This window comes from Beta vulgaris, chromosome 7 (genome assembly GCF_026745355.1).
Source record: "Beta vulgaris subsp. vulgaris cultivar EL10 chromosome 7, EL10.2, whole genome shotgun sequence".
Taxonomy (NCBI): Eukaryota; Viridiplantae; Streptophyta; class Magnoliopsida; order Caryophyllales; family Amaranthaceae; genus Beta; species Beta vulgaris.
Genome location: NC_079208.1, coordinates 41,841,323 through 41,913,411, shown reverse-complemented (window position 1 = coordinate 41,913,411; position 72,089 = coordinate 41,841,323). Strand labels below are relative to the sequence as shown.

General features: G+C 35.2%; 2 long non-coding RNA genes across 2 annotated transcripts; one reads left to right on the top strand and one right to left on the bottom strand.

Annotated features, from left to right (window-relative positions):
• Positions 1-21,280: 21,280 nt before the first annotated feature.
• Positions 21,281-23,157, top strand: LOC125499516 (uncharacterized). The gene is made up of 3 exons (XR_007276390.2): positions 21,281-21,631; positions 21,767-22,119; positions 22,774-23,157. It is a non-coding gene; the product is annotated as an uncharacterized LOC125499516 (long non-coding RNA).
• Positions 23,158-41,792: 18,635 nt separating this feature from the next.
• LOC130592185 (uncharacterized) lies at positions 41,793-42,486 on the bottom strand. The gene is made up of 2 exons (XR_008970406.1): positions 42,337-42,486; positions 41,793-42,172 (listed from the first exon to the last, which is right to left on the bottom strand). It is a non-coding gene; the product is annotated as an uncharacterized LOC130592185 (long non-coding RNA).
• Between the last annotated feature and the right edge of the window lie 29,603 nt (positions 42,487-72,089).

Below are 72,089 nucleotides of genomic sequence, written 5' to 3'. Positions count from 1 at the left end.
TTATTACCACTTTAAATACTAATGTCTAATTAAGTTCCAATTTGTGTTTGGCCAAGTAATTTAGTGATTTTAACTAAGTAAAGTGCCAGTGCCATCATTCTCTCATAAAAGTAATTTGTTCTTTGCCTTATTACTCTAATTCCACTAAGTTTATTTGATCAATTGTTTTTTGTTTTAGGGGTAAGGGGACTTTGAGTGAAGTTTTGTAAGAGAAAAGCTTTTGCACTCACGCTAGTTTTCTCACGAGTTGCCTGAAACACACAATTATAAACAAAGGTTAGGTATGGTGTTTTACAATAATATTGGATCTAAGTGTATTAAGTCTTAATAAAATATTCTTACAATAGCGTCTGGGGTTGTTTTTTTGGCAACAAATGCTTCCCACTCTTCAGGTTTGATATTCCTCCATATCTGATATAGTAATTTGGATTGTGCGGATGTTGTTTCCGGTGAAGCCTCAGAACCGGCTTGTGTTTCTCCATCGTAGATGTTCTTCTTCTTTGTACCTACTACTTTTCTCCGCTTAGTGATCCACCCAGACACTAACTTATCCTTGAAATCTCTGAATCCCTGGGCAACCGCGAATAGAAACATATTCTTCTCGGCTTCATCATCTTTGATATTGAATTAATTCTACAAAAAACGCAGTTCACAAATTAGTAAATATTACACATATATTTAACTAAATAATTAATAATCTAAACGTTATTGTAAGCGAAGCTTACCATAGTATCTTCCCTTATACACTTCTTCAACCCCTCGGGCACCTCTTTCCATGAGTGGAGAATGGAGAGTTTATGCATGCAAATGCTAACTTGCATGGCCTACTTTTGACGCTATTTTCCACAAGGTTTCCCCAAATGATCGTACTCCAAAGTCATTAGGGTGTGTTTCCCTAGTGACTTTGTAGGTCCCCTTCCTTCTCTTTTTCGTCGTCAATGACTTCCTAGGCATTTGTGCATCTATTTCTTCACGGCGAGGTCGAACCAATTTACCCCATTCCTTTCTCACATCGAAAGACTCATCCTTGGTAGTCTGTTCAGCACTCGTACTCATATCCGTATGCACCTCCGCCATGTCCCTAAAATTGTAGAAATATACGCTATTAATATATAAAAAATTAAACTGGGGGAGGGGGCAGGTGTGCAGTAGGGGAGGGGGGCAGTTGAGGTGTGCAGTAGGGGAGGGGCAGTGGAGGGGTGCAGTAGGGGAGGAGGTAGTGGGGGAGGGGGGGAAGCGGGGGTGTGCAGTAGGGGAGGGGGGTAGTAGAGGTGTGCAGCAGGGGGAGGAGGGTAGTGGAGGTGTGCAGCAGGGGAGGGGCAGTGGAGGTGTGCAGCAGGGGGGAGGAAGGAAGTGGGGTAGTGGGGGTGTGCAACAGGGGGGCAGTGGAGGTGTGGAACAAGGGAGGAGGGCAGTGGGGAGGGGGCAGTGGAGGTGTGCAGCAGGGGAGGGGGCAGTGGAGGGATGTAGCAGGTGTGTGGAGTGTGTGGAGGGTGTGTGGGGTGTGTGGAGGAGTGCAGGGCAGTGGGTGTGTGGGGTGTGGGGTGTGTGGAGGGGTGCAACAGGTGTGTGGAGTGTGTGGAGGGGTGCAGGGCAGTAGGGTGTGTGCGGTGTGTGGAGGGGTGCAGCAGGTGTGTGGAGTGTGTGGAGGGTGTGTGGGGTGTGTGGAGGGGTGCAGGGCAGTAGGGGATGGGTGCAGCAGGGGGTGGGGCAGTGGGGGGGAGGGGTGTGCAGGGGAGCGGGGCTGTGGAGGGGTGCAGTAGGGAGGGGAGGGGGCAGCAAGGCCTGAAATGCCCTTTTCGTTCCCGAAATGCAACCAACAACAAATCCAAGCCTATAACTCTACACAATAGTTACATTATACCTCATATAATTATGTTCAAAGAGAATTTGGGGTTAAATGACTCGATAAGTACGATTTGGGAGCGAAAAGGCAAAATAGGCCCGAAATGCCCTTTATGTTCTCGAAATGCAACCAACAACAAATGCAAGCCTATAACTCTACACAATAGTTACATTATACCTCATAAAAGCATGTTCAAAGAGAATTTGGGGTTAAATGATTCGATAAGTACGATTTGGGAGCGAAAAGGCAAAAATAGGCCTAAGAATCTACATAATAGTTAAAATTGGAGAAATTACACGACCTGAGTTTATGTCTCATGATTTATTGACTTCCTGTTTCTTAGGATCCTAAGTACAGTATCCCTTCCGTGTGATCTACACGCATATAGTTCTCCGACATATTCACATCATCTTCCACACTATTTCAGGATAGGTAAAAGGGGGGAGGTCCTCAAATGCATCATATTCTTCCTCATTATCAACATCACCAATACCGAGGATACTCCTTTTACCAGGTACAACAATTGACCACTTATGATCACGGCAATCAGTTACAAGAAAATACTTGCTTGACTTGTGATACAATTACAAATGGCTGCTCAGTTTCACGTAGATGACTAAGGTCAACAAGAGTGAATCCGCAAGGATCATCTTTTCTTATACAACGTCAATTATTGTCAACCCACTTGCAACACAAGAGGCAAATATTAAAATACAGTAGTCCAGCTCCCATATTTCTTGTATTCCCATAATAGTTGCTTTCAGCATGTACAGGCGACTTATCTTCGAGCTTGCGTATTGTGTAGACGACGCCACAAGTGAAACACCACTATTTTGTTGCGATCTTGACTTCAGATCTTGATAACCCTCATAAGAGCGTACAGCTTCACGAGGACCAAATGCTAACCACTTGATTGTTTCAGGAACACTTTCATCCAAATCATTAGTACTCGTTTATGAAACCAATCAATGAAAGTCTTGTTATGCATTTGCGTCAATGCCCTCACTCCTTTTCCAGGATTGCTAACACGTAATTCCTCCATATGTTCATGTAAATAAGGATGGACACCTGGTACATGATGCAATACAAATAAGTGAGCTTGTTTACGCTTTTCTACGGAAGGTGTGATCAATTTTGAACCAATTGTACCCTTGCCCTCAAGTCTGCCCTCGTGTCGGGATGTCGGAAGTCCAACAGGATCACACTACTAGCCAAAAATTACTGATCTCTTCACCCACAATCCCTTGAATTATACTACCTTCTGGTTGTGCAGGATTCCGAACTTTATCCTTCAAAGTTCCCATATATCTCTCAAAAGGATAGCACCACCTCAAAAACACTGGACCACACAGCTTAATTTCTCGAACTAGATGGACAATGAGATGGACCATAATGTCAAAGAATGCTGGGGGGGATACATCTCAAATTTGCATAGAGTTTCAACTACTATGGCTGCAAGGAATCGAGGGTCGACGGTCTAGGACTTTGCTGCATATGTATGAAAAAATGAACAAAGTTCTGTAATGGTGTGCCTCACATGCTTTGGAAGTATCCCACGAATTGCAATCGGTAAGAATACTTGCATCATGACATGACAATCGTGCGATTTCATACTCGATAACTTCAACTCACCATTTAAGGTAACAAAGCGCTTCATATTCGATGAGTAGCCAGTGGGACCTTAATGCCATACAATGACTCGCAAAAAATCCGTTTCTCGCACGCGACATCGTGTAGCAAGCTGGTGGCAAATAATTCTTCTCCGAATCCTCCACCTTTTTACTTTTCTGAGTTTCATCATCAACCCTTTCCTCCCTTTTTCTTCTTCCTTCCGTCCCTTTTCTGAGCCCACAACTCTAGTCGAAGCCCCTGTTTTTCCAAGTAAAGTCGTGACGCCTTAACATCTTTTGTCTTGCCTGGAATAGCTTCACGAACATTCTTCTCTACGTGCATGACATCCAAACAATATCTGACCTTTAGATCTTTCCAATATGGGAGTTTCCAAAAAATGGACTTTTTTCCATAATCCTGTAGGTCATCAACCTCACTAGCAGGTTTACCAAAGACTTTCAATGCCCTTCACCTGATTATAAACTTCAGTACCAGTTAATGGTCTATGAGCAACTTCTTCTTCAACCGTCCCATCGAATGCCTTTTTCTTAAACCGATAGGGATGGTTGCGGCTGAGGAGCCTTCGTGTGCGCATATACACATGTTTGCAGCCCTTAAGGTGTGTAGATTTCATGTCATCTAAACAAATCGGGCAAGGTTGTTTTCCTTTAGTCTTATACCCAGATAAGTTCCCATAAGCTGGATAATCGTTCATAGTACAAAAAAGCATGGCACGCAGAGTGAACATCTCATTAGCATACGCATCAAATATAACACTCCTACGTTCCACATCTTCTGTAAATCTTCAACAAGCGGCTGAAGGTATACATCTATGTCATTTCCAGGTTGTTTGGCCCCGATATAAGAAGCGACAACATCATGTACTTGCGTTTCATGCACAACCAAGGAGGCAAGTTATAAACCACTAAAACTACTGGCCATGTACTATGCTGCGAGCTGAGATTGCCAAAAGGGTTCATGCCATCCGTACATAATCCAAGCCTCAGATTCCTATCCTCATTACCAAATGACTTATGCACCCTGTGATAGTTTTCCACTCAGGCGAATCAGCCGGATGCTTGACAGACCGTCTTTCTTCCTACGATCTGCATGCCACCTCAAATTCTTCGCATCTCCTTTAATTGAGAACATGCGCTTAAATCTAGGTATTATGGGTAGATACCACAACACCTTGCTGGTGGTCCTTCACTACCTCCAGCTCCTTCACGCTTGTACCTCGACAATCCACAACGTGGACACTCATGTAAATGCTCATACTCATTACGATAAAGCACACAATCGTTAGGACAAGCATGTATCCGCTCGTACTCTAAACCCAAAGGACACATAAGCTTCTTCGCATAATAGTACGACTTTGGCAGTTCATTTCCATCAGGGAGCATCTCAGCTAAAACTTCCAACAACGATGTGAAACTAGAGTCCGTCCAACCAGCGTTCGACTTAATGTTGAACAGTGTTACCACCACGGAAAGTTTGGTGTACTTTGTACAACCTGGATACAACGGCTTTTCAGCAGCCTTAGACATAGACTCAAAAATACGAGGTCGTCTACACGACTGATCTTCAACCTCGTGTATCATCTCGTCTACCCGATCCCTATCGTCATCTCCAAACTCATCATCCAAATTCTCATCCCCTAACTCATCATCCTTCTTTTTTTTCACATACATCGTTTATTACTCTAGAGCTTCCTATATTCCTCCCCTACTCACCATGCCAAACCCATACGTGGTATTGAGGCCTAAACCCAGGCGAAAGACATGCTCCATAACCATATGTATACTACTAACCTTGCTCACATTTCTACAATCCAAACAAGGACAATAAAAGTCGACTGCTCCAGAGGATTTTTGATATTCCGAGACCCCATTCACAAACTCAATCGATTCACGACTACCATACATCCAAGTACGATCCATCTCATTCAAGAAGACCACCTCTAATAATTAAACACAACATTCATTATAATGCATCAATCATTATTAAAGTACATACACTCACATATTCAAATCACACACGTATAACAAGCTAAGATAGTACATGTTCAATTGTATGCATGCAGAAAGGTCCTTATCACTCCAACCTAACCCATCCTTGGACGTCTAATCTCACTAGTGAATATATGCCAACTTTTCAATTCTAAGGAAAATCCGGCAGCATTTCCCTACAGTTCTCCAAGTACACAATGTAGATAATTGCTTATCTACATATGTACCCAGAGAACAATGTAGAGAAACGATAAGCCAAGATTTTCCTCAGAATTGAAAAGAAGACACACATTCACCACCTAAGTGAGATCAAACGTCCAAGAACAGTCCCAAACCGGGGACTATTCAAGACTTACTCCTAATGAGTAAGTCTTGAACGGGTATCTAGGCATATGATGATGATTCAAACAACTTGTAGATTTCATAGCTAAATTACATTGCGTTTTCATACAATCTCATATCAAGAAATATACATACATTATAAAAAATACATATATACATCAATAAATTATCATAACTTAATCAATTTGAAGCACATGACAACTTTGTCTCATTAACAAATTATATCAAACAAAAAGATAACTAAATTAAACTAGTTACCTCTTAACACCAATGACAAGCAATGAAGAGAGAAGAGATAGTTGGAACTTTATTTGCCTTCCTTAGCCTCTTCTTCCTACACAATTAACAAAACCCACATTGCACATTAATCATTTAATTCAATTAAGAAAAACAAAAGTAACTTAAAAACAAGATTAATTCATACTTAACTAAGCAAAAATTGACTAAACCCAAGAGCAATGAAGAAAGAGTAGGGCAGTGGTGGTGGTAGTCATTGCTGCCGCTTGTGGGTAGTGGCGTTGCGTAGTGGTGGAGGAGCTCCACACCCTAAACAACTCAAATGGTGGAGAATTAAAGAGAAGAGAAGAGATGAGAAGGGTAGTGGTGATGGTGGAGGTCGCGGCTGCACGTGATGGGTGGTGCGCAAGGTGGTGGTGGAGCACTGGTGGTGCGCAAATCTACTCAAATTAATGGAGGAGAGAATCGAGCAAGGTGGTGCGCTGCGTGGTGGAGGAGTAATGTGGTGCGCTGCGTGGTGGTGGAGCAATGTGATGCGCTGCATGGTCGTGGTGGTGGAGCAAGGTGGTGGTTCAATGTGGTGCGCTGCGTAGTCGTGGTGGTGGAGCAAGGTGGTGGTTCAATGTGGTGGGGGAGTTAGGGATTTCTCTCTCGTAAAATTTCTCTAAGGGAGGGAAATAGAAATGTGCTTGGGTATACTGCACATGCGCGCAATTCATTAGAATAAAAAAAATGATAAGGAAGGGCTGCGCTTCTCCAAAAAACACAGCCCTTCGTAACAAAAGGGCTGCATTTTTTGGACAAGCGCAACCCTTAACTAAAAAGGGCTGCGCTTGACTAAAAAACTATAAGAAGGGCTGCGTTTTTTAGTCAAGCGCATCCCTTCTTGTAAAGGACTACGGTTTTCTTTAAAACCGCAGCCCTACAAGAAAGAAGGGTTGCGTTTTGAAAAAAAACGCAGCCCTTCCAGCGCAGCGCTTCCTTTTTTTCCCTTAGTGCTCTTAGGTTTGCAAACATCTTTCCAACCCACTTTACCAGGGCTATATGAATCAGCAACACCTTTTTCGAAGAAAATTCCTACAAATCATTAAATGAGATCTATATCTTGTAGTAATGTACTCTGAATATGCATTATAAAGCTAATTTACAAATTAAGAAATAGCAAGCTAGTGTTTACATGACTTAGTCCCTCAAAACCGTTGAATTATTGTCTTTCCGTGCGTTCTAATCAACGTTTTTTTGTTATATATACTTATCTGAATTTAAATAAATTTATTTGAACTTAGTTGACCTTGTTAATCCTTCATTATATTGGTAAGAAATGTAAGCATTAAAATTGCCAAAAGAAACCCAAAATGGGATACCCAACAACAATACAACCTAAAGTAATGCTAGTATAGGAGACTAGCATCACTCAAATAGATTACTCAAAAACAACAAAAATTACACAATCAATTGTTGCAACCAACACCTATCCTTAGTAGACCATTTTTACATCTAACTTTGAACTCTACGAAATCCATCTATCTGTATGACCTTGACTACCAGATTAGGTCATCTAACAGCGTTATGGCAGAAAGCATGATTTCTACATCACTAAATGAGGTAACAAGAGCATTTAAAATTGCGTAGGTCACTTTCAGTTTCCTCTTCTATCTGAATTCCCTTCCCCATCTTTTTCATCTAATACCAAGATTCTCCTGATTGTGCTTCTTAATTACAATCAACTGATTATACCTTGATAGATTCTACTACTCACCGAACATCTAAAAAATAGATGATTACATGATTCAGTAGCTTCTCTGTATAGCAAACAAAAATCATCAGTTGATACTACAACAGTAGCCAACCTGTCCTCTGTCTTCAATTTCCCAAGCATCATCAGCCATGCTAAAAACAAATTTTTCGAGGGACCAAACTGATTCAAAACCCAATGAGTCCAACCAACTCTCTAATGTTCCCCTTTTACTCATTTGTATCCTTTTTTCACAGTATAATTTTTAGATCCATCCAGCCAATGATTTCCATGGTAAGCACTTTGTAATTTCATCTTCATTTTACAGATTGATTTCCACACCCTATTGGCAGAGATAGGTGCTTCATGCTCCCACCAATTCTCCTCCTTAGTATAAATACAATGAACCTATTTGATCCATAAAACATCTTCTTTTTGTGCCACTTGCCACACATACTTACCGATTGCAACATTATTCCAGACAAAGTAATCCTTCACTCCAAGCCCATCATACACTCTAGGTCTACATATCCAAGCCACTTGAGGGTTCTTATTCAAAGTCACCTTGCCTTCCCACAAGAAGGCTCTACAGATTTGAATAATTCTCTGAAGCACACATTTTGGAAGTATGAAAACTTCGGCCCAATATGTATGTATACTCATAAGAACAACATTAATAAGAACAGTTTTTGCATCATATGACAAGTGTCTTGTACTCCAACACATCACTCTTTCTAAAATTATATCAATTAATATATCACACTCAGCCTACTAATTCTCTTAGAAGTAATTAATACCCCAACATATCTAAAAGGAAACATTCCTTTTTTTATTCTAATAATTTTAAAAATTTTGTGTTGAGTCTAATCTGCCACATTCCCATAATGTATAACTGATTTTTCAAGATCGGGCTATCATGAAGACCAGAAGCTTGAGCAAAAGCTTTAAAAGATCTCACTAATAACAAAACAGAGTGAACATCTTCCTTACTAAACAACACGAGGTCATCAACAAAGATAAAATGAACTAATCTAAGTTGTTTACAATGATAATGAAAACAAAAGTGCTTCTTTTTACACATTCTTTTCATAAGTCTAGTAAAATACTCTATGGCTAACACAAAGAGTAGAGGTGAAATGGGATCACACTGCCTTTGCCCACTTTTCCCTTGAAAAAAAACCACTTTGTTGTGCATGTACATGTTATGTTTTATGCACATGTTATGTTTTGATGATGAAAATTAATATAATATGTTATAGCATGAAAGTATGTAGCAGTTGCAACAGATGCATGAAGAAGAAAGAAATTGATAAACGAAGACTTTGAAGAAAAGAAGAATCAAGAATGAAGTTCGAGTTTATAATTTCTTAGAATAGTAACTTTAAAGTAAAATGTAATATGCTTAGTAATGTGCAATGTGCTTAATATAGAAATATAAAGTTAATATAATTATTATCTTCTTTGAGTTAAGAAAGTAAATAATTATATTAAAATTATATTTCTATATAAAAAGGAAATAAGTTTTCAAAATCAGAAATTAAAAGGGATTAGGAAAACGAGTTTTTAAAGAAAAAGATTTTCTAAAAATTACGGTTTAAATAAAAATAAGTTTTGAAAAAGATTTATAAAAACCGTGTTTTTATAAAATGAGTTTTAGAAAAGATTTTAATAAAACGAGTTTTTGAAAAAGATTTTGATAAAAATCGGTTTTTGATAAAAACGTGTTTTCTAAAGAAAAGATTTTTATAAAACAAGATTTTATAAAAACGTGTTTTCAAAGAAAAGATTTTTTATAAAAACAGAATTTTATAAAAACTGTTTTCAGTTTTCAAAAGGATTTGGAAAAATATTTTAAGTTGAAAAAGAAAATCTATATGGAAAACTTATCTTTGTTTGTTTAAAAGATAAAGATAGAAAAAGATAAAGTTTATCCCTTAAATCAAGGATTAAAAGATAAAGATATTTTTAAGTGATTTTCGTCCTAACCAAGCCTATAAAAGGGAATCAGAATTCACTTTTAAATCTCACGTTTTCAGAGAGAAAATCGAGTCTAATAAAAAGCTGAAAACTATTTCTTGGCACTGAGCATAGCACTGAGCTGTTAGGTTTAAGTTACATTTCACATTGTAATTGTCCTCTATTTGCTTGACTAAGAAGCACATCTTTGAGGATTCTTTTTGTAACTTTTACATTAAAGGAGTGTCAACACTTAGAGTTAAGTGTTGGGAGTCATTACTAGGGTTAGTAGTGAGGGGAATCGTATTGTATCAAGAGTTTGATATTATAGGATTCAAAGAAATAAAAGAGTTTTTGTTTCTTGTGGACGTAGATCTCAGAGGTGAGATTGAACCACGTTATATCTTGTGTCAAATCTAATATCTTTAAGTTTATTATTCGCAAAAACGCAAATTAGCAATTTTCGAGTGTTCAGCTCAGAGCCTGGCACTGAGCTGTGAAAGGATTTTTGCAAAAATCGATTAGATTTCACCACTCAATTCAACCCCCCCTTCTTGAGTGTTCCCTTAGGTTACAACAAGTGGTATCAGAGCAGGCTATTCTCGTAAGACTCACATCTAGAGAATAGAAACCATGAACACCAAGAGATTCGTGACAAGTATTCCAAGTGTCCAATTTTCAACGGGAAAGATTATGGATGGTGGAAGACCAGGATGAGGATAACATTCAAGGTTCTGACTTTCAATGCTGGAGAATCATAAAGACTGGACCTCTTCCTATTCAAAACAAAGACGATGAAGGTAACCTGTTCGACAAAGAGGAAGAGGAGTACAATTCTGTTGACTACGGAAAGGCAGAAAAGAATTTCAAAGCTATGAGTATTCTCCAATCTGGAATTGGACCTGATGAATATTCAAGAATCTCTGCATGCACCACTGCTAAGGAAATTTGGGACACATTGGAATTGGCTCATGAAGGTACAAACGAGGTAAAACAGTCTAGGATAGATTTACTAGTCCAACAATATGAACTGTTCACAATGACTAAGGATGAATCTATTAAAGATATGTTTACCAGATTTACACTAATAACTAATGAACTAAGATCTTTAGGAAAAATCTATTCTTCTGAAGATTTAGTTAGAAAAGTGTTAAGAAGTTTGACTAATAAATGGCTTCCTAAAATAACTGCTATTCAAGAGGCTAAGGATTTATCAAAACTCTCACTAGAACAACTCATTGGTTCCTTAATGACTCACGAACTTGTTTTAGACTCTAAATCAAGTGAACCAAGAATAAAGGGTTGGCCTTAAAAACTGAAGTAGAAACAGATGATAGTGATAGTGATGAAGAACTAGCTTTTCTAACTAGGAAATTTCAAAACTTTCTGAAAAAGAATAGGAATAACAACTTCAGGAGAGGTGGAAACTCCAAAGGTAAAGGCACTACTTTTAACCCTAAGAAAAGTGCTACTAACTCTGGTTGTTTCAAGTGTGGTGAGTATGATCACAGGATTAAAGAATGCCCTCTGTGGGATGAAGAAAAGCCTAGAGAAAAACGAGAGCAGTCTAAGAAGGAGTACAAGAAAGCCATGATCGCAGCAGTCTGGGGAGACTCGGATTCTGACGAAGATCAGTGCCACGCTCAGAGCCACGAAGCAAAATTATGTCTGAATGCTGTACAGACCACTCTGAAGACGGCACTGAGCCATGACGACTCACATCTATGCTTGATGGCTAAAAGTTCGAACCCTCTTGAAGAGGAAGAAGACAGTGAGGTAAGTCTAACTTCTTTAAAACCTTCAATTCATCTTCTTTCCAAAAGTAAGCTTGTCATATTGCTTGAAAACGTAATTGATGATTGTCAAAACATGAATGATAATTTTGATAACATGAAAAAGGAAATAAAAAATTTGACCAGGCTAAAAATTGGATTAGAAACAGAATATAAGGAATTGCTGAAAGAAAACAAAACTCTAATAAAAAGGATTGACGAGAAAGACTTAGAGATAAACACACTAAAACAAGAAAAGACTCTAGTTGATAATCTCGTAAACAACTCAGTGCCAGTCACTGAGTTCCAAGCTGAAAAGTCTAGTCTTGAGGAACAAATTGAAAATTTAAATCACGAGTTGAATGAACTTAAAAATTCAAGACAACAATCTGAAATTGTCCCACTTACGCTACCTAGTGATGAGAAAATAAAAGAAGAACTGGATAAGGTTAAAAAGGACTTAGAGATTTCCCAAAAGAAGTAGTGATTTGAACACCTCAGTTGAATATTTGGAATCACAACTTTCTATTGCTCGAAAGATGCACGAAAAATGGACCAATGGGAAGAATGCTCTAAATTACCTAACTTGCACCACAAACAACACGAACAAAACAGGATTAGGATATTCTGACCAGCGACTCAGTGCCAGGCTCAGTGCCAGACCCTTCGAAAGAGACTTTCGAAAAAGAAAATATGTTGGCCTTCCTGAATATCTTATTTGCAACTTTTGTGGAAATAATGGACACCTAATTGAGGACTGTAACAAAAAGAAAAATCGAATTGCAAAGAACATTAAACATGTCACTCAAATCTGGGTTAGAAAAGACATTCTAGATGCTCAACGTAAGAAAAAGGGACCCAAACAAGTATGGGTTCCTAAAACTAACAAGTGATTCTTGTGCAGGTAAACGTGAGAGGAAGCAACCTATGGTATCTCGACAGTGGTTGCTCAAGACATATGACTGGTGACAAAACACAATTCCTCTCACTAGTAGCCCACAATGGAGGGTGTGTTACATTTGGCGACAACAAAAAGGGAGAGATCATTGGAATAGGCAATGTCGGCAAGTCTCTAACACACTCCATCGAGAATGTTATGTTGGTAAATGGACTGAAACACAACTTGTTAAGTATATCACAACTGTGTGATAAAGGTAAGTTGTTGAATTTCAGGCAAATTTGTGCCAAATCTTGAATATGAAAACTAGGGAAGTAATTTTGGAAGGTAAAAGATTAAACAATGTCTATATAATCTGTCTAGATACCTTACCTAATGAGAAAATTTCATGCATGAGTGCCCTACAAGATAATCCACTACTTTGGCATAAAAGACTTGGACATGTTAGTCTAGACTGCTTAACAAATTGAGAAAAATGGATTTAGTAGATGGTTTACCATCCATAAACTTTGATTGGGAAACAATTTGTAATGCATGTGCTAGATGCAAACATGTTCGATCATCTTTTAAGTCAAAGACATTTGTTAGCACCTCTAAACCCTTGGAACTAATTCACATGGATCTTTGTGGCCCAATGCGTGTAAGGAGTAGAGGTGGTAGCAAATATGTGTTGGTACTTGTTGATGATTTCTCTAGATTTGTTTGGACATTATTCATTGGTGGGAAAGATGAAACATTTGATGTTTTTCTTGTTCATATTCGAAAAGTTCAAAATCAAACAAATTGTAAATTGCTGTCTGTCCGTACTGATCATGGCACTGAGTTTGAAAATACAGATTTCGAAAAATTCTGCAATGACAATGGAATTGATCATAATTTCTCTGCACCAAGAACACCACAACAGAATGGAGTTGTAGAAAGGATGAATCGTACTTTAGAAGACATGTCTCGAACCATGCTTCTACAAAGTGGCTTACCTAGAAATTTTTGGGCCGAGGCAGTAAGTACTGCATGCTATATATATAACAGAACTAAAGTACGATCCATCTTGAATAAAACTCCATATGAACTGATCAAAGGTAGGAAACCAAATATCTCTCACTTAAGATGTTTTGGATGTACTTGTTATGTTCACAACAATGGCAAGGATAATTTGGGTAAGTTTGATCCAAGAAGTGATGAAGCAGTGTTCATTGGTTACTCTCCTCATAGCAAAGCATATAAAGTATACAACAAAAGAACAATGCGTATGGAGGAGAGTGTCCATGTCATATTTGATGAATCTGATAAAAGCTTACAAGATGTGCAGGTAGATGATGACGAAGACTTCTCTATTGGACTGATTAGAGAGTCACGAGACAAACAGCATGATGAGAATCAACCTGAAACAAGTTCTGAGGCTCAGAGCATGGCACAGTCTGAAGAACAAATCAACAACTGCGACGAGAATGAAAAAGATGCAGAAGAATAACTGAAACTGTCGAAGAAGAAGTGTCGGCAGAACCAACAGAAGCTGAAGAAAACGAAAACAACAGTGAACGCTCAGAGCATGGCACTGAGCCACAGAACGAAATTTTCACTCCGAAGAAGTGGAAACACCAAGGATCACATCCTACTGACCTAATACTCACAGACATATCAAAGGGAGTCCAAACTCGTTCATCTCTTCATAACTTTTGTGCTTTCAATGCTTTTATATCTGAAATTGAACCATCTAATTATAAAATTGCATTGACTGACCCTGATTGGATTTTGGCTATGCAGGATGAGTTAAATCAATTCAAAAGAAATGAAGTTTGGCATCTAGAACCTCGTCCCACTCATCAATCAGTAATTGGAACAAAATGGGTTTTTAGAAACAAACTGGATGATAGTGGGATGATTGTTCGAAATAAAGCCAGACTAGTGTGCCAAGGCTTTAACCAACAAGAGGGAATTGATTATGATGAGACCTTTGCCCCTGTAGCCCGTTTAGAAGCTATTCGAATTTTGATATCCTTTGCAGCTTTTAAAAATATTAAACTTTTTCAAATGGATGTCAAAACTGCATTCTTAAACGGGTACTTAAAAGAAACAGTGTATGTTGAACAACCTCCTGGCTTTATTGATCAAAATTTTCCTAAACATGTTTATAAACTAGATAAGGCACTTTATGGTTTAAAGCAAGCTCCTAGAGCTTGGTATGAACGCCTATCTATCTTTTTAATGGAAAATGGCTTTAAAAGAGGTTCAGTAGATAGGACATTGTTTCTGAAAAGTAAGGGGGAAGAATTGCTAGTTGTTCAAATTTATGTTGATGATATTATTTTTGGAGCAACTACAGAATTATTATGTCATTATTTTGCTGAACTAATGAAGAAGTGAATTTGAAATGTCTATGATGGGAGAATTAAGTTTCTTCCTAGGTTTACAAATCAAGCAACTGGATAATGGCATCATGATACATCAACAGAAATATGTGAAGGAACTATTGAAGAAGTATGGTATGGAAGATTCAAAGACTTATCCTACACCTGTACCTACTGCACTTAAGTTAGATCTGGACGAAAATGGTAAGAAAGTAGATGAAACAATCTACCGAGGTATGATAGGTTCTTTCTTTATTTAACTTCCAGTCGACCAGATATTCTTCACAGTGTATGTCTCTGCGCCAGATTTCAATCATGTCCAAAGGAGTCTCACTTCAAAGCTGTCAAACGAATCCTTAGATACTTAAGAGGCACTAATAACTTATATCTATGGTATCCTAAAGGAGGCAACTTTGACTTGATTGGTTTTTCTGACGCAGATTATGCAGGATTTTTAGTAGATAGAAAAAGTACCTCTGGAACAGCCACCTTCTTAGGTCCTTGCTTAATCTCATGGGCTTCCAAAAAGCAAAATTCCGTGGCTCTTTCCACTGCAGAAGCTGAATATGTTGCAGCCGCATCTTGTTGTGCACAGGTATTATGGGTAAGACAACAACTTAGAGATTTTGGTGTTTGATTGATAATGTGCCCATTATGTGTGATAATACAAGTGCCATAAACATCTCTAAAAATCCTGTTCAGCATTCACGTACAAAGCATATAGAAATCAGATATCATTTTTTACGTGATCATGTAGAAAAAGGTAATATAGCCCTTGAATTTATTTGTACTGAAGACCAAATAGCTGATATTTTCACTAAACCTCTTGCTCGTGAAAGATTTGAAAAACTTAGATTAGCCTTGGGGTTGATTTCTAGTGCCTAGTTGATTTAATTTATGTGCTCCTTGATCCCTTTGCAAACTTAAGAGTTCAAAAGATTATACTTACACCAAGTCAGATGTTTGATTTAATTCAAGACTCCTGAAAAGGCTATTGATGCTGTCCTGATAACTGACACCGAAGTTGCTTCAAAAAAATTCCATGAAAATTCCAACAAAAGTATCACAATTTTCGAAAATTTCCATTGATGTTGCTTTGATAAAACTAAAATCACTTCGAAAAATTGTGTTATAAAATTCTTTTTGAAAAATTCATGCAAGGCATTCAAAATAAAGGAAAAGTGGACTACCCTACCTACCCCACCTAACCTTACTCACTTAAAAAACCCTAACCCTACACAAATAAACCCCCCACCTTCCCTTTCCAATACCCGTCCTTTTTTTTTAAAACAAAAACAAACCCCCACCTTTCCTTTCTCTCTCCTCTACTCTTCCATCTACCACCATGGGCCGGAAAATGGTGGCTCGGCGGTTTCTCAAGAAAAACGCCGTTTCCTCACCGACTCCGTCACCCCCGCCTTCTCCTCCGCGCATTCCGACACCCCGCCATCACCACCACCCCAACCTTCACCTCCTCCGTCACCTGCTCCACCGACTCCCCAGCCGACACCTCCACCGTCTCCACCAAAACCCTCCACCACTACTAAACGTTGTTTTAAACCCTTTGTCTCTAAAAACTCCACTACAAAACGCCCTTCCACCACTGCTCCGATCTATCCCACTTGGTTGAGCTATTGGATTATTTTGGATCTATTCTGAGTATATGTGTGTTTTTTGTTTTTTGATGCTTTTTGAGAATGACAAAAGGGGGAAAAGAAAGCATATAATATTAACTAGAATCTTGATGATATCCTAGGTTGAAATAATGTGAATAAAATATAAATGAGCATGTAAGGACAAGTGAATGATTGAAAGCTATTAATCTGAGGTACAGATAGATTCTAAAAGGGTAAATACTAAATATTCAAACCATGCATTGTTTGAGGGGGAACAAAAGTCATATTGCATTACTTTAAGGGGAACAAATGTTTACGTAACAATATTATATTCATGAGTTTGTCATCATCAAAAGGGGGAATTTGTTGTGCATGTACATGTTATGTTTTATGCACATGTTATGTTTTGATGATGAAAATTAATATAATATGTTATAGCATGAAAGTATGTAACAGTTACAACAGATGCACGAAGAAGAAAGAAATTGATAAACGAAGACTTTGAAGAAAAAGAAGAATCAAGAATGAAGTTCGAGTTTATAATTTTCTTAGAATAGTAACTTTAGATTCAAATGTAATGTGCTTAGTAATATGCAAGGTGCTCAATATAGAAATATAAATTAATATAATTATTATCTTCTTTGAGTTAAGAAAGTAAATAATTATATTAAAATTATATTTCTATATAAAAAGGAAATAAGTTTTCAAAATCAGAAATCAAAAGGATTAGGAAAACGAGTTTTAAAGAAAAGATTTTCTAAAAATTGCGGTTTAATAAAAATAAGTTTTGATAAAGATTTATAAAAAACCGTGTTTTTATAAAACGAGTTTTAGAAAAGATTTTAATAAAACAAGTTTTTGAAAAAGATTTTGATAAAAATCGGTTGTTGATAAAAACGTGTTTTCTAAAGAAAAGATTTTTATAAAACAAGTTTTTATAAAACGTTTTCAAAGAAAAGATTTTTTATAAAAACAGAATTTTATAAAAACATGTTTTCAGTTTTTTTCTAAAAGGATTTGGAAAAATACTTTAAGTTGAAAAAGAAAATCCATGTGGAAAACTTATTTTTTTTGTTTAAAAGATAAAGATAGAAAAAGATAAAGTTTTATCCCTTAAATCAAGGATTAAAATATAAAGATATTTTTAAGTGATTTTCGTCCTAACCAAGGCTAAAAAGGGAATCAGAATTCACTTTTAAATCTTCAGTTTTCAGAGAGAAAATCGAGTCTAATTAAAAACTGAAAACTATTTCTTTGGCACTGAGCATAGCACTGAGCTGTTAGGTTTAAGTTACTATTTCACAGTTGTAATTGTCCTCTATTTGCTTGACTAAGAAGCACATCTTTGAGGATCGTTCTTTTCTGTAACTTTTACATTATTGAGAGTGTCAACACTTAGAGGTAAGTGTTGGGAGTCATTACTAGGGTTAGTAGTGAGGGAGAATCGTTATTGTATCAAGAGTTGATATTATAGGATTCAAAGAAAATAAAAGAGTTTTTGTTTCTTGTGGACGTGAGATCTCAGAGGTGAGATTGAACCACGTTATATCTTGTGTCAAATCTAATATCTTTTAAGTTTATTATTCGCAAAAACGCAAATTAGCAATTTTCGAGTGTTCAGCTCAGAGCCTGGCACTGAGCCGTGAAAGGATTTTTGCGAAAATCGATTAGATTTCACCACTCAATTCAACCCCCCCCCCCTTCTTGAGTGTTCCCTTAGGTTACAACAAAGAGAATTAATATGCCTTCCTCAAATCAATCTTAAGAGTACATATAACAAGTTAGTGTTTTCTTCTATAGTGTTTCAGCATATCTTGAGATACAAGAATGTTATGCATAATCATTATAATCTCCGCAAAAGCACTTTTAACCTCATTAACAATACCCTAGGAAGGACTACCTTTATTCTACTAGAGAAAATTTTTGAAATTATCTTCTACAAGACATTACGATAAGCAATGGAAGGAAATTGTGTTACATCACTAGGTTGCTCAATGATAGGAATAAGGCATATATTTATAGCATGAACTTGCTTCAGTAATTTTTTTGATTCAAAAAAGTTTAAGATAACAATACTTACATCTCCCCCTATGCAAGGCCAAGCTTTCTTAAAAAGCATTCTGATGTGTCCATTTGGGCCTGGAGACTTATTGTCATCAATATCCAACAAAGCATTCTTCACATCATCCTCAGTAAAACTCTCACAAAGCAGTTGTTGTAAAACATCATCCAGAAGTTGGCCTTTCTTTAGAATAACCTTACTGACCTTTTTTTTCAGGGACATGAGAAGTGCCCAACAACTCTTTATATTATTAAATAAAAGCCCCCTCTATATTATTTTGGGTTTTTCTACGTTATACCCTTGTATTTTTTCAATTTCTACGTTGTACCCCAAGCTTTTCAAAATTCCACACAGTACCCGTAAACTTACCTTTTTCAACAAACAATGCCCCTACCATTGATTATACATTATTAATTTCGTCTATTTTTTATATTCAGGTAGAACGAATCTAATTAGTGAATAACCTTCTAAAGGTTAAATTATGTATAAGTTAAATTAGTTCCAATGAATTTAAAAAAATAAATGAAATTAATGACATATAATCAGCAGTTTGGGCATCGTGCATTAAAAAAGGTTAGCTTGAGGGTACCATGTAGAATTTTTAAAAAGTTGGGGTAAAACGTAGAAATTGAAGAAACACAAGGGTATAACGTAGAAAACCCCTATTATTTTTCTCTTCATGCCAATCTCCATTCAAGTCCTTAATCTGCAAATCTAGTTTTGGATCTTTCGTTAGTACAAGCATGTAAATATCTACTATTCATATCCCCACTACTTAGCCACTCTTGCTTGACCTTTTGTTTCAGAAAGCTAATTCTAGCTTCATGCAACTCCATATACTTCTGCGTAGCTTCAAGTTCCTATTGATGAAGGATAACATTCATAGGGTCACTGTGAATATGATTTTGAGCACTTAAAAGAAGCCCTCATAGCATAATTAGCATCAATCTCAATATTTGAAAATTTCTTCTTATTTAAATCTTTTAACCTTTCTTCATCAACTTCAATTTTGTCACCACTTGAAACATTAGCACACCTTGAATTCTACACTATCGATACTCTTGAACTATAGCCATAAATTCAGAAGCTTTAGTTGACACATTAAAGAACATAAATGATTTAGGCTTCTTCACAACATTTTTATCCAACTAAACAACACATGGATTGTGATCTGAAATACTTTCAGGCAGAAAGCTAGCCCAAACACTACCATACATCTTATCCCATTCTTCATTTTCCAACACTCTATCAATTTTTGAATAAACTCTATTCACTCCCTCCTCAATATTTCTCCAAGTGAAAAGAGGGCCAATCGTCACATGATCAATCAAACCACACTCCCTCATGCAATAATTCATGAACTTCACTTCATCAAGGGTAAAACTAGAACCTAATCCATCATTTAAGTTTAAAACATTATTAAAGTCCCCGCCTATTTACCAATACTCACGAGCACTCATATTCAGTCTTCTCAACTCCTTCCATAAACTATCTCCTTAGCATTTATGCCATTATCACCTACATCAATATCTTCCTTGCTCTGGCCTCTTTCATCTTCCCTTTCACCCTCATTGAGTCCCTCAGCAATAGTAGTCAAGCTAGAGCTAACTAACTACTCATTTGTTGCACATTTATGTTGCTTATTGCCTTTAGTTTTCACATTCTCTTTTTATGTCATTTTTTCCACCCATATCTTCTTTGGTTTGATTTTCTGTTTTGCAATTCGATACCTCTTCTATTGGCATTCTTCCATAGTATGCCTTATCCCTTTACAGTCAAAATAAGACATAGCCTTACATTCATATGGCACGGGTTAAATGGTCATATTACCTTTCTCATTCACAAAGGTGGTTTCCTTTGGAAATTCATGGTTTATCTTCACTCCCACTAACACCCTTGCATGCTCCAAAATATCCTTTTGAGTGGTTGCTTAATCTGTTCTGAGAGGCGAACCTATCTTACTAGGAAATTTTTGAAGTGTCTACTGTCTCTAATACTTCAAAGCTAGTTTGGGAATTGAACCCATGTAGGAACCGCCTTCACATCCTCCTCTCCAAGGTTCAAATAAGGTGACCATTGCTTCATACAAAATAGTACTAGCTTCCATAATCTCCATTTTATCATCATTGGTCTTAAATCTAACCACCAACACCCCAATCTCCATCATTGCTACCTCGTCAACACCAAACTTACCCCATAACCTGTGAATAAATCCATCCAATTCTAAAGGGTGGTTTAACACTTAAAATATAGTATACAACCGCAGATTGTTAGTAATCAATTTCAAGTTTAATTTCTTCGTCGGTAATTATTATAATATTATCATCTTCCATCTCATTCCTCTTATCATGTTCAATACAAGTTAAATCAACCCCTTCCTCCCTAATATGAGCAAACAAAGACTTACTCCATATATTAGGATTACCTAGATTACTACTTAATTGTTGCATTGGATGAGGTGAAGGAGTAACAATTCTAGCCTATTTGAGAGGTTTTCTCACATAAGCAACCCAGTTCTCCATTCTACTACGAGCAGCTTCAAAATTAGCTTGATCATGATCCGATAGAGCGATATCTAGAGAAGCTTGAAAATCATCAACTTCATCCACTACTACAAAAAAGAGCAAAGATAACACTCCTAAATTAACTCTTATTTTAGCAATTGTTATGTAAAATCTAAATTTAACGTTTTAACAGAAAAACTGTTATATTAGCTTGTATTGATACTATATCACTGAACAATTATTTTAAGGTGTGTTATCTTTGCTATAGAATTAGTGTGTAGTGTTTTATTATTAATTCTTTTACAAGAATGTGGTCCTTTATTATTAATAATAATAAATTGTCAAAATAATTAAATAAAAAAACGGTTTATTTGACTAGAAATTAGAAATACTTTAAACCCTTAAAACATAAAAAAAATCTTAAACCCTTTTTGTTCAATTTGCAATTGTTGTAACTGAACTCTAACACCTCACGTGCACCACCTTCAACGCCTCACTCGCATCACCTCCGAATTCCACCTCCAATTTCCATCTCCGGCCATCATCTCCGACGACATTTTGTCCATCACGCTCTCAATTTCATTCCAGCAGACAACATGGAAATATTCATCGAAATTTGAAAGTTGATTCAACCCAGCAAATCATTTTGGGAGAAACCGACAACCATACTCACCATTGTTACCAGCAATTTACAGGTAATTCTTAATTTTCAAGTCCTTGTAATATTCCTAATACATAAACTATTCACTGAAGAATTGAATCAAGAATTTTGATCATCGTTACTCTTCGTTCAATTAATTTGCATTTCATCTTCAATTTTTGGTTCTTAGGTCAAATTGAAGATGTCGAAGGTCACAGTTTATGCTCGTAACAGGCCTTTGAGTTACAGCAAGATCACAGATCACGGCTCTTGCGTCAATATTCATCGCATCGACAACGAATCGTTCAACTTCAAGGTTAAATGTTCCTTTTCTGTAGAAAAATTAAATGGAGATGCTGATCGCAAATCGCATTTTTCTTTTCATTTAATTTTGTTGATTTTTTTTTGCTGAAATTGGATATGTCTGATTTCTGTTGAAGGATGAGAAAGATGGAGATCTATGTTTCAACTTTGACAAAGCATTCTACGAGGATTCTGCTCAAGCTAGTGAGTATGAAGCTTTAGCTTTGTCGATTGTTCAAGGTGAACATTATGGATTATAATTGTATAAAAATGAAATGCAATTTAGGTTTAAAAAGCAAAATCAAGTAGGAGAACTACTGAGTATGTCTAGAAATCAATAATTTGTAAAACCTTTGTCATGTTGAGCTCTAGCATATTGCAATCCGTAAGATGTACAATGTTGCCTTGTGATTTGCCAACATATTCTGGTCTGTTCTCTATAAGTCTATATCCATTATCCACAACTGCTATCTTGCTGGCCTTATCAGTCCCGTAATGTAAATTATGATGGTATTTAATCTTTTGTCATTCGGTCACTCATCTAAGGCAGTTTAAGAAATTATTACGTTAGTAATTAGTTGTAGAGGTCCTTGCTGCAAAGAAGAGTGCTATTGTGACTACTTTTCTAGGGTTGTTGTATCAAAATAATAGTGGTTTCTTATGTAGAAATGTAACTTAGCTATATTTAGTTATACATATGGTTTTGTTTTCGGGTTTTCACTTGAATGTTTAGGTAATACATGTATGGCTTTACATGTGCTTCATATCGACCAGAATTTGGTGATTACAATTTACAATGTATGTGATCTGGTACTGTCATGGAATGCAAGGTCCCCATGACCACCATCTGAATCGATTGTAAGCCAACTATATTTTGAACCATTGTGTATTCAGATGCTTCATATTGTGAGGATATTCAAATTTTGGCTATATAAAGGGACTTGGAAAATACGAGGAAACAATGATCGGGAGAACATGGTAATCAATTCAAGTTTTCACTCAACTTTCGGCTTGTTTGATGACTGTTTATGCGGTTGAGTTTACTCATCTTTTTCGAGTTTACTCAATTTGGCTTCAGCTCGAGGGATCTGTGGTCAATAATACTTCCTTCAGACTCGGAAAAGATCATTGCAAGTGCTGCTAGGAAAGCAAGTGAGGTATGTTTACCTTGCAGCGTTATCTGTTTTTTGCATGTTTGTTTGGTTAACCTGTTGAAATGGTTTGACTGGACGGCTGAAATGATTTTAGAGTTGCCTTATCATGTTTTTATGTTTTTCTGGGTTTTGGTTTTGTATGTTTCACAAGTAGAGAATTATACAATGTTGGCAATGCGTTGAAGGGCTAATCGGTATTGTTGTGTGAAGAAGCAGATGAACTGGACTCTGTTTAAGAAGTTTTCAACCTATTATGTTAGTTTGTAGCAACGAAACCTGTTTGTACTCGACACCTTAGCCATTTCAAACTAATGTAGTTCCTGGTTCTTTGAATGTTATTCGTTCCAAACTCCAACCAACCAGTTTCTTGGGTTACATTCGGGTTTATGCTATCTTTGTCAGGTTAGTTTGGCTTTGGGTCGGTCAAATTTAATTTTCAGGTTTAGAGTGGCCTTATCAACTAATTTTTTATGGATGTCAAAATTTCAATTTGGTTTTGGACGGGATGTTCCTTGGCCCATTTTGGGGTACAGTAATGGTTGTTGAGTCACAAGCGTATCACATTTTGGATGTCCTATTTATCATACATGTATTTACTTACTCCCTATGTCCTAGTTGTCGATTTCAATTTGGTTTTGGACGGGGAAATTGTTGACCCTTGAGTTTTGAAGATGACCTAACCACAAAAGACATAGTATATTTTATTTGTGTTGATTGCAAGGTAATTCATGCTCGAGCTAAGAGAATACTTGATTGAAGATTAAAGCGGAGAATTAATCAAGATCGAAGTAAAGATGTTCGAGAAATGAAGAATCAAGCATGGAAAGAAGATTAGAATACATTAGGGTATTTATTAATCTTCTTGTTAAGGTTGAGTAATAGCTTTATTAAGTTCGTGGTGAATTCTCAAAGGAACTTGGTTCTGTTCCCATAAAAGGAACAGACCTGGCACTATAGGAACAAGGCTTAGGAACAAGACTTAATAATTAGGGAACAAGACTTTAAAACTAATTTAGGAACTACTAAGTGACTAATATTGTGCGCCTAAGGTAATTGTGTGCCCAATATAGTTGTTAGAGTTTTTAGGGATAATTGACTAAGATCCATAATTTTAGGAAGTTAGTTTAAGTTTGTTAGGAAAAGATTTTAAATAGATTTTCTGATTTTAAAATAACTGATTTTCAAATCTTATCTTTTTAAAATATATATTTTATCTTTTACGTTTTATTTAAAAGATTTAATTTTCGAAAATATATTATTTCCGGTTTTCAAAATGTTTCGGATTTTTTGAAATACAAAAAATGTTTCCGGTTTTTATAAAAGATTTTGAAAAAGATTTTTTCCTAAAAACTAGCTAAAAGATTTTTATTTATTTATTTCCTAAATTCTAGCTTACACGCCTAAATGATTTACTGCTACATGTTTATGGAGTTAGTGGATTTAGTGGCCTAAGTTAATTATCCTCCAAGTATTTAATTAAATTAAATAAGATTAATTATTCTCCAAGTTTGCAAAACCACGTACTTTGTACTGCTTCTATGGAATGAAGTAATGGATTAGTGGATGATGTGCATGACTTGGAATAAATAATTTAATTTAATTAATTAATTAGAAATCATGGAGAACATGTGATAATGGTCTAAGTTAGTGGAAATCATGTCTTGTCTTAATAGTCTATAAATAGGCGCCTAATTCATTTGAGAAAATTTGTGTCTGACTTTTATTAGTCACACCAACGTGTGTCTGACTTAGTTAATTTGTCTTAAGTTATCTAAAGTGTCATTGCCTTTCCTTAAGAGATTTCATACTTACATTAATCGAGTTTTTATTACTCTTCCATTGTTTTACAAAGTGTATTTTTGAGAAAAAGGGTTTGAGTGAACTCTTGTAAGTGTGAGAAAGCTTTGAGTGAAGCAAGAGAAAGAGAAAGAGAAAGAGAAAGGAACTTCGAGTGAAGTTTGAGAGAAAACGTCAGTTGTTGGGAACTTGAGTTGAGTGACTTAAGTTGAGAATCGAGAGAAAAGTAATAGGTTGTAATCAAAGTTGTTTTGGCCTATTATAGTGGAAAGTTGTTTAAAATCCCTTGTGGTCGATGTTGTTTCTTCCTACTAGGCCTAGGAAGTTTTTCCTCGTAAAATCTCTCGTGTTCCCATTGTTTGTTTCCAAGTTTACTTTTAATTCCGCAAAAAGTAGTGCTTATTCTCTCACTATAATTCACCCCCCTCTTATAGTGCTCATATTATACAACAGAAAATATTATAATTATTAACATGTTTTTAACCATAGTTATTAATTAATTTTTTTATCTAATATTAAAATATTTTTAGTTATTAAAAACTATTGAGCCGGTTCGCAAGCTTTCAAGTCGAACATGAGGTGGCTCAGGCTCGGCTCATTAGAGTCCCGAGACGAACTCAAACTCGAGTAGAGCTCTCTCGAGCCGAGCTTTGACCGAACTTTAACCGAGCCGAACTCGAATAGCTTGCGAGCCACCCTGGCTTGTTAACACCCCTAGTTGTACCACTAGCTAGCTAATAGAACCCACATGCTCCATTTCTTAGGGTGTTCACTATACATGCATTTGAGAAATGTTTCATGGCATTTATTGACTACATCAGTTTAGGATGGTAAGTAAGGACAATAACAAGTTTGTGCCTCAAATTGAGAACAAGGCTTGCCAATATTTGTTAGAAAAGAATGAATACATGTCAAATACAAGTGACTTAGGCCAACCATGTAGCTTGATAACATTATCCAATAAAATTGAGCAACATCTTTAGTTTAGTAAGGATGAGATAGTGCCATAAAGTGATTGTATTTGCAGAGTCTATAAACCACGACAAAAATCACTTTTTTAGCTTGAGACTTAGGTAAACCTAAGATGAAATACTAGATACATCAATCCAAACTCCATTGGAATTGGTAGAGTTGAGTGGCCTACAAGATGCCACAATATCATCTCTGGGAGCTTGACAAATTGTACAATTCCTTACAAAATTTGTAACATACTTGGTGATGCCTTTCTAAAAGCAGAGTATTACCCCTTGTTAGACTAACATATCTACTTGAGTGACCTCCCATACCAGATGAGTGCAAACTATAATATAGCCAACTTCAAACTCATCAAGAACCGCCAATAATTTACCCCTTGTCCCGATCAAGCCATCTTTGAATGAGAAAGAATGAAGTGATATTCCGAAAGCGGAACTTCTAGGCGTGCTACGTGGCTTATGTGTGGCTTGGAATGGTGGCCACCGGCAAGTAGTGGTGTCGGTCGACTCTGAGATCGTTGTTAATATGTTGGGTGGGGAAGCTCCATCCAACTCTCCATATATTCATTTAATCCGAAAGTGTCAAGCTCTGCTCAAGGAGAGAGATTGGAAGGTGACTTTGGAGCATTCATATCGAGAAGCCAATAGAGCTGCTGATTGGCTAGCTAATTTCGGTGTGGACATGGAGGAAAGATTCAAATTCATTGAGGCGGTCCCAGGGGATCTTCGAACCATTTTATTGGAGGATTTGAGCGGAGTTGCGTGGCCGAGAATGGTGCCTTCTACTAGAGCAGGCTGAAGTTTAGTGAAGGGTTATCGTAGTTGGGTTCTGTAGCTGTTATTTTTCTTTGTTTATTTGCGTTTTAATTTCTTTGTAGTACAAGCTTTGTAGTTTGATTTGGCTTCTAGCCTCTTTCCACATCAAAAAAAAAAATATTCCATTTTGCAAATCAGTAAGAAAATGTTGAAAACTCATGTCTAACTCATTACTTTATTGGAAGCATCTAAGTTAAATTCGAATAATTAATAGAGAGAGATAAACACATCTCCACAACACGACTGACTCTTTCTAAGGCTCTGGTTAATTCTGGGCCAGACATTGCTCTACATGACACTAATTATGTGGGTTCACATTTCCATTATGTACTCTCTATGCAAGCTTTTTTTGCTTTATTTGCAATATTACAACTACTAGGTGAGTAAAATCTTTGGTTGAACATATCCTGAAACTTTAGGTCAAATTGATTAAAACAGGAAGTCATTGCTAGTAGTAACGACTTTTCACGATCCATTTATAGAATCAATGTCGTAGGTGCTTCACTCCTTCTCTTCTATTTCATTACAAGCGTCTTTACTATACGCTATTTGGAGCTTGGTAGTCAAAGGAGGGAGTGCATGGGACATGCCATTAAAATTATCATTGTTTAGCATATTTTATGTTTTGGGATTGGGATATCAAGCAGTGTATTCTCATTACAACACTTATATTGGAGCACACGGTCAAACCCCATTAGCTTAAAAATCCAAAATTGTTTAAAAGGGCTAGATATCATTTGTCGTAAGAGCCACTTAAGACTCTTCTAATTTGTAATAATAATAAATTGTTGGCCAGAGAGATATTGCTCCCACTTTTGAATTATAGTGACTAAAGGTGGAAGTTATTTTTGACAGACTCTACATCTCTACTAAGGAAATCCAAAGGATGTCCATTTTGCAGTCAGAATCCTAAGTTTGATGCATCAATCTCTACTACAAATGGCTTAGAGAAATTAGGGAGAGCAAGGGAAAGAGCTGAGTAGAGGTTTTGAATTGTGATACATCATCAAATAATACCAAAACACTTTTTCTAAGTAGAGGTTTTGAATTGTGATACATTTATGCTCAAAAAGATGCTTGAGCACATGTTGAGCCAAAAGGCATAACTAGAAATTCATAATGACCATTGTGTGTCTCCGAAGTTGTTTTTTGAAAAGCATCATCCTTGTAGACTCTCAACTGGTCGTAGCCAGCCCTAAGATCTAGTAAACTAAACACAATAGCTCCAGATAGCTCATCAATCAACTTCTCAACCAAAAGTATTGAAAACTTGTTTGTTTTCTAGTTAAGCCTCTTGTGATCAACACATAGTTTCCATATCTTTTTTACTAACTAGGACCACTTAGATGCAAAAGAATTGCAACTAGGCTGAATGATGGCCTGATTTTCCATTTCCAACACCAACATCTCAATGATGTCTCTTGCTTAAGTGATATTTGTATAGTATAATATTAGTTGGATATGTGCCAAATTTGAAGGAATTAAATGATTGAATACTCCCCTAGAAGGACGTAAAGAAGTCGGTTTCACAAATATATATGGTATTCATTCAAAACAACTTCCACACAAAAAGGATCAACATGAGTCTCTGTAGTAAAAATCAGAATACTCAAATTCACTTCCTCTAAAGAAGATACATGCATGTAATAAAACTTAATAGAATGATTAAACATCTTGGAATAACCTACAGTAGACTTAATGGCTTTGGGATGAAGCCCTTGCAAAATATGTTAAGAAACTCCCTATTCTAACTGCATAACCAACCTTTTGAATCCCACTTATAGTGCCCAAACTTACACAACCATTAAATACCCAACACCATATCACAATTGCCTAAGGTAATTAATTAATTAATAACACATCAGACAGTAAACCAGAGTTGTGTAGCTTCCATCTAAATCCCTTCCACATAAACTGGTATGCCATGTGATTCCCATCATTATTAGTTACAGCCTATGTAGTTATAGGCTCCAACTTCAACCCTAGAGACTTAGATGAACTTTTTTTTTTTGCTAAGTAAGTGAGAGCATAAAATAACATGAAAAAATTTACAACCTAAGCATAGCAAAAGGAGGAGAGAACACCACCCGGTGGCTAGCAAAACAACAAACTATACGTATGAGTTCTTTAAACTCTCAAACCAAACTTTATCCTTAACTTAGCTTTTTTATGGCAAAACTAACCCAATTCTCATATAACCGAACTACACATTCTTCTAACCACCACCTCAGGTCTCCAAACGGTCAAGTTCCAAATGACCTCATTTCTGCCCACCGAACTGAATAAGCAACTGTACACAAGACAACAGCTATAACTCTGCGTTGAAATTGAGGTTTCTTGCTCTTGGACATATGTAACAGAATTCTGGGAACCAGCTTTGCTTTTGAATAATACCCAACCAATCAACAACAATGCTCAAACATTTCATTGCAAAAGCACATTCAAAAAAATAAGTGCTTATGATTTTCCACACAACTATTGCATAAGACACATTCATTTGTATCTCTGGCACCAATGATCTTCAATCTATCTATAATACGCAACTTTTCCAACAGGATCATCCAACTGATGAATATATGCTTGGCAACTCTCAATTTGTTCCAAATAGACTTGTTCTAATGTACCTTTTGTGTAGTAACAATCATCTTCCTATAACAGCCTTGAATGGAGAATTTCGGCATTCATGTGAAGTCCAACTCACTATAGAAAGTCTTTGCCAGCTCCTTCATCCTACAAACTTGTTTCCAGTAACAACTACATATAGTTTGTGGAACATAATTCCACCAAATTTGGTCTTTGATATAGACCCCATTGACCCATTTGACCCAGAGAGAGTCTTACTTTGCTGAGATAACCCATACATACTTGATGAGAGCTGCCTGGTTCCAGGTTTGTAGTTGCTCACACCTAAGCCCCCCAACCTTTCTATCAGTGCGTAGTCTTTCCCAAGCTACATTCCCAATCTTCATACTAAATTGACCACCATGCCAGAGATAGGCCCTACACACATGTTCAATCTCACACAACACGGATTTTGGAATAACATAAACATGGGCCAGTAGATATAGATACTAAATAATACAAAGTTTATAGGTTGATCCTCCCTGTATAAGACAATGCAAGTTTCTGGACCTCCACACTATTGTTCTAGCACACATTTTCTCAACTAGCATATGACATTTAGCGATAGTATTCTTCCTTACTGAGATGGGAACCCCCAAATACCTAAAAAGCAAGTGGTTATGTCTTAACCCAGACACATCCTTCACTCTCTGAATAGTTTGTTGATCCACGCTAGCAGTGCAGAAATTAGATTTCGTTTCATTTATTCTTATGCTAGAGGAACCTAAAAAGAGTCGAAAAACCTCAAGCATAAGATGAGTTGAAGGGAAATCACACTTGTAGCACAGTATCACATCATCTGCAAAAACTAGATGATTCAACTGGATAGCATGACATCTAGGGTGGAAATTGGACCTAGTAATCTCTGTAAGCATCTTCATAACTCTTGACATATACTCTATACTGTAAGTGCAAGAGACACTCAAGAAGGGGGGTGAATTGAGTGTTTGTCCGAATGTTGTAACTTTTTCGATTATAGTAAGAACAGTAAAAGAACAATTCTCTAGCAGCGGAAATAAAAGCAATAAATAAACAACACCAGGATTTAACGAGGTTCGACTTCTAATAAGTCTACGTCCTCCACTCACTCACTCTTTTATTAATCAACTCAAAAAAACAAAAGAATTACACTCAATCACTTATGCACCTATGCACAAGATGATTCCCCAACTTCCACCTATGGAAGTTCGACTCAACCACCAACTATGATGGTTCAAATGAAGTTGATCCCTGATCAACTTCCCCAGCAAACTGAACTCATAGAATGCTCAAATACAATTAGTTTTTTCTCTCAAAAACAAACAGCCTTACACGCTTAGAATGAGAGTAATTTAAGATCTATGTGATATTCAGGTTTATGCTTGGATTTGAGAGTTCAAGAGATGAAATGCTTTTTCTTAGAGTATTCTGAAAATATGTGTACAAAATCCTAAGGTTTGTGTGTTAGCAAAACTCCTTAAATAAGCCTTTGGTAAGTAAATGTTTACATGATATTATGAGAGTATATTTTCTTAGAAAATATGGAAATTATTCCAAAGAAAATATACTCAGTATAATATCATATAACACACTTACCATAATTAAGAAATCTTGCTCACACAACAAACCATGCATCTGTGTATTTTGAAAATCAATTTTACGAGGAAAGAAAACTTTCCTAAAATACGAATGCATGAAGTAAAACCTTGAGGACTGTTTCAGATCTGTTCCCAGACTGTTTCAATCAACCAAGTTTTACTTGTAGTTGTGTATGACAAGTAACCGAGATTTCTTGTCATCCACAACTAGCTCATCTCTCTAGTTTCAAACCCTTATAATGCATTCAAACCTTTATACCACTTACATTGCATCTAAGACCTAAATGCTACAACTTGCTCTTGGTCTTCATGCAATTCTTCAAGACTTGGCTTCACTAGCTTCGTCTTTCAATCCATTGAACTCGTACTTTGGTACCTTCACATGTAAACAGAAACATGCATGCAATATGATAGTTCAATGTGGTTTGTCATCATTCAAAACTCAAAATAGGGAACATAACATATACATAGGACAAAAAGGAGTGTGAGTTACCGAGTTTTAGGTAAAACACCAACCAGAAAACAAACTTTGATACAGAGCACCCATGTTAAGAGCCTTTACCTTCGTTTCAAGAAGTCAAATAATACCAATATCTTTGATGTTTAACATCAAGTTTTTTTCGTGACTATTAACCCCCCTTACATTCCAAAAAAATAACTTATCCATGCTCCTCAAGAGGTGGTTCACCCCCTGTGTTTGGCCTCACAACACTAGAAGATGGAATTTGTCCTACAAACACCTCATTTACTTTTATTTCCAATGCCTCGAAATCAATCTGAGATTCAAGAGGACTTGGACTAGCTGCATTTCTCACCCTTACAAACTCCACTTCCCGAGTCTCCACATCCTGTTTATCTGGCACTACTGACACCAGTTGAGTAAAGGGCATGGACTACATTCATAGGGACCACCTTTTGCCTACACTCTTGTCTTATAACTGGTTTTATACACTTCTCAACATTATGACCCATTCCATTACAAGCAGAGCATACTATTGATTTTCACTCATACTCAACCCTCACATTCATCCTCTGGTCCTTCTCATTTATAAACGAGACAACATTAGGGAATTTTCGCTCTAATCGAATCTCCAGCAACACCCTTGCATACATTAATTTTTCCCTTTTACCAGTTGCTTGGTCAAGCTTCACATACTTGCTAATTTGTTGAGATTTTTCTGAATACTCCTTTCACCCTGGTATTTGAAATCCAAGCACAAATGAAGCCAGGTTGGAATAGTTTTGATTTCCTCCGTAATAATGTCAATATCTGGGTTCCATGGCTTCATGATAATGGGTTTAATATCAAAGAAAATATGATAGTTTGCTAGAATCTCTTTTCCATTAATCTGAATCAAACAATGAACACTCCTTTTTTTTACCATAATAACGTTATCTACCCCTTGATTCCTCCAGATGCGCCTTACAAAGTCTCTCATAACAAATGGTGAAGGATTAGCACCCACAACATAATAGAACAAAGATGAACTCCAAAAGTTTATTTCAGTTTGAACAGTCTTAACCTATTTTAACAAGATTAATTAACTCACTACCATCACCATTTTCATTAACAGGAGAGAATAACATTGAAACTAGGTCAATACTTACTAATCTATGGATTGGCTCCGTTTCCCTCCGACCCTCCGAACACTGAATCGTCTCCGGCCAATCCGAGAATTGAGTACGAAGTTTATCATGTTGTTGAAGAGTAGCCAGGGAAGTTCTCAGAGACAAGATCTCCTCCTGAGTAGTGGGAACAATCAGATCAACCTCCAACGTAGTAACACCCATATAACCTCATCTACCGACTTCATACTGTTTGCCTGTGAATCAAAATTCGGACCCTTTGGTTTTTCCAACAAACACCTCACCATTGTGACCTTTGTTGTCACCTTAGACTTTCTTGCCATGGCTACCCAAAAAACGAAGGGGAGAGCATAACTTCACAGCTTAGAAAATGCAAACAACTCGACTTAGATGAACTTAAGTGTAGAAAATTTTGAGTGCTACCAGAATCAAACAAATTATGCAATGGTTTTCTATCACAATATCCATTGACACTCATAGTTTGTTACTTATGACTACCACTCAAGGCCTATCACAGAAATATAAGGCTCCATAATGTCTGCCTCAAAATACTCTTATAAACGTTGCTCTTCATTTTTTTTTCAATTTCCCATCCACGTATTTCTACTAGAATAGTCGCGTTTACTTCAATTGGCACTTATGTGCCCTGTCCGAAGGTTTATCACAAAAGAAGCATATATACGCCTTTTTGTTGTTTTCCATCCTATCCTCCTTAGAATTATTAATGTGTGGTTTTTAATAATTGGATTGAAATGGCTTAGAATATGTAGGTTGAATAGTGTTCAGTTTAGAAGAAGCGGGTGGTGTAGGAACAAAGAAGAGATGGAAGGTTAATTTTTGTGTGGGTTTTGTGCTAGTTGGTTGTTGCTAAATTATCTTCTTTTAATTTAGCATAATTCCCATCATCAACCGTTGCTTCATATTTAAAAACTATCATAATAGCTTTTAAATTGGGTTTTAACCTTCCTATAAAGCTAACAAGAAAGTATGACCCAGACAAGATATTGTTTTACTGCAACATAACCGAATTCAACTCCTCATATTGATCTACATAACTCTCTGGACTATTAGTTTGCTTAACCTTATTAAATGTTTCCACCACATTCACCCGTATTTCATCTCTTAATCTAGTTATAGGGGCAGCTTATGCCTTGTGCACCAAAATTAGCTAATTATGTAATGTGTAAAAATAAATCAACAAACCTCTGTTTAAACTAGTTGTCAAAGTCGTGCTATTTGGGAGAGAAGAAGCATCGGTTCGATTCTTGCAACAGTTAAATTATTTTACTCAACAAAGGTAATAATTCCAACACATTATTTTATAGTTTTTCCTTCTTGGAATTTGTTTTAACCTTTAAGGGGGGAAGGGCCTTAAATCCTGGGATAATCAATCATCATTGGAAATATACATTGCCTGATATCTCTACTTTTTCCTTGTGCTTCAAACTTACAACTTCCTTCCTTAGTTTCATTTCCACTCTTCAAAGTACCACAATATTGGCTGATGAGTTTAAAAAGTAACACCACAGTGCATGCTGTTTGTTGTTAGCAGAGACTCTGCAAATACGGGTCGATCCTTAGGGAGAGGATTTCTATAGATTGATGTACAATGAAGTTCACTACTTCAGGAGAAAATTTGTTGAAAGATTAATAACTAGTGCTAAGATAAAGTAAATCAGAAATGGATGTAAATTAGATGATTAAAAATCGAGGGTATTCGTTCGGTCCACCTTGCTTATACCAACTCACCGAATACAATATAATTCAACAATACTTGGATTAAAAGATGAGGAATTAGAGTCTTTTGGTAATCCTATGATATATCTGGTCTAAACAGCCTTAGATCAACATATGCAGTACAGTCGCTAGCTAAGGTAATAAGATCTATCAGTTGCAGCATGCCTCTAATGAGTACAATCTTTCGATTCTAACTCTTATTAGCTTAATCATAAAACATGATATTGGAAAATTACATGAATTACATAATGATAATAAATCATTAGGAAAACTCTAATCTCAATCACAACATTGAAACTTTAAATTATAATCGAATAGGTATAAACATGGATCCCCTTACTTAGCCATAGAATAGATTACTCACTCATGACATTAAATAACATAATAAGCACAATCAAAGTAAAGGCTTTTATCAAATTAAACTAAGTAAAGAATAATATCAAATGATCGAAGCGAAGCGAAATCCACGATCTTCATAAATCCTCAAAGTCAAGAGTGCATATAAAGCTATAGAGAGAAAGTAAGTGTTTTTAACCTAAGAAATGAGAAAAATAATATAGTCGAATCAAAATTTCTATAAACCAATATAGTGTTTGTGAAAACGGCTAAAAACATTAAATATATGCATACAAAGAAACCGCCCGGTCTAGGTGCGATGATTTTCTTCAACGACTTCAGCTAGATATCCTTCCGGTTGGGCGTGCAAGCGTTTTTGGGCTCTTTCTCCCGGTCAGCCGTACCAATTGCAACTAAGGATATATACCTCACACGGTTGGGCCAAATCGTCAGATCCATCGGGAAAGCTTTTCTTCAGCTTTCGACCCAAATCTTCCCTCAAATTGCTTGTGTGACTTCCCAGATCTACTATGGGTTATGAGTGATCATCAGATTTTCCTTCCGTGGTTAGATTAAGGCATAAAATGCATAATGTGCAGGATAAAACATATAGGAGCAAAACCAAGTCCAGACAAATCAAATCACACAAATATATATGAGCTCAAACGAGCTCAAAATTGTACTCAATGTTAAGGAAATGGGGCTAGAAACTCTATATAAAATAGACACGTCAATGGCTCAATTTTCTTTACCAAAAAAAAAAAAAAAAAAACTTAAGTGCTCAATTTTACCTATTTACTTTCAGCCAAACAATAATTTGGTTTCAAAACAAAATTATAGATTTGAAAATTGAAGTTTTGATTTTTCAAAGAGGGTGTTGATTCTAAGAGGAAGGGTCTCATAGATGAATACTAAAAGGTTTTTATTTTGGTTTTCTCTCTCCTCTTTTTTGATTTAATCTTCAGAATGAGAACAATTATATCTAAGTTATTTTTTCTTTTTTATAGTAAAAACAATTAGTGATAAAAAGTTCTTATATGTGTTTAGCCGTTCATGCCTAATCCTTATAATTACACAATAGTTGTTTTTTTCAAATATGTTCCTGTTCCTTTTGCACATATCCTCTCTATAAATATATTCGGGTAAAGTTATATTACGATGATGTTAAAGGGTGATATAGTATTATTATTGATTATGAAGTAATATATTGTGGTAGTTTTAGGTCTGACATTGTTAGATAATTCCCCTAAAAGCCCAATTTACAATGAAGAGCAATCCAATTGTATAAATTGCATAGAGCCCCGAAAATGTTTAACCCCCCCCCCCATGGTCTAGCCGACAAATCAAATGTGAATTGAGACCACTCAACATTTCTCCTATTTGATTCATAGATATGATCCATTTTTCAACATTATGAATCTTTTTTAGTCAAGCCAAATCTACTTTATGATCATTAGAATTTTGCAAAATGAAAGTACATATTGTAGTTTTTTAATCCATGTTGTAGGTTGGTACCATCAATTTCACGAAAATTTAATTTTGGGAACGTACCTTTAAATGCTTATGGAATTGCACTCAAACGTTCTTGGAGACCCTCCATTGGATGAATTTCTCTTGGATATGCCTTTCCTCAATCTTTCATTTATTTCAATGAAAGGTTACATCATGGATCTCATGGTTTCTTCGAATTGCATCATCTAGGTTTATTGTGCCTCCAATCTTTGTGCTTGTAACCGTAATTGCTCCTCCACTATGGCTACTTTGCAGTTTATAGGTGCCATAATTGCAATTAAGTGAGGAATTTAGTTACAAAATCTTACGAATATAAAAAAATTCCAGCTTGCTGAAATGGGTTAATTCAAGAAAATCCAATTTGTTGAGGTTTGCACTGATACCAATATAATAGCAGCTTCAATAGCTAATACTAAGAAACTCAAACTATAACTTTTTTAATAGAATATATGATAGGGGAGGGATATATAGATACAACCAAAGAAGAAAGTTCTAACGTGAGAGACAAAGAAAATAAAGAGGGATAGAAGGAGGATTGTCATTAATTCTTAATGTATCTAAAGTACTTCTTAATTTAGCTAGATAACTAATGTAACAGAACTTCCCGCCAAAACTAACAAACAAGTTTTAACAACTTCCTAACAATCTTAACAGAATATAACATTTAGTTACACAAGAATAGTTAAAAAAAATTGAATGCTCGAAATTGATAATAAACCAGAGATAGACTTCACAACATTGGGATATGTTCTACTGATCAATATATTCTTCTCCATCTGGCCTATAATATAGTGCTTGTTTCTCTCTCTTAAGGTCGAACTTTAGATTCTTTGGCCAAATATTCTCATTTGTATATATAGAAAAATACTTATTCATGTGGAATCTTGTTAGATTCCCCTCAATGTGTAGTTTTATAATATCAACTTTTTATATTTTTCATTGATAAGGAATTGAAGATATTGAAGCTCAATGTTTATCTTGGAGACCACGTAAAAAAAAAAACAAGGACCATATTACGTGATGAGGGGAGTAAGAAATAATGTTAAGGAGACGCATGAACATTAGTTCTTTGTCTGTCCTTTTAGTAGGTTGTGTTTACAGTAGATAAAATATTGGTTTGGCATTCAAGCTCTCACAAAGAATTATAGTCAGTTGTTTAGCTGGATTATAAGAAGATCAAAAGGTAGAAAATTTAAGAAGCACATTCTAAATGCAAGTGTGCTTGCCATAATCTACAAAGTATGCAAGAAAGGAATAATGCATTGTGGAATATGCAGATTAACAATGTGCATAAAAGTATAAATGAAATCAAGTACTTCCTTTGTAACGAAATAGATGCTAAACTTTTCAAAACACACTTTTCTAGATAATTTTTTTTGAAGAAGAGAGAGGTAGAGAGAGAAAAAAGGAGACTCATGTGATAGTAGAGAGATAGAGAGAGATTGTTGCCTAAAAAGGAAGTGTAATGTTTATTTTGTTAGAACCATATTAAAAAAGTGTAACATCTATTTTGTTACGGAGAAAGTACATTGTAAAGGAGAGAATTACAGTAGCTGATGTTATGTGGTTTGCAAGCCCGGTCCTTAGGCGGGGCACCCGCCTAGGGCCCAATTTTGAAAAAAAAAACTAATTCAACCTCCTTTATTAAAAAAAAAAAAACTTAACAAATACCAACCGTCGATGAGCCATGCGTGAAACATCGTAAAGCTTTCTTCCATTACCAAAGATTTTATTGCCACGTAAGGCACTAATTTCTAGAAGTAAATTCTTAATTAATTTCGTTTAATCTCTTCCGAATTCCTACCTTCATAATCCTTTATTTCTTATTTTCAGTTACTGTAATTTCTCTTCCTTTATCACAATTGATCTGAAAATTCATTACTTTCAACTTTAACCATTTCAAATTCTAACAGATTTAACTACGTTATTATTTTATGGGCATATACAAATGCCTTTATAAAAAAAAGAGGTTAAGTCGGAATTGAGGATTTCCGATGTTTGGAAAATTTGAAGACTATTGATAAACATTTTGTCAAGGATCATGTTTCCAAATTCGTCTTCTAATTTTTATTTTGTGTAAATTAATGTTATATCTTTGTTTTTTCAATTTTTGTAGTTCAAGCTTATATATTTTCTACTACCTTGAGAATCTTAAATCTGCCTTCAAAAAAAATATTAAATCTTAATTTCATAATTGATAAAATTTCTTTATTCTTTTTCATGGTCTCAATTTTGATCATAATCGCTGATTGATAAAATTAAATCAAATATTTTGTTTTTAATATTTGGTAATACTTATTTGAAATTGCTTACTGATACTTTAATTTGATATTAGATTTTTAATTTTATTTTAAATATTGAGTAGTGTTGTAGCCTAAAAATCGACGGCTACTCTGATGACACGCGGCACTATCCCTGCCCTACATGTGGCATTCGCTTAGGCAAAGAAAAGTACAAAGGTATGCAGGTTCTTTGGGCTAAAGTACACTTTTCTGAAGAAAAGGTGTACTGGAAAGCTCACTTGTGGCCCTAAAATTGTACTTAGGCCCAATACAAGTGAAGCCTGATTCAGCTAAAGGGTAAATTGTATTGACCAATTAGCACTTGCCACGTGTCATCATATTATTCCTTAGCCAATCAGATGCTCCCAAATTAGGGTGACATCAAGGCACATCAGTCATTCCAAACAGTATAAATAGTCCTTGATTTCAGGGAAAAGGTACGTTTTTCAGAGCACAGTACTGTTATTCTGCCATAAATTCTCTATCTCTCTACTTTCTCTCTCTAAAAGTTCCTTCATATCCCTGATATCTGACTTAATCATCGGAGGGGGAAATACCACCCAAACCTCCAGGGTGGGTCCCTTTTTGCAGGTTGCTGATCGGAGTTCAGAATCGGGATTCGAGCCCAATCATTGTTGCACAAGTCTCCAAATTAAGAACCTGAAGTTGGGAGTTGTTGTATAGTTTACTAGTTTCATACTACGTAACAAGTAGTGAAATTCTAATTTAGTTGTAATTTAAGTTTTTGACATAAATTCTAGAAGTTTATAAATTTTCTTGTATGTATTTGGCCATCGTTTCTTATATTGGAGTGTTATTATCTATGTAAATTAACATTTAGAATGTAGTTTTAGTATAAAAATTTCTAAAATTATGAGTTAGATGAATCACAAAAGGGGAGCTTTTGACCAATTTTTCCAGAAAGGGGGGGGGGGGTTACTGTACACAATTTGGGACAAATGAAAGTACAAAAGATTAAATGATACTACTAAATGTGAATGCTTAATGTAATTTCAATTTTTTTCTAGAATAATTATCTAACTTTTGTTTAAATTAATAAAAAAATTCATTCAATAAATTTCTAATGTATTAGGGGCTCATGTTCAATTTCACCCCGAACCATTGGTTCAGGAACGGCCATGATGGTTTGACCATTTGCAATTTTGTTGTATAGGTGTTGCTTTGCTTTGGTGTTATCAAAGGAATTAGGATGTATATTGTCTGTGTTTAACATAATTAATTACTTACTACAAAAATGAAATTGATAATAACAGAATTTTGACCGCAAAACAGCAGCTGTACAAAGTTGGTATCAGCTTAGATATTTAATTTAGTCCTAATATGTGGCTAGCTAGCGTATTGAAAACCATCAACATTTGTTTTATAACTGTCTGCAAGGGGTCCATAGTATGACTAGGTGCGAATTACATAGGGTCTTTATGGACAGTTTGTCAAGACTTTGTCTTAAGTGTTATAATATCCAGATAAATCATCTACGCTCAGTGCATGATGTTACGCATCTATGGTCTTGGTGGTTGCACTTATGGGGAGTAAGCTGGGTTCTTCCTCGGGATGTTATGGAAGATTTCAATCAATGGAACCTTAGGGGGCAAAGGCCCTTTTTTCAAAAAGGTTTGGCTCACAACTTTTTTCATTATCGTATGGACCTTATGGAAAGAACGGAATAACATGGTATTCAATAATCCACCAACCCCGGTTGCTCAGTTACAAGACCTAATCATGCTAAGATTGAGTTGGTGGCTAAAAGGGTGGCATGAAAAATTCCCCTACACGTATGAAGATATTCAAAAAAAAAATACATCTTGTCTAAAGTGGTTTGACCCCTGATCTTCATCGTATAATCCTAACTTGCTAATACCACCTCAAGACTGGATCCCCCCTCCAAAAGGCGCCCTCAAATGGAATATTGCCGCCTCATTCAATGGAGCACGAGCCATATATGCAATTAGCGGAGTACTTCATAATGAGGAAGGTTTGTTCAAATGTCGGTTTTCCAAGCCAATTCTCGACATTGAGATAAAATGTGTTGAAGTTATCGCGATTTATAAAACCATCCAAATTTCAATGACCTGTGAGATCTTAAAAGGACGACCAATCATAGTGGAGTCAGATTCATCAAACGCGGTGCAATGGTGTAACTCAGATTCTGGAGGACCATGGAATATGAATTTCCAGCTAAACTTCATTAGGTGCGCAAGAACAAGGGGGCTCAAGGTGGAAATAATTCACAAAGGTAGGCGATCCAATTTCATGGCAAATTCTTTGGCCAAACAAGGTTTAGTGAGGGATGATGAATTTTTAGCTTGGTTGTAATATTATTCAAGGATTGTAAAATAGTAGTAGTTCCATGTAATATGCTTAATTGGGCTACTGCACCATCCCATTTGGTTGATAGTATTCCTCAAAACTTATGTGTATGTTGGCGAAAGTTTTGATATAAAAAGCACCAACTTATTTTTTAAAAAATAAAGCTTCTGGTTTAACGGTTCTCTACTTTTCGATGCCTCATTATTCTCTTTAGCAGGAAATGAATTTTTAGCTTGGTTGTAATATTACTCAAGGACTGTAAAATAGTAGTAGTTCCATGTAATATGCGTAATTGGGCTACTGCACCATCCCATTTGGTTGCTAGTATTCCTTAAAACTTATGTGTATGTTGGCGAAAGTATTGATATAAAAAGCACCAAGTTATTTTTAAAAAAATAAAGCTTCTGGTTTAACGGTTCTCTACTTTTCGATGCCTCATTGTTGTCTTCAGCAGGAAATTTATACAATTTTGATTGTGTGTTATCTTTTGTCAAGAATATAATCTACATGTAAGTTAAGAATAATTGTGGCACATTGAAGAATCAAAGAAAGGATGACTAACATATATATTGGTAGGTTATTCCAAATGGAACCCTAACAATCTTGTATGTCCTCAAACTCTAAATTGGACAGAAATGGACACGTGGACACGGGGAAACGAAAATTCTAAAGGTGAGAAAACATCGGGGAAACGTTTTGAGAAAATTCTAAAAAAACCCCATTACTAATTCTAGTTACACTAGTACATAAAAGGTAATTTGCGTCGGATGTGAGGCGCCTATTTGCGTCGGACTCTGGTGCGACGCCAAAGCCCTCGACGCAAATGATTCAGAAACGATCTGCGTCGTATGCGGAAACGACGCAGATGGTTCAGCTATTTGCGTCGCACCGTATACGGTACGACGCAAGTGGATCTTACCAGCCCCCAATTCCATCCCCAGCAGCCTGATTTGCGTCGCATGAATCACTATGTGCGACGCACATTGATCTTGAATGAGTGATTTGCGTCGTACATGGTGAAGGGTGCGACGCAAATTTCTTTATAACAAACAAAAAAAAAGAGTCCACTATTCCAAAAGTTGAAACAGGTAAAAAAAATCCACCATAATCATTTTCTACAATCGCTCTGTTAATTGAAACTATGAAACCAAATTATAAACTGATAAACAATCTAAACTTAAAAAAAAGAAATTAAACAAAGTAGAATTATATTACGCAAATGAGAAACTTGTACAAATTATACAAAATACGCACAAATTCTGTGTTTCAAAAAGAAAAGTTCACCATCAAACAACCATAAAAAACCAGTAACCGCCGGAAAGTTCGCAAATATTCTAGATCTAACACAGAAAATAAAAATAAGCAAATCAACAAAAGGAAAAAAAGTTCAATGACATAGTTACAGAAATTACAAAAAACAAAATGCTTCATCTTCATTTTGAGTTCGCTACCGTCTTCGAGGACGCCGGCAACAAAACTTGAAACAAAAAAAATTCCGCCGGCGAGAAAACAACCCAGATCCCGCATATTTTTTCACTCTCTCGCTGGTAATCCATCGACAACAGTCCGCACTGAGAGCTCACAACAATGAAAAACATCAAAAATGGAGGAGAGAGAAAATGACGTAGATAAAAGAATGAATTTTAGGATCTGAGAATTAAAACATAAAATAAGATCTAAAAAATTAAAAACGAAATAGACTACAAAATTAATAATTTCAAGAAAAAAAAAGAACCTGGTGGTTGGTTCTATTCGTCTTCTTCATCAGAAATTAGATCTACAAAATCAAAGAGTTTTCGAGGAGAGAGAAGCTATCATCCATGGCGGTTTTCAGATGCATGAACTGAGTTTTCGCTGGTTCTTCAATTTTCGTTGTTCAACTTTTTTCGAGTAGAGAGATCTACAAGATTACTTTGTTCGCTGACGAAACGAAGACGGTTAAGAGAGAGAGGGGGTGAGGTGAGAGAGAGAGAGGGGGGTCTGAGGGTGAGAGGATTTTGAAAAAGAGGCGCTGGGTTGTAAATTGTAATATGAGTTTATTTGCTGCAACTTGTTTTTAGGGTTTGAGGATATGAAACATGGGGCTTTGTGTTGGGTTGGTAATCTGCGTCGCACCATGGGCTTCATGCGACGCAGATTACTTTGTTATGTGCGTCGCACCATGGGCTTCATGCGACGCACATAGATGATTTGCATCGCACATTATTTAGATACGACGCACATAGTTCGTCTTATGCGTCGATTCATTGTTGCATGCGACGCAAATAGTATATTTGCATCGTTTCCGTGTTTGTGCGACGCAAATGGGGCGACGCAAATTGACCTTTTTCTACTAGTGTTACTTAATGATCTACGTTTTATTTTTATTATCTTAGCTTTATATTCTAATCAAATTTCAACGGTCTTAGATTTTTTGGATTACAAGTATATATATTAGATATGGAATAGTAGCATATAAATATAATGATTCAATATAGAGTATAGTACCAAGATGAATGGTAGAGTTAATAAGAATGGTTGAAGACTTGCAGCGGGCCAGCGGAAGGAGGAGTATTAGATAGGGTGTCTATGCATTTCAAAACCGTTTTCTTGCATTTTGACATGCAAAACGTTTTCGACACATGAAACGTCAACCAAACTGACGTGTCCGTGCATCAGAGCTCAAACTTGCCTCCAACGTGGGCTTGTATTAGGCCCGATGAAGTTTATCATGTCATTAGAGAGAACGATCCCGTCCCATTGTGAAATGCAAGATGAAAGTGTTAAAGATATGTTAGGGACAAGTAAGCCAAACGTAATTGTTTTGTCCTAAGAAGCGAACCAGTTGACCTCATGTTGAAAGTCTAGAGAGGGCCTAACGAGGATGTTGTGACCTATCTAGATTGCAAGATTAATAGGGGCTCACATGTGAGAGGGAGTGTTAGAGTATAACCCCCATGTGAGTTAGCAATAGTTTTACCACATTGAAAAATTAGAGAGAAAATGACTAACATATAGATTGGTGGTGGCTTACTCCAACTATCAGCAATTGATTTTGGGATGTTACCTTACCGACCTTGTATATGGTGAAACTCTCATCCGGCGTGGGATTGTATTAGGCTCAATGAAATTTATCATCTGTAGATGCCTCATTGCGTCCCACTATTTTGTACTAGCATTTCTTGCATGTCATGCATGCGTGTCATATTATCGTTTTTTTTTTCTCAATTAGTTATTTATCAATTTTATAAAAATTTGATTTGAACATACATCTAAAATTATTTTTAATATGTTTTTCTTAAATCAGGTATTTCATTGATTTATTTAGTTATTTGTTCATCATAATTTTGTTATAGTATTAAAAGAAGGAAATATATATAGAGAAGAAGAAAGCTTGTGCTCAAATAAAGTGAAAGAATTTGTATTTTAGGTTCAATAGTTGAATACTAATAATAAAGTGGAAGAGTTTAATAGGGATTACCGAATAATAATCAACTTTTAGTGTTTAAAATATTATCAATATGATTACTAATATGAAATAATTCAAGTTTTTAGTTTTCTTATGATAGTGGCAACCAAGTTTTGTTGTAAATTTAATTTTTTATGAGAGTTAACACATATGTAATAAGAGAAAATTATTTTCTTTATTTTAATACTTAATTAGACTTTCAAATTGAATTCCATAATTAATTTGTTCAATATATATGACAAGTAGGGAGAAAAAAAAATTAATTGATATATGTTGCATTTTAAATACATTAAGGGTATAACAAATTTTTTTTTTAAAGATGACACCATCTTCCTCCCCTTTTTACTTACATGATATAGATAAATATATAACTATACAAGTTATCACTCTTTGTTCAAGTAATTAACGGTTTTATTGTCTTCCTAAGACCTTGCAGTTTATAAGAATATCCCTTTGATTTAAAAGTTGGTAGAAGTACAATACAATAACAGAGAAGATTGTATGTATGATCAATTAATATTCCGCCATGATGCATGCATGAATACAATTATTTAAAAATGTTTCGCAGGCTATCAGGCCACGATACAACAATAAAGCATTGAATATACCTTTTACTTCTTTTTTTATTTTGCACCTTTTTTTTTTTTTTTGGGTGCATTCTTTAATTTAGACTATGTGTACACTTACTGACTTACATCAACATTATAAAATTGACCGAGAAGATTGGCGAAATGAGTTGGGATATAAAAGCACGTAGTAAGGGGCATACGGAAAGCGTGACGACATTATGGAGTATCCCTAGATGTAGTGTCTGTGGTAGACGAAGAATTAATTGGAGTCATGGGAGAAAGCTGGACGACTTCAACGCCGTGGGGCGTGAAGTATGAACGACATGACATTAGTACTCGAATATAATGAATGGGTGAGCCCGGATCCCGACTATTTCTAGGTCCGGGACACTTTGGTAAACGTGGGTCCTTTATATATATATATATAAAGGACCCACGTTTACCAAAGTGTCCCGGACCTAGAAATTGTCGGGATCCGGGCTCACCCGTTGTATTGTGGCCTGATATATTCTAATATAACATATTAATCTTAGAAAAAAAAACATCAATTTCATTGATATTATACTCCCTCTGTCCCAAAATGTAGTTCATGTTTCTTTTTACACAGTTTTCAAGACATACATTTGACCTACAATATCTTTTGGGAAATTTCCTCAGGTACCCCTGAGGTTTGACGTAATTCCCAAATTACCCCTCACATTTGGGAAATTCCTCAAATACCCCTGAGGTTTGTCTTTGGGTCTAAAATACCCTACTCTTGACGGAACCCTAACGTCTTTAACTTTTTTCTATCTCTTTCTTCAGTTTTCTCTCTTTCCTCCCACCCTCCTCCATTGATGAATCTCCAAGCTTTCTCTCTCCTCCCACCATCCTCCAAGCTTTCCCTACATTTCTCAGAATTTTTTCTCTCTCCGCCCACCATTCTACCTCTCTATTTTTCAATACCCAAAACAACCCCATTCACCACCTAGCTGCTGCCCCCACCGAACACCATTCTTATAATTTTTGCATTCTTGTTAAAAAGTAGCAGAAGAAGAATTTTCTATCTTATAAGCGAATTGGGTCATTAAAATTCTGCTTCAATTAGAAAATATGAAGTACTCATAGCATAAATTTAGTATGATAGTTCAATTTTGAACCTCCAATGGAGCAATGGGTTTTTTTTTGAAGCTCTGATGGTGGGTCAATTCTGGCGTGAAATTTTTTGCATCTAAATATTGGAAGTTCTGATATGAAAGTTGTTTGATTTAGTTGTTGTTGGATGATTTTGGGTTTTGAAGCAGTAAATTAAATGATTTTTTTTTTGTCTTTGAAGTTTTGAAGGTTAAGAAATAAGCTTGTTATAATACTTAAAAAATTATAGTTTGATTACAATTTGATGGTGAAGAAGATGAGTGGTGCAGAAGATGAGTGATGAAGAAGATAGGAGGAGAGATGAAGGAGATGAAGATGGAGAGGGGAGAGGAAAGGAAAAAAAATTAACGGCGTTAACCTGCCGTCATTAGTAAGGGTATTTTAGATCCAAACATAAACCTCAGGGGTATCTGAGGAATTCCCCAAATGTGAGGGGTAATTTGGGAATTACGTTAAACCTCAGGGGTACATGAGGAAATTTCCCATATCTTTTATTTCGTATTAGTAAAAAATATAAAAAGTTGTTATTATGAATAATATATACATTATGGCGAATCTAACAAGATCCCACATAAGTATGTTTTTTTATATACATTAGTGAGAGTATTTGGTCAAAGATTTTAAAATTTGACTCCTAAAATAGAAGCAGGAACTATATTTTGGGACGGAGGGAGTACTTTGTATTACATATTTAGTAATCTAGTTGTTACAAAACTCAAAAAATGTAGTGAATGTAAATACTTCATCTACCTCGAAACCATCATTCATAATTGAGATAACCATGTCCAAGCCAGAAGAGTAGCGCCTAAAACCTACAAAGTATGTAAATAATCATAAAAAGCGATTTCATCTAGCATTTTGAGAAGCAAAGTCATGAATAATATCATCGAGATTAGTATTTTCTAACATGTCCTTTTCAATAGACAAAATTGCCAAACCACTCAATCCTTCCTGTCACATTGATGCCCTCAAATATGTTTTTATTAATTTTAATTTTGAAAAACTTCTTTCAGCAGAGGCTACAGTCACGGGAACCGTTAATGATATTCTATAAGCAATTGATACATTTGGATAACAATCCGCCGATTTAACATACTCATGAATTTCCATGGTCGGCATTAATTCATTTGGCAAAGTCATTTGGAGCACTTTCAATTTAGAGAAAAGATCATTTGTATCAAAATCAGATAAATCACCATGACAAAAAGTAGAGTGTACAACATATTAATAAATCATTGGTATCTAATGACTTTAAATTTTCATAATCAAATAAAAAACAAAAATACTTTCAAATATATTTAATTGTTCAAATCTATTTTTTAAAGAACTAATAGCCATATTCGCAACAACCAAAAAGTAATTGATTCGAAAGGACTCCTCCGCCGATTGATTTTCTTCATCATGATTAATTTCATCAAATCATTTTTTCCTAGTAATATGACGTTTTGTTGGAAGGATAAGCTCTACATCCATACTTGAAGCAATTTCTCTAACAACATTCATGCAAGATTCAAAACCTTCATCTCCATACTTTTCAAAGTAAAACAATACACCTTTCAACTGTTTGATAGTAGAGTTAATGCACATAGACTTAGATTGTAGTTTCTTAATCACCATGTTAATAGCAAAAAATAGAGAGGAGAAAAGCAAATATTTATGTAATTTTTTCCGTTGCAAAATTTCTAGTAGAGTGAGTATCCATGAATTGATATTTGATTAATTGTTGAAGTGTGGAAGCGTGAAGAACTGAAGAATGAAGATATAGATTTGCAGAACCCTTAAGAGAGTAGATAGAAAAAGTACATGAACGTTAAAGAAAGATGAAGGAAAGTAGGAAATTCACGTCTCACTCATCAAAAGATATTATTTCTGGGGTTTTAACTTCTGGATTTTTTGAAACTTGCCCCCCCCCCCTTTTTTACGGGCCCTGGGCGACCGCTCTAGTGAACAACCCTTAGGGTCGGGCCTGGGTCCTGAATTCCAATTGTAATCAACGAGTGAAAGATTTTGACTATTGTGCATTTGTGTAATAGGACTATAGGAGTAATGGTGGATCTAAACCTGTCCAATGGAAAGAGCAGGTGGGAATTGAATTTGGTAGATACAACCTAGTTGTATTATTTGGTCAGACCAATACAACTCGAGTTAAGGTACGCATGAATGAAGCCTTATGACCTTATCGCGATGCATCAAGTTAGTACTAATTATCAAATGCATTATTATTCATAAATTTCATAATTGATAGTAGATATTCTAGTGGATTTGTGGTTAAACTCTCAGCTTTCATTTCAAAGATCATGTGTTCAACTCCTATTATCTACAAATTGTTTTTTTTATCGTGATTGTAAACATGTGTATTTCAAGTTTGAGAATAGTGTTACACATACAAGAATAATTTTCAATTCTGCCTTCTTAAAATCATTTTCAGCATGCCATTTTTTTCAACAATTAAAGGTTTTCTATCAAAAAAACTGGAATCCTTCGTTCAAAATAACATTTCTATATTCTACAGTATGAAACCTCACAAGAAAAATTCTTTTATTAACCATTTCACTTCCTATATTAACCGAAATTCAGTGCAAAAAACCTTCCATTATTGTTAATGAAGGATTGGCCCCGACGACATAGCAAACTAATGCAGACTCCCAATAATTAATTTCTTCTTGAACGTCTTCAATATCAATTTTAATGGCAGATTTCACAGGTAATTAAATATCATTCACTTGCACCTTCTCAAATTCAGGCAAAAGATTGCGAGATTGAGGATTACCTGTTTCAATAGCCTCCAATCGAACCTGCGTATTCTTCATTATCGTCGCCACTTAGATAATTTAGACTTATCCTTATGTTACTTTTGTAACTCTTGCAATGAATTTTGCGGTGAAAGTGGATGATCCAATTTAGAGGTTTGAATCACTAATTTCGCAGTTCCATGAAGTTCAACCATTGATTTCCGTTTCTGACCTTCAAGTGCACTTGTAGGTCCTTGCTTCCTCTCTTTCTGAGTTTTTTTTTTTTTTTTCCTGCGATTTCTTTCCCTTAGCTTTTGATTGTCCTACCATGGCAACGGTGCAAGATAAGTGAAGCGTCTCTTATCATGTGCCGAGAGAGAATTCAAGAGCGTAGGAAAAATCACTAGTTATCGCCTAAAGTTGTTATTTTTTATCCCCCACAACTTGCTTCTCTTCCAGTTGTACTCCTGTCACCCGACCATTAACAACCAATGCTTTTGCCTGCTTATTTATATCAGCCTCATTTGCAACTGTGAGAACAGTTTGCACTGGATGTTATGCTTATTTTGAAACTGGCATAACATACACTTTTCTTGTTTTGCCCTCAAACTTGATTAGGCTTCACTTTAGCAAGAGTAAGATCATATGTCTTCTTTCTGCATTCCTCCACAATATGCCCAATGCCTCCACAATCATCACAATGAATAGGTTTACATTCATAGCAAACCTTCTGTGTCATTTATCCCCTTTTTCATTAACAAACTGGATTTCATCTAGATACATGATCTGATCCATACATGTGCATCTCCACTAAAATTTGAGCATACTCAATGATATCCTTCTTTGTTGTGGCTCTATTAATACGAACTGGTTTACCAACTAGACTAGTTATTTTGTTCAATGTAGCTTGACCCCAAACTTCAATGGTAGACAAGGCAACCTTATTCATGTTTGAAACACCTTAACTGTTTTAGATAAGAGGTCCGAATCTGGATGCCAACACTTCATGATAATCGACTTCTTATCAAACATAATAAGCCTAATATCCATCATTTTTCGCTTCCCTTATAATGCACGAAATCTAACCACAAGAATTCCATTATTATTCATACCAATCCTATCAATCCCATATTTACCCCAAATTTGTCTCACAAATCCATTAACAATTCAATATGTTGGTTTTACTCCTAACACAAAACAAACAATTCAATAATCCTAAAATTCAGTCTCATCCTTAAAATCATCACCCGGAATAACTACCTCAACATTTTCCTCATTAACAATTCCAATATTGCTAACCTGAGCCAAATCAATTCCCTCCTCTCCAATACTCGCAAACAAATTCTGTCTCCAATCACATTATTACCAGTATTACTCACTAATTGTTGCATATGATGAGGTGAAGGATTCACTTGATTTGTTGATTGTCTCACTGGAGTTTAAATAGACGTAATCTAGTTAGCAACCTGAGATCTAGCTGTATAATATTCGTTCTATCAATTTCTAACACATTCAAATCCGCAAACACAAGTGATTCATCATCCTTTTCCTCCTTTGTAGTCCAGCTTAAAACGGCCACATTAAACATTTATTTCATTCACATTCTTCTTCTTCTTCGCATCTATTGTTTGAGGTTTCTTCACAAGTTTTACTACTTGTTTCAATTTTTGTCCACCATTAACATTTATTGGTCCTTTTGCCATAGCTCCAGCAAATGTTGCGAACCAAATCAAAAGAACAGTAAACAATTGATTTATAGAGAGAGGCGGGACCTTCTCTCTCTAGACTCTCATTCAACCTTATTGAGTTGATAGTTAACAATACAAATTTTACATCCTCTGTTGTAACTTCTTTCAAAATAGTCTCTTGTTGCATCTCATTTAGCACACAACCAGCATCAATCACCTCATGTTGTATACACCTTCTTCTAGGCCTATCAGTACACAAAAGATGTTTGTATTACTCTAGAAAACGCAGCATTAACATCATGGATATTTTCAACCCATTTTGCATTCATGTCATGAATACTATACACTGTATTCTGAAGCCTTCTAGATTTAATATCTTGATGAAACAACTTATGGTTCTCAAAAGATACATGCATCGTATGTATCCTTCTATTTTCTATTACAGCCCTTAGCTCTTTTTCTCCCATGTCCTTATCACTAACCCTTAAATGCATTAATCTTTGACATTCTTCAAGCTTCTTTAAAGCAATTACATGCCACCTAAATATTGCTAAATTCAGCTTTATTCAAAGTTTTCAGCTCATCCTTCACCTTTTTCAAATTATGCACCACATAAAACATAGGAGTACCATGTGAATTATAACTCCACCCATATGTACTCTACTCAAATAATCAGGGGCTTGACACCATATCTTGTAATACTTGAAAGGAGCTCTCCTTCTCACTTCTTCATGACATCTTATATACATGAGAGAATGATCAAACTTTCCCTCAAGCTGTAAAACAACTTTAGTAGTGGGAAACATCTCAATGCACTTCTCATTTCCCATAACTCTATTCTCTTCCTTCTATTGCTTGTTATTCCACGTGTAAAAACACCCAATAAAATTTAGATTCTCTACACCACAACTTGCGACACATCTCCTAAAAGGATCCATTTCTCCTCCCTATTAAGAACACAATTAAAATACCACCGTCCAAACCCAAGATTCTTTTATCCTCTCAGCTAAACCAGAAAAGGTCATTCCACCACACCTCCCTACGACTAGTAGTATTGAAATCATAAATAATTAATCAATAAAAACCCACCCCTCCACCAGCTGGAATAATCCAACAATGGATTAATTGTGTAGTTACTAACAAGATAGTAACATTCAAACTTAGAGAACTCCCAGCTTGCACAATTCTACCACTAGGATGGCAAGTAGAGTATGTTGTAAAGCACCAACCACCAAAGATATTTTGATATAGATAACTTATATGATTAACTTTAACTTTGGTCTCAATGAGACCCGCCAATCCAAGGGATCTATTGTTTAGAAAATTCTTCACATCCTTCTGTTTTTTCAAACAATTAATCCCTCGGACATTCCAACTTATCACACTATCCATTTGCCCCAAGAGATGCCCCTCCCCTATCCTTATTAGCACCAATACCATCACAAACGACTTGCCTCACAAACATATCCTCTGTAGATATGTCATCCAAACCAGGAAATGCATTTTTTGTCACAGTTGGTTGGACAGGTGACCTTGATTTCCTTGTTGTTATTCTCACAGCTGGGAATCATCTTGTTGCACACCCACCTCTCTCACTGCTGGAACAACAGACTCAATCACTTCCATCTCCTACTGAACGTATTTAACTCTCCATTCCTTCCTCTTTACTATCTTTAATTTTTACAATTTGCCATTCCATTCCCCAACTGCTTACAAGCTGAGCACAATGATGGCTTCCACTCATACACCACATCAAACACCACATCAATCCCCTTTTCATTATTAAAAGAAATCTGATCCGACAATTCTTTATCCACCTTAACATTAATAAGCACTCTGGCATAATGCAATTTCTCCCGTTTAGTTGTCGCTTGATCCACTTTCACAAATATCTCAAATGGAACTACCAACTTCCTCAAGAAATCAACATTAAGTTCAATCCAAGTAGGCAAGACATCAAAATGCTCCTTAGTCACATCCAAATCTTGCTACAAGCACTCATTTTCAAAGTTTTATTCTCAAAAAAGATGCTAGATCCTGACATAACCTCATCTCGTTTCTTTGTTGATCTAAAACTCACAATAAACACTCCCTCATTCAGCATTGCTACCTTATCAATACCTTGATTCCTCCAAATATGTCGAAGGAAACCTTCCGTAACATGAGATCGAGTGTAATACCCCATATTTTTAGTATTTATTTAAATAATTAAATATTTATTTTTACGTTTATTTTCTAAAATAAATATTTTAAGCCAAGGGTATTTTAGTATTTCAATGGTTTTAAATTATTTTGGCGGGAATATGGCACCAAAATTGGATTTGTTAAGCTTTTGATATAAATCCTAGTCAAAAAATTCAGAAAACCCAAAAAAAAAAAAAAAATTTTTTGGGCCATATTTTCCTACGGGATTTTATGGTGATTGGAGGGAGTTTTGTTTCCTATAACTTCCAAATTTATGATGGAGGTTACAAATCTTGGTTTAATCTCCTAATTTATGGTGAAGGTTACAAACTATTTAATTTTGAAATTAAGTACTACCTATTCTACTCCTATAAATACCATACCTTAAGCATCTTTTCCACACAAAACTTTGAAGAATTCATACTCTCTTACTTCAAAGTTCTTCTTTCTCTTCTTATCTATTCTAGTTTTATATGTCTTATTCAAGTTTCAATTTTCTTTGGTTTAAGAAGAAGAATATTTTCATATTTATTACTCAAAAATATTATGCTCATGATAGGTCATTCATGTTTAAATTCATGATTAAGTTCATGTGGTAAATTACTTATTAGTTGGTTATGAGAAAGCTCAAGTATAAGAATATGTGAAGATACTAGTATACTTTTGTGCAAGATCAAGGTACATTATGTAGCTAGATCTTCTGAAATATGGTTTTATAGGATAAAGTTGTTTATTGATTTAAGGGTTGGATTGGTTTAGAAATTTGGTTTGAAATGGTTACAATATTTTATTATTCACACTTGAAGTGAAAAGAAGGAATGATTTTATCAATCATTTTTTATAGAAGTTTTGTTATCCTTTTTGGAAAATTAAATTATTTTTACAAGGAAAGGTTGATTGGTTTTTTGAACTTTGAATGTTCAAAAAAATTGTTTATGAGGAAAGGAGGTTTATTCATGACTTACAAGTCATATTATTATTATTTCCGCTTGATTAATATCAAGAGATTCAAAGTCCACTTGTTGGCAATTATAGTTACCCCTTGATATAGCTCGTGATGGGATGACTAGCTTGGGGGTGTACACTTAGCAAAATAGAAGGGAGATAAGAAGAGGAATTGTTTTCAGGATTATTTTTAATCCAAGTTTTTGGAAAGAGTTTGTTCTTAAAAGGTTATTCTTGAATTATTATTCAAGTGTTTGGAAAGAGTTTGTTCTTAAAAGGTTATTCTTGAATTATTATTCAAGTGTTTGGAAAGAGTTTGTTCTTAAAATGTAATTCTTGAATTATATTAAGTGTTTGAAAATAGTTTATTCTTAAAGAATTATTCTTGAATTATTGGTGATGGAGTTTTCGAAATGAAAAATTGTTATGAACTAACAAATGTGTTACTTATCTAGTACATTTCATACTCAATTTTATACTGACGCGTATTTTCTTTTTCCTTATTTGACTTTGCCCTGTTTACCAAAACCTTTTTGGTAAACAGTTTTGCAGGTGAATTTTGGATATGAATGAGAGCATAGTAGGAACGTGATTTTCACCTAGATTAGAGTGTTTCATTTATTTTGAGTATTGAGACAACATTTACTTTTATTAATATAGAAAATATTATTATTTTTGGTTAGAGTCTTCTGCTGCAAGTTATTTTGTTAGTTAGTAGTTGGTTGCCGAAAGCATGCTAGTCACATGACGGTAACTGCAAGTTATTTTAACATATATTCCAATGAATAGAACAAAATGACACAAGAATCAAACTTGCAAAAAATGCACCTACCTTGAAGAACAATTGGCGGCGTTTGAAATTCCCACCAAAATGCTCGAGGAGTCAAAGGTCAAATTCAGCATCTTAGAAGCCAGATATACTAATGCTACATCAGCAGCAATTTGTTGGGGCTTAAACTGAAGCCACGGCGAGCTCCAAAACCTGCAGAAATAAACTTTAGAAACATTAAAAAAAACATTGATACCTATAAAACCTGAAGTATACCCCCATGTCAAAAAATGTATTTTAAAGAAACGTTTTGGAAGTCATATTTTGCAGGAGGGCCAAGCACTAGCAATATGATAACTAGAAGATATGGAGACAAGACAAACTGACCAATTTGGGTCCAGTACTCCGGTACCATACGAAAATCCAACATGATATTAAGTTGTAGCTCGGCTTACACAAAAATAAAAACATGAGTTAATAGGAGCTGCAAAGAGGAGAGATACTGAATAGTGAGACGTGAGTAACTAATAAGCCATCTATCCAAATTACATCTGCACATAATGCCATTTTGGGTCCTAGATCTCAAACAAACACCAAAGTCCTGCAAGTGGAATTGTCATCACATTAATATTTAAATCCGTTTAACACCTACATCTTTCAAGTCATTAATTAAAGTCGAAAATATCTCCCAACAAAAAGACATAACAATAAACCATATAGACCAACACACACTCTGAACACCAACTTCAAGATTGGGGATAACATCATAACAATTTATCAATGCTAGACGAAGCACATATTACACACTGTGCATACATAATTCATAAGTTACCAACGAATTAGGATATTTCGCATAACACAGAGAATGAGAAATATTGAAGAATAGAACTACAAGAACAGGAAGAAGAAGAAAAAATGTCAATAAGAGTAAACAGCTGGTGCACAATCAAGTATGTAAGAGTTACATGATTAGCAGGTATTATGTCCAAGCAAGCATTCAAATACAGTTCATGACTTAAATCATAGCTATCATCTGGCCGAAAGCAGAATGTTGACAATCACTAGCTTAACTCTTAAATTAGACTTTGATCAAATCTTAAATTGACTTCCCCCTCAGCTCAAACTCTAATTTTCTGCTCTCATGTACTGATTACCGCATCAAGATGCAGCTCCTCTTACCTTCAATTTTTAGTTCATTCTCTTTTCGAACTCCCCAATCACCTTTTTTCTTGATAGCACAATGATATTCAAGCAATTGCTATAGGGAGAAAATATGGTGGCACAAAAACACTTTAAACAAACAATAAGTGGAATAAATAAGATTGCTAAAAGAATTTCAACTTACAAAAGAACATGTCTTACTAGTATAGGAGTTTGTGCCTCTGTGCAGGATACACTACTTCCTACCACCAGCCTTCTGTGTTTTTGTTTGATGCATCCTTGGAGTTATCAGCCTTTTTCTGTTCCAAGACAAAATAACTCATAAGTTGATCACTTTATCAATAGTCAAAACACACACTTGCCCACAAAATATCGAACTTGAAATACCAATGAAAAACAGCTTAGTAAACTTTGTGTATGAAAAAGAATTAATAATGTGCCTATGACATAGCACCAGGCAAATTGTTAACCACTGTTTTTAAGCTAACAAGGATAGAGGATAGCACCAATCAACTAGAAAGGTTATGCCTAAAAAGTCTACAAGTATAAGCTACTGCTATTTCCACATCTGAGAATAATGCATTTAGAAGAACCAATAATTTTATGATATTGCGTAAATAGCAAAGCAACACTAGAACTTTTAATTTGTGGGGAAATAGATAGTAACCCAAAAATCAATCAAACATAGGTAAAAAATTGAGTTTGATTCGTGAGTTAGGGCAAATAATAAAAATTACCAACTTTGCCGTCAACTAGAAACGCTAGCCTCGCCGCTAACCGCCACCCACCTCACCATCTGCCATAATTAAAAACAGTTAGGGCAGAGCAAAAACTGATGCTTTGAACTAAATCTGCAAGAGAGTGATGACAGGAGGTAGAAGAAATAAATTGTGTTGGGCTCCTTTTGATATGTAAAAAAACCCAATCTACACCAAAAGCAAGCGAAAAAAGGACAAAATGCTACTGGTCGCTGACGATGAAACTGGATTGAGATTGCGAATGGTGAATCAGTTAACAGGAATATTTACCAATTGGGAAAGGCAAATTAACATTTTTCGATTGGGAATTGGATTGAGATTTGAGGTTTTATTGGTGGCGGCATCACAACAAGTGGTGGGATAAAGAAAAAAAGTAACTTCTAAAATCACGTTATAGAGTAGTCTCCTAAGTAGTATTGTGTTTTTTTTTTTTCTTTTTTTTAAGGGAAAAAATTAACATATTTCAAGGAAACCATTTTTGTTGAGAAAAGGTCTCCAATCTCAGAATAATTTTTTCAATAAGTCAAATAGTTAAACCTAAGAGACTGATTTTCGCTAATCAATGGTTTACTATGTGTAAGAAATGTGTTAGTAACCATAACAAATCTCCTATATATGATCTCTTTGGCCTTTTTTGTAGTAGTGGTGTAAGGAGACAAGATTAACACACATCTGCTTTGCAGATGATCTCATAGTGTAGTGCAAAAGTGACTTTGAATCCATCTACTTGTTACTTAGATCCATTATATTGCTCTCATAAACTTCAGGATTAAAAGCCAATGTTAATAAATCTGCTACGCACACATGTAGCATGGATCCCATGGACAAGTAAAGAGCAGCTGAGGTGTCAGGTTTCGTACAACAGAGTCTCCCATTCAAATATTTGGGAGTGCCCATTTGTTTCCAGAAAATCTTTGCAGTTGAGTGTAAAGTGCTCATAGAAAAGATGACAAGCAAAATTAGGGTGTGGAATTCAAAGAACTTATCATATACAGCAAGGATCCAACTAATCAACTGTGTCCTACTCAGTTTGCATATGTATTGGTCGTATGTTTTTGTACTGCCAAAGAAGGTGTTGCAAGAAATCTGCAAAATCTGTAAAGCTTTCTTGTGGACTAGTTAGTATTAATTACAGAAACCTGGTGCAGTAGTCCGGGAAAACTTGTGTAAACCAAATCAGGATGTGGGCTAGGATTCAGAAATGTATTATTTGGGAATATTGCAATCCTAGGTAAGTATGTTTGGGTTGTCTAAACAAAGCAATATAGTGTCTGGCTTAAATGAATTAATTCTGTGTATCGGAAGGATTCCCCTTGGTGGGATTATGCACCAAACATAGGTGCTAGTTGGTATTGGAGGAAGATATGAAGTGTTAAAGAACAATTAAAGCAAGTTTTATCACAAGAGGACCTAAGACAATGCAGTCATACTGTGTCAAGCTAGTCTATGCGAGATTATATGGTGAATTCTCTGATGTAACATGGGATTCTGTGGTTTTGAATAGGCTAGGTATGCCTAAGCATCGATTTATATCATGGTTAGCAATACAAGAAAGATTATAGACAACAGTTAACCTTGTAGTATATGGAATTAGTGCAAATGATCACTGTTTCATCTATGATAGAGCTATGGAAACTCATCAACATTTTTTCTTTGGATGTCGATCTAGTGCTACTTGCTTAACACTGATTAAGAGCTGGATTGCTATATAAAATACTTTAGAATAACTTCCCAGGTTGCTTCAAATAATTCAATAGATTAGACGTTCTACGTTTCAGAAGAATGTGATACTAGCTAGTATCAATGCATTGATTTATGTCATATGGAGTGGTAGGAACTCAGTTTATTGGAATCATTGTATGCCTAGCATAGAAATAAGTGTTAAACAGGTCAAGTGTATCATTAAAGCATGTGTGTTAGCTATCATGCCTGACAAGGTCTCAAGTGTGGATTATAATAGGATCGTAAACCTGTAAATCAGGTTGAGTAGGTTGTAGATATCCTTGTAAGATTCGTTTGTTGTTGTCCTTTGGGTTAAAGTTGTCTAACCTAGTTGGTTGCTCTTCCTTCCAATGTTTTCGGTTGTAAAATTGATGTTTCATGAATCAACATACTTAATGAGCAAAAAACAAAACATGGCACTTAATAAGCGTGACATGTGGCGTCCAATGAAGACACCAAATGTCGCAATCTCGTGAGTTGTGCTGAACCCTAGTTTTGATAATGACAAAGAAACAAAGGAACAAACTAAGTAGTGAACTAATGAGTTATTTAAGTGTATGGTGTTTAAGGTATCAATGCAAGGAACTGGGAGAATACGAAGTCAATGAAGAAGTCAAGAGAGGATTTCAAAGGCTAAGTAAAGAAGTTTCTATGTTGATACTGGAGCAAGCATTGGATCAAGAAGAATGAAGCTAGGCGTTTTATTTTCTAGTTCCAATGTAAAGGAACAAAGAAAGAATGGTAAGGAACAGTGGCAGTCTATTTGAGAATGAGAGTTTGTTCCTTTGTAAGGAACAAACTAAGTGGCACTAAGCGAATATGTTAAAGGAACTAGTTAATAAAAGGAACTAGACTTAGGCGTGTAAATTATTGTAACGGTTAAAAAGATATTGAGTAAGTCATGCCTAAATTATAGGAAATTAGTTATATCTAATTTCAAATAAAAATCAGTTTTAAAAAGAAAATCTGTTTAAGAAAAGATTTTATTTTTCGGAAAATAAGAAAATAAATATCCGGTTGTTAGAAAGATTTTATTTAAAAGATATTATTTTCTTAAAGATTAAAAATTCAGTTTTAAAGATAAAAAGAGTTTTTATAAAATGATTTTCGGATAAAGCTCAAGGAACTCCTATTACTTAGGAGTAATGGCTAAATATATCCACGTTCATTTATAGTTCATGGGATCATGGGACATGATGTGAAACGTGTTCCTTAGGGGAAGGAACATCATGGGTTAATGGATAAACATGTACTCTAGTTTAATCCCACGTTCTTATGATTAACACTATAAATATAGAAGTCTAGATAAGTTCCAAATGTGTCTGACTAAGTAATTAAGTGAGTTTAACTTATTAAGTGTCAGTGCCTTCATTCTCTCATAATAGCCATTTGTTCTTTGCCTTCTTACTCTAATTCCACTAAGCTTATTTCGATCAATTGTATTTTGGTTTTTGGGGTAAGGGAACTTTGAGTGAAGTTCTGTAAGAGAGAGGCTTTGAGTGAAGCTTGTATGTGTGAGAAAACTTCGAGTGAAGTTGAGAGGAACTGCTGTTAAGGGAACAGTGGCTCAGGAACTTGAGTTTAGGAACTCAAGGTGTGGCTCGAGTTAGAATTAGGTTGTAACAAAGTTGTTTGGCCTAATTAGTGAAAGTGTTGAGTTTAAAATCCCTAGTGGTCGAGGTTGTTTCTTCTTGTTGGGCCCAAGAAGTTTTTCCTCGTAAAAATCCCTTGTGTTCCTTTAGCTTGTTTATTCGTTTAAGTTTTAATTTCCGCAAAAAGTTACGTTTATTTCTACACCTACAATTCACCCCCCCTCTTGTAGTGTTCCTAGGGAAATAACAATTGGTATCAGAGCTAGAACTCACGTAAGATAGGAAACCCTATTGAGAAAAAGATCCAAGGAACAATGAATACCACCGAGAAACTTGAAGAAGGTTATTCCACTCAAAGGCCTCCTATGTTCAATGGGAAGTACTACAACTATTGGAAGAACCGCATGGAGATATTCATCAAAGCTGAAAACTATCAGGTATGGAGAGTCATTGAAGTTGGTGATTTCGAAGTCACAACTACAAATGACAAAAATGAGGTAACTCTTAAACCCCTCTCTGATTATGACAAATCTGATTTTGAAAAAATGGAAGTAAATGCCATGGCTATTAAATTATTGCATTGTGGACTTGGACCCCATGAACATAATAGGATCATGGGATGCAAATCCGCAAAGCAAATATGGGATTTACTAGAAGTAACCCACGAAGGAACTAATGAAGTTAAAAGATCGAAAATTGATTTACTTATGAATCAATATGAACTGTTCTGCATGAAATCCAAAGAAAGCATCCGAGACATGTTTACTCGTTTTACTAACATTATAAATGAGTTGGCTTCTCTTGGAAAGTTTATTTCATCTGAGGAACAGGTTCGAAAGGTTCTTAGGAGTCTTCCTAAGGACAGATGGATGGCTAAAGTCACTGCTCTTCAAGAAACAAAAGACTTCACTAAGTTCAACTTAGAACAGCTGGCAGGGTCACTTATGACTCATGAGCTTCACCTTGATACTGAATATGGTGAAAGCTCCAAATCAAAATCAATTGCTCTCAAAGCAGATGATGAAGATGATTCGGAATCAGAAGAAGAAGAAGCAGCCCTCATGGTTCGAAAATTTCGAAAGATGTACAGGAACATGAAGAATGGAAACTTCAAAGGTAAAACTAAGAAATTTTCTAACAAAGCTGCTTGTCATAAATGTGGAAGTACAGATCACTTCATCAAGGAATGTCCTCTTTGGGAAAATGACAAAACCAAAGAAAGGAACAAGGAACGCTTTGCTGAAAGGAACAAAGAATCAAAAGCACCTTTCTCTAAGGCAAATGTGCGCAAAGCTATGATAGCTGCTTGGGGAGATTCAGAGACGGAAGAAGAAGAGGAACAACCAACTGAAGAAACAGCAAACCTTTGCCTCATGGCAAACACTGACGAAAAAGAAGATGAAGAAAAAATTGAGGTAAGTCAACATGGACTTGAGTCAGAACTAGATGGTAAAACTAGGACTGAAATATATGATCTTCTTTATGATGCAATTCTTGAATGTAGAGATGAACGTGAAAAACGTGAAAAACGTGAACAAACGGAACAAGCCTTAAAGGTTTGCAAGGAACACATAGAATGGCTTAAGAAAATGAGAACAGATGTCGAAACTAAGATTTTTGATTTTTTGATAAAAACTTAAAAATCAAAGAATATTATGAAGTTTGAAAAATGAAAATTATCTAATTAATTTAGAGATTTCACACTTGAAGGAATTTGTCCCTGTTCTGAGTTCCTTTGATATAAGATCAACCCCTTTGAAAGGATACAGATCTGAGATTGAAAAAATAAATAAAGAGAAAAATTATTTTAAAGGAACAGATCTGTAATCTTAAAAAGGAACTGGTTGTCGCAAGGAACAGAGGCAAAATCATGAAAGTTCCTAAGTGGATTGAGAAACCACAGACCAAAAGGAAGGAAGGTCTTGGTTTTGAAAACTACAAGAAAAGGAACAAGACAAAGAAATATGTTGATCTACCTAGTGATAAGTTTGTATGTATTGTGGCAAGGTAGGTCATTACATAAATCAATGTCAATAAAATCTGAGATGATTGGGAAAAAGTGACAATAAGTAAGAAAAAATGGGTTGTCAAAACAAATCCTAGTCAAGAACAGGAACCCACGAAAGATGGGGTTCCTTCAACTAACAACTAGTTGATTTTTGCAGGTTGGAGTGAGGGGGAACAACACTTGGTATCTCGATAGTGGTTGTTCCAAGCACATGACAGGAGACAAAACGAAGTTTCTCTCACTCACAACCTATGAAGGTGGAGTGTAACATTTGGTGATAATAAGAAAGGTAACATTGTTGCTATGGGTAAGGTCGGTAAGTCACCATTACACTCCATTGAAAATGTATTTTTAGTTGAAGGTCTAAAACATAATCTATTAAGCATTTCTCAATTCTGTGACAAAGGAAATACTGTAAAATTTGATAAAGAAAAATGCTTAATCATCAACATTAAAACTAAGAAGGTTATTTGGAAGGAACAAGGAAAGGGAACACATACATTGTGGATCTAGACCTTGTTCCTCAAATCAATTTAACTTGTCTTAGTGTTATTGAAGATGATTCACTTCTATGGCACAAGCGTCTAGGACATGCTAGCTTTTCATTACTTGAGAAACTTAGATCAAAAGACCTTGTTTTAGGATTACCATCCATAAAATTTCATATTGATCAAGTTTGTGATGCATGTGCACGAGGTAAACAAGTAAGATCCTCTTTCAAATCTAAAACGATTGTAAGTACCACTAAACCATTAGAGTTAATTCATATGGACTTATGTGGACCCATGAGAATTCAAAGCAGAAGTGGAAAGAGGTATGTACTTGTGATTGTAGATGACTACTCTAGGTACACTTGGGTTATTTTTCTCCTAGTAAAGATGAAACTTATGATGAGTTCCTTGTCTTTGCTAAAAGAGTTCAAAACCTAAGTGGACATAAAATAATGCACATTAGATCAGATCATGGCAAGGAATTCGAAAATTATAAATTTGATGACCTAAGCAGAGATAATGGCCTAGATCATAATTTTTCTGCCCCTAGAACACCACAAAAATGGTGTTGTAGAAAGGAAAAATAGAACTTTGGAGGAAATGTCTAGAACCATGTTAATTGCTAGTGAACTTCCAAGGAACTTTTGGGCTGAAGCTGTTAATACTGCTTGTCACATAATTAATCGTGCCATGATGAGACCTATCATTAATAAAACTCCTTATGAACTTTACTTTGGAAAGAAACCAAACATCACCTATTTTAGAACATTTGGTGCAAATGTTATGTGCATAATAATGGAAAAGATAATCTTGGAAAATTTGATGCAAGGAGTGATGAAGCAACATTTTTAGGATACTCCTCACATAGTAAAGCTTATAGAGTATATAACAAAGAACTATGTGTGTTGAAGAAAGCATTCATGTAATCTTTGATGAATCTGACAAACATAATCCAAGCATACAGGTTGATGACTATGAGATAGGGTTAGCACAACCAGTACAAGGAACACAGATTCACAAGAAGAAGAAGAAGTGAAAGAGGAAAGGAACGAGGAATTGAAAATAATGAATCAATGATTTCCTGTTCCTCAAGGAGGAGAAGATGCTCCTGTTCCTCTAAATGAAGGAACTGAGTCCACCGAGGCTAACAGAGGAACAACTGAGCAGAGTTCCTCATCACTCAAGGAACTCATGAGGAACAACATGTTCCTATAAGAGAGTTTCAACCAAAACCTTGGAGATTACAAAAGTCACATCCTGTGGAACTCATAATCAGCGACATATCCAAAGGTACGCAAACTAGATCTCAGTTAAGGAACTTTTGTGCATTTCATGCGTTCCTATCAATGATGGAACCAAGAAATCATGAAGAAGCCTTAACTGACTCTGATTGGATTATGCAATGCAAGCTGAATTAAATGAGTTTGAAAGAAACAAGGTATGGCATCTAGTTCCCATCTAAACAACAAAAAGTAATTGGCTTAAAATGGGTGTTTAGAAACAAACTAGATGAATATGGAACCATTGTAAGAAACAAAGCTAGACTTGTAGTAAAAGGTTATAACCAACAAGAAGGAATTGATTATGAAGAAACCTTTGCTCCTGTAGCTAGATTAGAAGCCATTAGAATTTAATTGCATTTGCTGCTTACATGGGATTCAAATTATATCAAATGGATGTTAAGTGTGCATTTTTAAATGGCTATCTAAACGAAGATGTATATGTTGAACAACCCCCTGGTTTGAAAATAATAATCTCCCAAATCATGTCTACAAGCTTGATAAAGCTCTTTATGGGTTAAAACAAGCACCTAGATCATGGTATGAGAGATTATCAAGTTCCTTTTAGAAAACAATTTAAAAGAGGAAAGGTTGATAAAACCTTGTTCCTAAAATCTAAAGGAACTGATATTTTGCTTGTTCAAATATATGTTGATGACATCATATTCGGAGCTACTAATGAAACATTGTGCAAAGAATTCTCAAGTCTCATGAGCAATGAATTTGAAATGAGTATGATGGGTGAGTTAAATTTCTTTCTTGGACTACAAATCAAACAAACTGAAAAAGGTATAATTGTTCACCAACAAAAATACATAAAGGAACTATTAAAGAAATATGGCCTCGAAAATTCAAAGATAAATCACACTCCTATGGGAACTTCAACTAGATTAGATGAAGACTCCATAGGAACAAGTGTTGATCAAATATAGAGGAATGATTGGTTCACTTTTGTATCTAACTGCTAGTCGTCCAGACATAGCTTTCAGTGTTGGTTTGTGTGCTAGATTTCAAGCAAATCCAAAGGAGTCTCACCTCACTGCTGTGAAGAGAATTCTTAGATATCTTAAAGGAACAGATGATCTTGGACTCTACTATCCAAGAAGTGATACATTCGAACTAAAAGGATATGCAGATGCAGATTATGCTGGAGATCTTGTAAATAGGAAAAGCACCTCAGGTATGGCACAATTCCTTGGTCATAGTTTAGTTTCTTGGAGTACCAAGAAACAAAACACAGTTGCTTTATCCACTGCTGAAGCAGAATATGTAGCGCTGCTGCATGTTGCTCTCAAATGCTTTGGATAAAACAACAACTTAGTGACTATGGAATAAACTTTGAATGTGTTCCTATTTATTGTGACAATACAAGTGCTATAGTATATCTAAAGATCCAGTGCATCATTCTAGAGTAAAGCATATACATATTAGACATCACTTTTTAAGAGAAAATGTTGAAAAAGGTTTGATTAAACTTGAGTTTTGTCAAACTGATTATCAGATTGCTGATATCCTAACTAAGCCTTTGCAAAGAGATAGATATGAAAATTAAGGCTTGAGTTAGGCTTAATAAAAATTAAGTGATTGTTCCTATGTCATTCCCCCATGTTTGAATCAATTTGAGTGACTTTGTGTGCTAAAAATAATTGTGTTTAATTGCCTAAGACCATTGCAAATTGGAATGTTGCAAAACATAAACATGAATCAAAGAAATAAACAACTCACAAATGTCACATAATACTCCCCTTACTGTTCCTAAGGTCAAGAAACATGCATGTATGAAGGAATTGATATGTAGCATTAGTTGTTCCTATAGCACAAGTTCCTTAGCATTTATTTTCTTTCAAAAATTAAAATTCATAAAAATCCGAAAAATCCCAAAAATAAGGGGAACCAGTTTAATTAAATCTTGGTTCTTTTTATCTTTTCGTTTTCTTCCTTTTATTTTTTTTTTTTGCCTTATTTCTTTCCCGCGTGTCATAATTACTATTACATGCAAAACTTCCTTCTTAATTCATCTAAGAAACCGTGTTCCTCTCAACGCTTCATCTTCACCAAACCGAAACCTCATCACACCCTTTGATACTCCATAAAAACCTCCAAACCTTCAAAATCATGGCAAAAACTTCAAGAAACTCTCCTTTTCCCACAACAAAACAACCGACACTTCAAAAATGGAAATTTCTTCATCTCCAACAAAACCCTTGAAACCGACATAATTCAAGAAAACCCCTAGAGGAACAGCAATTAGAATCTCCTAGAAGGAGCATGCGAGAAGAAAATTGATTGGGGAAGAGATGAAGAAGAAACCCCGGAACAATCTCAGGGGGAAGAAGAAGAAATGCACCTGTTCCTTCCAAAGGAACTGTTTCTTCGTCTTCCAAGAAAAGGGTCGAACGAAGTGAATCTAGGTATGTTTGGGTTTTGCGTCGATTTAGAATGGGCAATAAAATTGAATTTTAGAATTAACCTCCATTCTAAAGGAACAAGGCATGGAATTCTTGTTTGAATTCGCCTTTAATAATGCTCTTGTTCCTCTAGCTATGGATGAGTTTGTGCAAATTTGTTAATACTAATGGAACTTGCACAACTGAGTTAGAGGAAAGAAAATAAGGTTTAATCAAGCAACTTTAAGCAAAGTATGGGAAGTTCCTTGCAAAGGAACTGATTTGTATTTAAAAGGAAAGGAACTGTTTCCTTTCCGAATTTTCCTCAAGACAAAATCTTAGAATATTTTGGAGGAACAGCTGGCCAAAACAAACTTAACCATAACCTACTCTCTCCCCTTCACAAAGTACTGTTTAACTTGGTTTGGAGAGCACTCATTCCTCGAACTGAAAAGAGGAATGAAGTGGGTCTCTTGGATATGTGTTACATGTTTTGCTTGGACCACACATACAAATCAATTTCCCTTCCCTCTTCATTCAACATTTAACCCTGTATTGAGAACAATTGTGTATTGGTACGGTGCCTTGATAACTTCTTACTTCATCATTTGAAGTAAGACTTACGGTTGGACCACATAGGAGTCAAACAAGGGAACATCTTGAATGAGAAGACCCTAAATGGACTTGGCTTGTCTGTCCAAGAAGGTGTTCTCACAAGGAAGAATGGCTTCCAGTTCCTCAGGAAAAAGAAAACTGCCCAAACTGACTTAGAAGAGATAATGATGTTCTTGGATAACCCTGTTCCTAACCGGAGGAACCAAACCTAAGAGGCGCAAACACATTGCCATAAGCCTAAACCCTCTGTTCCTCTGAGAGTGAGAAAGCACTCGTGAAAAATTGCTCCATGTTCCTGTTCCTTCCAAGAGGACTCTCCTTTAGTCCTTTCGGATAATGAGGAACAGGTACCCTCCTCTCAAGGAACCTACTCCACCACTCTCCCAAACTCTCTGTTCCTTTCACAAAATCCCTCCATTTCACCTTCTCCTTCTCTGTTCCTTCCAGTTTTGAGCAGTTGAAGGATGAAATAAAAGGCCAAATCCTTTTGCTTCCACCTCCACAACTCTTCCACCCACACCACCATTTCTTCCTCCCATTTATCACCCTTCACCTTCTGTTTCCATTCCTGGAACAGATGAGCCTTCCACTCAAACCCCCAGTTCCTTCACAAACCCCCATCTGCCTCTAGTTCCAAGGGTAAGGAACAGGAAATCTCGGATGATCTAACTGGGTTAATGAAGTCTGCCTTCCTGCACAACATATGATAAAATTTTACAATCATCTTCATTGGACTTTGGATGCCAAAACTGATACTATGATAAGTCTTATGAAGAATTGAGTGATACGTGGTTGCGCAGCAAAAGAAGATGGACTCTATGGCTCGTACCTTGGAGGAGCTGAAGGAACAGGTTGACTCAATCATGGGGTGGTGATGAAAAATTGGAGGATGTGGTTGAAGAAGAAGTTGTAGAGGAACACCATTCCCCTTCCCTTTCTTAGTTTTTTTTTGTTGTTTTTTGTTCCTGTTTCTTTCATCAAGGAACACAACTTTTTTTTTCCTTTTTCTTTTCTTTCTTTGTTTTGTTATGGAACAAGTGCTATATAATCAATGACTTTTGCTTATTGTCTATGTTTCTAAATGTTTGCATAATTTCTTCCTTGGAATGGCTAGTATTATGTGATTGATGTTTGAGCAAGTTTACTCTTTGATTTTCTAACTTAACCACAATGGTGCTTGCATATTGGTCTTAAGGTGTTAAATCAATTCATCAATTCATGCAGAGTCTATTCTTTTTGAGGATGACAAAGGGGGAAAAGGATTTAAGGAACAAACTGTACATAAACTTAAAAAATGAAAATTGAAAAAATTAAAAATGGATAAGGTAAATGAAAAATCAAAAATAGGTTAAGGTAAATGAAAAATCAAAATTCAGTTACTACATAATTGTGTTTTATTTTTCATTTTCTTCTTTATGTTTTTATTTTCATTCACTTATATTATTTGTTATTTTCCTTAGTTTGTACCTTTGTTGTCATCATCAAAAAGGGGGAAATTGTTGAACCCTAGTTTTGATAATGACAAAGAAACAAAGGAACAAACTAAGTAGTGAACTAATGAATTATTTAAGTGTATGGTGTTTAAGGTATCAATGCAAGGAACTGGGAGAATACGAAGTCAATGAAGAAGTCAAGAGAGGATTTCAAAGGCTAAGTAAAGAAGTTTCTATGTTGATACTGGAGCAAGCATTGGATCAAGAAGAATAGAAGCTAGGCGTTTTATTTTCTAGTTCCAATGTAAAGGAACAAAGAAAGAATGGTAAGGAACTGTGGCAGATTATTTGAGAATGAGAGTTTGTTCCTTTGTAAGGAACAAACTAAGTGGCACTTAGCAAATATGTTAAAGGAACTAGTAAATAAGGAACTAGACTTAGGCGTGTAATATGTAACGGTTAAAAGATAATGGAGTAAGTCATGCCTAGATTATAGGAAATTAGTTATTCTAATTTCAAATGATAAAATCAGTTTTAAAAAGAAAATCTGTTTTGAAAAGATTTTATTTTTCGGAAAATAAGAAAATAAATATCCGGTTGTTAGAAAGATTTTATTTAAAGATATTATTTTCTTAAAGATTAAAATTCAGATTTAAAGATAAAAAGAGTTTTATAAAACTGATTTTCGGATAAGCTCAAGGAACTCCTATTATTAGGAGTAATGGCTGATTTATCCACGTTCATTTATAGTTCATGGGATCATGGGACATGATGTAAACGTGTTCCTTAGGGGAAGGAACATCATGGGTAATGGATTAAAACTGTACTCTAATTAATCCCACGTTCTTCATGATTACACTATAAATATAGAAGTCTAGATAAGTTCCAAATGTGTCTGACTAAGTAATTAAGTGAGTTTAACTTATTAAGTGTCAGTGCCTTCATTCTCTCATAATAGCCATTTGTTCTTTGCCTTCTTACTCTAATTCCACTAAGCTTATTTCGATCAATTGTATTTTGGTTTTTGGGGTAAGGGAACTTTGAGTGAAGTTCTGTAAGAGAAAGGCTTTGAGTGAAGCTTGTATGTGTGAGAAAACTTCGAGTGAAGTTGAGAGGAACTGCTGTTAAGGGAACAGTGGTTCAGGAACTTGAGTTTAGGAACTCAAGGTGTGGCTCGAGTTAGAATTAGGTTGTAACAGAGTTGTTTGGCCTAATTAGTGAAAGTGTTGAGTTTAAAATCCCTAGTGGTCGAGGTTGTTTCTTCTTGTTGGGCCCAAGAAGTTTTTCCTCGTAAAAATCCCTTGTGTTCCTTTAGCTTGTTTATTCGTTTAAGTTTTAATTTCCGCAAAAAGTTACGTTTATTTCTACACCTACAATTCACCCCTCCTCTTGTAGTGTTCCTAGGGAAATAACAATTGATATTTCTTTTAATACGTTACTTTAATATAAAATTTAAATATAGTATAAATGGATCTTATTTTAAAGTATTTTTAATTACTTTCCAATGGTGCAAAAATATAACTTTCGAAACTATACATTAGAAGTTATAATTGCTTTACTATACTTAAGCATTTCAGTGTGAACCCAACTCTATTTATTCGTATCCTAAGCTTTATATATGTTTTTTTTCAATTTGAGACTCTGGTTATTTTCAAAGATAATGACATGGCACCTAATGAGCGCGACAAATGACGTCTAATAAGGACGCCAAATGTCGCGACCTCGTGAACTAGCTTTTATACTCTCCTTTATATATTAGTTACAAGTATTGTATTGGGAACCGGGAAAATGCCCGAGATTTTTGTTGAAGAAGGGGTAGAAGTTTTAAAATATTATACCCCTATTTTTGGCACTTATTTTTGTCTGACATAAAACAACTAAAAGTTATAATATGATTTTCTCATTATCTTTGACGTTAGTTTCTAATTTATATGTCAAGAAGAAACATATTATATCATGTAGAAACTATATCACTTTTTAACAATCCACTATATCATTTAGACACTCACGATATCATCCAGAAACTCATTATATGATCCAGACTTCACTCTATCATGCAGAACCAACATTACATGTTAAATCACATGTCATTGATATACTACACAACGTAAATCTTCGTGCATGTTTGAACATTAAAAATAAAATCTCCCATATATTACATATTATTTCACTATATGTTTTTCGTTAATAAAATTCAGTATATTGTATATGAATTCAATCACTATCTCTGTGTCAAACTCACTTCACTATATAAAATTTAATATGAATTACGAACATTAATATGCAGCATAAGTGTTTTAATAATTGTAGATGTGTGATGCTTACACGCTTTTTATTTTATTTGTTTGCTTAGTATAGAGGTTTGACCTAATTGAAGATAAGAACTTGTAAATGGAAATAGAAGTACTTTTCTTTCTCTCTTAATTCTCATTTCTATAAAACCTCAAAATTGGTCTTCAACCTCCAATTTGTACCTAAAATCATCGAAGGATGTTGATTTATATTAACTCTCAACTACATAGCGCCCAGATTCCTTACAATCAACTTATTGATCTCCAAGTAGTGATTAGTAGCGTTTGTATGAAATATTGGAGAGATCTTTTTAAGTTAGGAAAATTTCACAAAACCACCCTTTGTAACATATATTTTTCAAAAAACTACCTTATTGATTTTATTTCCAAAAAAGTTCCTTATTTAACATAATGTTTTCAGTATACTACTATTTGACTTTTTTTGTTGACGTTAACCCTTAAATAGTTGCAGCCCTAGGTTGTCAGCAGTAAGTAGCAATAAACTCTCATATAGCGGTCAATTGCTAGTATTTTGAAAAAAGTGTTGTATAAGGTAGTTTTTTGAAAAATAATATTTAAAAGTTAGTTTTTTGGAAAAAATCGTTGTATCAGGTAGTTTTTCCTTTCAATGTATATTGGTTTTGATTGTTTTTAGGTTTTATTTTTGGCTAGTGTTCTACTGATTGAATTTGTGCGTAAACTTTTAGATATATAACAATGCTACATTTATAGTTTCTTTTTCCATGTAATTCTAAACAACGTCTGCAAGTCAAAAAAAACAAAAAGGATAGCAGAATCTGTCTTAAGATGAATGCCTTTTTGTTTTTCAAGGAGCATTTACAACATTCTTTGAATGTATAAGACATCATCTGCCATTAGGGTCCAGTTATTTGTCCATAATAATAAAGCTCGCAGACTTCACAAAATAGTACTATTATATTGTGACTAATAGCTGAAGTAGTTGTGTTACATTGTCCCATAGAGATGCATCCCGCATTGTATCGTTCCACTCCCCATCTCCTTCAATATGTTGACCAACATGATTAACAATATTAACCCTCTTTTTAATATGCTGATCATGTCCCATCTTATCCAACATTCATGTTTGGAGGAGACGACTGATGAATCATTTGCTTCTTATCAAAGGAAAGAAATATGGGGAGTATATTTATTAGAAACCGTACCTTGGGGAAGAACTCAATGGGCAAAGCTGACCGCTAAAAATCTATAATATGTAGTTCAACACGTTAAGTTGAAATAAAATATAAGAAAACTCAATGTCCAAAGTTGACTGCTGCGGATTAGAGAAGCAAGGGATCAATAAAAAAAAAAAAGAGTGGTAAATTAATCAAAGATCTAAGTAATCACCACGTCTGAAATGTAAATATGCAATTACAAATAATCCAGCCAAAGTAATAGGAATAAGACCTAAGACAATTCCAAATAGAAAAACTTCAATCATTTCAGTTCATTTGAAAAAAAAGAAAGGTAATAAATTCGAACATGCATTTTTTGTAGATAACCCTAATTTTAATTGCATCTCTTATAACAACCCTAATTCTATTGAATTCCTAATTCCAATTGCAGTAGATTATTTTAATAATAATCGCTCATTCCAATTATAGTAGGTTACTTTAATACGTTAGTATAATCACTATTTCCTTTTATATATTATAAAATTTTAAATATAGTATAAATAGATCATATATTATAGTACTTTTTAAAATACATTCCAATGGTATGAAAATTATAATTTTACGAACTATATATTAAAAGTTATAATCAATTTACTATATTTAATTTTGTCATTGTGAACCCAACTCTATATTCGTATTTTAAGCAATGTAGAACTCTATTTATATTCCAAAAAAATGACACGACACTTAATAAGCGCGATAAAAGACGTCCAATGAGGATTCCAAATATCGCGACCTCGTGAGATGGCTTTATATATTTATATGATATGATATGATATGTGCATTTGCATAGGTATATTCTAGTGATCTAATAACAAAGTAATTTTATGCAAATTCGATAACTGGTGAAAAAAAAATAAAAAAATTATATGGAATGATTGCGTAAAAAATCCTACCATATAATGTGAGATTCGAAGACTTTTGTCAAGATTTTGAACGTTTTAATCAATAAAATTATAATTGTAACATAATTCTAAATGGAAAATCAAGCTTTTGTTGAAACGAAATTATTAATATAATATTTTTGATTTCTTATATGGAAATAATAAAGGACTTCTAAGGAAACATATCATTAGAATATAATT